General features: G+C 43.1%; 1 long non-coding RNA gene across 2 annotated transcripts; it reads right to left on the minus strand.

Moving 5' to 3' along the window:
* Window positions 1-21,450: 21,450 nt before the first annotated feature.
* LOC111826093 lies at window positions 21,451-40,314 on the minus strand. Of its 2 annotated transcripts, none has more exons than XR_002829338.1 (3): window positions 40,024-40,314; window positions 36,757-36,920; window positions 21,451-21,982 (listed from the first exon to the last, which is right to left on the minus strand). It is a non-coding gene; the product is annotated as an uncharacterized LOC111826093 (long non-coding RNA). The 2 variants fall into 2 exon arrangements; XR_002829339.1 differs by lacking the exon at window positions 40,024-40,314 and adding an exon at window positions 39,252-39,348.
* Between the last annotated feature and the right edge of the window lie 31,775 nt (window positions 40,315-72,089).

Below are 72,089 nucleotides of genomic sequence, written 5' to 3' on the forward strand. Positions count from 1 at the left end.
GGGCATCTAACACCCCAGTCTTCCAAGCAGTCGGGGCCTTTTATATCTACTAAAACACACTGCGCTCAGAATTCATTAACTGGCAAGAGAGCTATTAGTCGATTGGCAGAAGCTAAAATGAACTGCTTGCATATGCATTAGAAGACAAGATGTTTAAGGGAAGTATCTTTGAACTTGAAAGTAAGAAACTAAACATTTTCTTATCCATCTCTGTAATCTTTTGGGAGAGGGGTACAGTTACTGGTTTGCAGAATAAAGGAGCCAGAAAATAAAAACATAACTGACATATTGTTTCTTTGTAAAATATAATTTCTTTCTATGAAAAGTAAGTCCTGTGAGATTGAGTCTCCTCTCTGGGTGGCTCAAGATTCCAGATGCCCATCATCTTGCTGGGCACCCGCAAAGTGGAAGCGTGATATACATATTGACCACATGATGGCGGCATAGAGCCGGGTTTGTTTTTCATCAGCGAGCCAGACTTGCAGGATTATCTTTGTCCTTTAGGTCTTTATGCTCAGGGAGCATAAGACCTTGCACGTCGTATGGCACAGTGAATGGAACAATTATATCTTAAAAAATAATAACAGCAGCCAAGCCCTAATTCTGTTTCTTCTTTAAACTTGGAACCCAAGGACTGAGAATGAAGAGGGAAACCGGCTTTGTTAAGATGTGCTTATTTTAAAAAAATGTTCTGACTATCCACTTACTATTCTGAATGTCACAGTAAGAAAGAGAGGTCATACAATGTAGGATGAGATAAACTTAGCTTTGCATTTACATCACCACCCCCTTTTGATTCTTGTTTTTGTTTATTCTTTTCTTGAGTATTTTTAAATTAACAAATAATATTAACTCAATGGCTACACTCCACCTATTAAAATAGCGTTTGGTTGACTTGGTGTTCCTTCTTCCTTTTTCCTTTATCCCATTGTTCTTCATATTAATCCTCTATCCCTTTCCTTTATTCTTCACAATATTCTTGTGAATATTGACCAGAAAAATTTATATTAGCCTTTATCATATTGAAGTATTTCCTAGTTATATCCAAAGCAGATATTACAACTGAGTGGCAAAAATAAATATATTCTAGTAGCTTCCTCCTAAAGCCTTTACAATCTATCTAAAAATGCCAACCTTGACCTCCCTGGCAGATCTTTCCTGGCAGGTGCATACCTAAGAGAATCAACCCCCTTTAACAGGACACCATCCACCCATCTGAGAATTCTGCCCCATTAACATTAAGGGTGTTGATTAGTTGGTTAGTACGAGTTGACAGGAAGAACTTAAACTGCTGATGTCGGCCACAACGGGACAGGTTATATATCAGTAACAAAACCCCGAAGCTTCCATGACTTAACACCACAAATCTTTGATTTCACCCACTCTGTGTTCCTTGGCTCGCCGGAGTCATCAGGGACCCACGCTGACAGAACCAGTCTTGATCCCTGCTTCCACAATTTCTAAAAGCAGCACAATAGAGGAGAATGTCGCAAAATTGTGCACTGGGTCTTAAAGCTTTTACTCAGGAGTGATGTAAGTCACGTCTGCACACATTTCATCAGCCAGAGTAAATCACATGGACAAACCCAACTGCAAAAGGCCAGAGAAATGCAGTCTACTATGTCCCTGGGAGGAGAGACAAGCAGGCTCCTTGTGAACAGCTGCAATGACATTCACTATCTGACTCTTTTTTCCTCCCTTCCTCCCTACCTTTTGTGAAAACATATTCTATCGTCTAATGGAAAACTCCCTCCCAGGTAGGTCACTTGCTGAATGATAAGAGATGGGCTGCCTCCTTTGAAAGGTAATTCTACACAGTATTTTACAGGACTAGAATATAATTTCTGCAAATAGCGGCCAATTCAGAGACCATCTGTAGTTTATGGAAAATATTAACGGTAGTGAACATAATGGCACCGAGTCACACGTCAGCAACATCTTCCTCTTTGCCATGGAAACCAGGAGACATTTTGCAATTTATCAACAAGTGTGCTGCCAGATGAGAGTTGAAGGCTTGCTTCCAGCTCGCTGTGCTTGTCCAGGCATGGTCCAATTATCCCTAATGCGTGGAAGAAATAGCTTTGTATTTCCCACTGCGCATCTTGAACTTCGGCGGCTGGCTGAGTCCTTGGGCAATGCGTGATGTTGTCATCTTCCTGCAGGGTCACTTGAGGGTTTTCTGTTTTCATGATGGGAATGAGGAGCATGTCTTCACAGTCGGGAGGAGTTAGTTATCCGATACTTTATGGTATGTCAAGGGCACTGGCCTTGACATAGAAAGAGCTTTGCACAGGCTTGCCACCCATGTATGTTTACTTGCTTCCTGCTATTAAAATGACTTCCCGATTTGTTTTTCATTTTGCCACCTGTTGGTTTTAAGTTTCTCTACTTTGGAATTCCTTCTAAACATTGTTACATGTTGATGCGGAAGGTCACGGATAAAGACTGGTAAGAATACACTTGAATTGTTTTCCCAGAAGGGCAGGAGTCAGGTCTGTTTTGTTTGCCACGGAATCCCCATCGCCTGGGATGGATCCTGGTACGTGGTGCTCAAAGGGCCCAGTTTGTGGCCCTTTGCTACAGCTACCCCGGGAAACTCACACACTCCTCATGCCTATCAGCTTTGCCTCCTCTATCTGGTCTTCACCCCGTGGTTCATCTTTAATATCTCTTCTTGGGTAGAATGTCTAAATCACCTCCAAAATATGAGACTGGCTGACTCTTCTTCCCTCCTGTATCATCTATGTCTATTGTGGGCCAGACAGTGATGAGCAGGTGGGGAATTCTGAACAGAGGACTCTAAAGGCATCAGGGTTAGTTAGAAGAAATAAAATGAGTAAGTAAATTAGGGGAGAAGCATATTGCTCATTAAGACCTGGGAGGAAAATAAAGGCGTAGGCCAGGAATACAAAAAGAGCTTATTCAAAAAATATTTTTTTGAAGGCAGAGTTGAGGCTCTAGGCCAGTGGTTCTCAACCTTGGCTGCACATTAGAATCACCTGGGAATCTTTTTAAAATCCTGATGTCTGGGCCTCATCCTCCGGAAATTCTGTTTCTTTGTTATGGGGTGGGGCCACAACATTAGTAACAAAGAAACAGAATTTCTGGAGGACGAGGCGCAGAAATCAGGATTTTAAAAAGATTCCCAGGTGATTCTAATGTGCAGCCAAGTTGAGAACCACTGCTCTAGGCAGTGCTGCACTGCCCAGGTGAGCAGACACAAGTCCTGGTTTCCCTGGCAAAGAGGCCTCTTCCCCTTGCTAATGACACACTATTAGAGAAAACTGCTTGCAATTGAAATAACTAATCGTTAAAGGCAGAGCTAGATATGGTCCAATAGTTCCACTTGATTCAAGGATGGTCTGAGAAAGATCGGGGGGAGAAAGGGGTAAGGAGAGCAGGGGAGGGGAGGTTGTGCCACAAAGAGTGAAGGCATGAGATAAATATTTGAGTTACGCATAAAAAGTAAACTCATGTTCGCATGCACTTTGATTTAAAAAATAGATGAAGAGAAGCAGCGGCAGGGAGGGAGGGAAGGAAAGAGAGGGGGTTCTTCTGAGCATGCCTGTTATTTCTCTCATGGCCTTTTGGTCAAGTCAATTAGGTAATAAATTATGCATAACCACCTCCACTGGCATTAAAACACTTGCAGTGGGAAATGATGGATGTCCTGGTGACCCGGGTAAATTCGCTTGAGGTCAGAGCAATTGTCGAAGCCTGTTGCTTAAATTGTTCTCCCGATCCCAATTACCACCCAGGAGGACTGGCCTGGCTGGAGGAAGAAAAGACTATTAAACAAAGAGGCCACACACATCTCCAGTGTAATGCTTATCTCTTGGTGTTCTAGTCATCTTGGTTGAAATAGCAACGGAGAGCCATCAATTCAGTGAGAGGGAGTCAAAGAGACAAAAACAGATATATTGGTACACACTGTCTCGGATGGATGGGGAGGTTAGAGGCAGCTTTACTGAAAGGAAAGAGCTAGAAGCAAGTGTTGAGCCCGGCAGCTGTGCTGGTCAGTCCTTACAGGCCCTTAAGGTCAGCAGAGCATGGGGGTGGAGCTGGGAGGGAAATGGGGAGGTGGGGGGAGCATAGTTGCTTCACAATTAGGCAGACTCACCGCAGGCTTTGAGCACTAGCAAATCAGGCCTCCCAAATATGTGGGCGGGAGGAGCATTTGACAGAAAGATAAAAGCATTGGAATGGTCATCATTTAATGTATTGAAGTTTATATTTATTTTATGACATAATTTTAAAATGATCGTTGATGTATTTTTTTTTTATTGCTTGGAGTTTTAAAGGTTTTAGGCCCGCCCCAGGTGTTCGAGATGGAAGAAAGCTGGGACGCTGTCCAAAGGAGTTCCGGGGTGGGAGCTGGGGATCTGTTCCAACCTGAAGGACGGAAGCTCAGGGGTGGAATGGAAATTGGGGAGATGCAGGCAGTGAGTAGGAAGGGAGAGGTCACTGATGGGAAAGCTAAGAATAACACATGAGTAGCCAATGAGCACGTGGGGGGTGGTCTGGAGAAATTCTGGAGATTTAGGCCAGATGCTGCAAAGGGCTTTCCAGCCACTTATGTGAGCAAATGAGATAGGAAATGAATGACAGCAGTTTAGCTCGTGCCCTTGATGAGCTGCTGACCTTCTCGAAGACTCAGCTGCACCTGCGAGGAAGTGGGAGCCTGGTGAGGAGGGTGGGCCCTGCTCCCGGCCTTCAGAAGGCAGCTTGGCCTGGCCGGTGTGGTTCAGTGGTTGAGCATCGACCTATGCACCAGGAGGTCACCGTGCGATTCCAGGTCAGAGCACATCCTCGGGTTGCGGGCTCCATCCCCAGTAGGGGGTGTGCAGGAGGCAGCCGATCAATGATTCTCTCTCATCATTGATGTTTCTATCTCTCTCTCCCTCTCCTTTCCTCTCTGAAATCAATCAAATTATTTTTTTAAAAGGAAAGAAGAAGGAAGCTTGTGCAGGTGAGAGCCCTGCCCTAGAGGCAAGCCAGTGATGGGGGTAGTGGCGGCGGCTGGTGCATTATCCGAGGGGTTTCATGAGTTATTTCTTTGGTAGATGTGGGAGTTGGGGAGAGTCGCTGCAGCCCTGTACACACACACACACACACACACACACACACACACACACACGACAGCAGTTGGAAACCGTCCTAGAAATCCTTCCCCATTTCGAGCAAGTCATTTTGGTGCTAGTATGAATTTTCATTCTGCCTGTCCCTGAGGCTGGAGACCCGGGGGAACCTTCCTGACGCTCAGAGGAGAAGGCTGTGTGCACAGAGCCACAGCTGACGCGCAGAGATGCTGGCTTTGTAAACTTAGCGGTGCCCGCTCCGTAGAATGTTCTAGAGCTGCTCCAGATGAGTCAGTTCCACCTAATTGAATCAGTAAGTGATCAACTGCCTCTGGGCCCAGGGCCCAGGAGAGCCTTTCTATTAACTCGGGGCTCTGCGTCGGTTAGTTCAGTAACTAGAGGTTATTTCCCTATTTCTTTTTTTAAAAAAATATATTTTTATTGATTGCAGAAAGGAAGGGAGAGATAGAAACATCAATGATGAGAGAGAATCATTGATTGGCTGCCTCCTGCACATCCCCTACTAGGGATTGAGCCTGCAACCCAGACATGTGCCCTTGACTGGAATCGAACCAGGGACCTTTCAGTCTGTAGGGCAGCGGTTCTCAACCTGTGGGTCGCGACCCCTAAAACCATCGGAAAACACATATATAATTACATATTGTTTTTGTGATTAATCACTATGCTTTAATTATGTTCAATTTGTAACAATGAAAATACATCCTGCATATCAGATATTTACATTACGATTCATAACAGTAGCAAAATTACAGTTATGAAGTAGCAACAAAAATAATGTTATGGTTGGGGGTCACCACAACATGAGGAACTGTATTAAAGGGTCGCGGCATTAGGAAGGTTGAGAACCACTGCTGTAGGCCGACCCTCTACCCACTGAGCCAAACCCAGCTAGGGCATTTCCCTATTTCTTTGACCTGGGACAGTGCATGTGTTAGTGTAACCTGGATGTTACCAAGTGCACTGCCCGTCTTGCCTGTGACATTCCCTGTGAAAACGTTTTTGCCTTTCTTAATCCCCGACCCAGCGGCTCCAGGTCCGGAGTCCGGTCTCCTGACCAGTCCTTGTTGTCTGCTCTCTGCTCTCCCACCACAGGCCTCTGCACAGACCCGCCTGTCTCCTTTCTCTTGCAAAACACCACTGACACAAAGCAGTTGCACAAAACAGACTTTCCTGAAGATGTGGCTAATGGGAGCAGACAGTGCTATTAGAGCCTGCTGCAGGAAATTCTTTCAAATGCAACATCGGACATCATCAGTCCTAGAAGGGCACTGCCCTTCCCCCCACGAGGCATTTCTCTCTGTCTGTGTCCCTCCTTGGTACTCTCAGGGCACCCCAAAACTCGAGTAGCCCCAAGAGACCAAGAAATACCCCATCCTTCCATATGGATGAAACAACCTTTTATTAAGGGCCAGAGACTGCACTACCTGCTTGTATTATCTCACTTAATCCTCTCGACAGCACCGTGGTAGACACACTTATTTTACACCTGAGAAAACTGAGACTCAGAAGTAGTAACTTGACCAAGGACACACAGCTAAGATTTGAACCCGGCTCCGGGTTCATGTTCTTACTGCTACAGTTGCTGCCTCCTTGCGTAGTTAAATTCTTCACATACCCCTTAGGTCATCAGAATTCAACTCTATTACTCATCCCTTAACTCAGCAAAGTTTCCTGTAGAGTCAGGTAAAAACCTTTCTTCCATGCAACTGAATCTTTCCCCCAAGACCTCTTACTCAAAAACGACCCTCCCTCTCCCGGGGTAATTGTCATATCCGCTCTGACATTTCCACGGGATTGTTTCTGCTCACTTGCTCCCAGAGATAACTGTCTGCTGTCTCTGCTCCCCTCCTCCCAATGCCTCTGCTTTGCCAGCTCTTCTGTGGAAAAGGCCTCAGTGAATCCCAGGAACTTGGATCCATTTGCCCCTTCCTTCTTAAAGCAGGTGAATCGAGCCCCATAGAAAAGGCAACAGGATGTTTGAGTCCCTGCAGGCGGCGGGGGAGGGGGGGGTAATCTCCCAAGTATCTTCTCCAGGAGCGGGAGGGGTGAAGGCAGGTGTGTGTGTGTGGGGGGGGGGGGCGTGCAGGAGGGACCCTCCCCAACCTGAAGCTGTCTTTTCCTCCTTCCAACTCCTTGGCCTTCTTGGAGCTGAGCTGAGCTTGGCACTCCACTAAGCCAGGACACAGCCCTCCTGAATCCTCATAATTCTTAATTACGTCCCTGCCACCAGTTGCGCTGACAGCCATAGCGGAGAGAGCGCACATCCAAATGGAGTTCTAAAGTAAACATGTGCTTCTCCTCCCTGACCTTGCCTTGAGGCACTGTAACAGCACGAGTCCGCAGTCCACGGCCTCCTTAAACCGGGGAGTGCTGAGACATGACAGCTCTGCTACCCAAACTAACAGACGGTCCTGTCCCCAAGCACCAAGAGACTGGGATTCATGAACCCATCAAGGGATGGTTTTGAGGACCTATTTGGACTGAGGCACTCGATCAGGGACATTTCATTTTAAAAAAATATATATTTCTTTATTGATTTCAGAGAGGAGGAGAGATAGAAACATCAATGATGAGAGAGAATCATTGATCGGCTGCCTCCTGCACACCCCCCTGCCGGGGATCGAGCCCGCAACCCAGGCATGTGCCCCTAGCTTGAATCGAACCTGGGACCCTTCAGTCCGCAGGCTGATGTGATGCTCTATCCACTGAGCCAAGCCGGCTAGGGCGACATTTCATTTTTAAAGAAAGGAGGAAAGATACGCCTGGACGGATGGGACTCACAGCCTATTTCCGGAGACAGGATATAAAAGATAATTATCCACATGAGAGAGGGTATGTCAGGTTGTAACTGTGGTAGGCAGACAGTGAGGGCTACAGGAGTTCAGGGGAGGGCGACGGCGCTGACCAGGGGGAGGAGGATGAGTGGTTTGGCTGGAGATGAGGCTGGCAGGCATGTGGGCTTTCTCGGCAGGCCAGAAGGGGCAAGGGCATCTCGAGGAGAAGGGCATGAGCCAAGATGCGGGGGCAGGCATGCGAATGATGTGTTCAAAGGACAATGAGTCACTCCTGGGCTTTCTTCACAGTTGCCACATCAGAGCGGGCCCATAACAGGTTATCATTTTTTTTTCCTTTTTTCAACGCCGCACCAATAAAGCGAGATCCAAACTCTCAATATAGAAAGTATATGCCTGTGACGTCCCTGCCCAGGGACACCGAGGAGGTGAGAATGCCTGAGCCCACTAGGAATTTGAACCCCCCCGGCAAAAGTCTCACCCTTGTTGTGCTGGAAACTCCCATTTCATGCTGTTGGACAGGAGTCTGTTCTTTGGGAAATCTGAAACATAACCTGGTCGCACCTTACCTTTATTCCTAAGCGCAGTGCCGGGCAATTATTTTGGCTTGGTCATGAATTGATCACAAACTTTTCCGCCGTGTTAAAGTGCCTGAAAGCTACGGGGAGCCAGGAAATGTCTCCGTGAGGAAACTAATCCCGGTAACATTACCTACACAGACGCCTGAGTGCTGTCCTGTCAGCAGTTGTTGTGGGGGAGGTGTGTGCGCTCTAAGGTGCATTTCCTGAGGATTTGGAGTGCTGTTTCTCATGGATGCTAGCCTGTGTTTCTGAATTGGCGGGTATGGATTAATGGTGGGGGGTAGTGGGGGGGGTCAGATAGGCTCCCCAGCCAAACTGAGGCATGCCCACCTCTAAGATATAAGCAGGATGATTTTTTGCTTTTTTTGGCCTTTTCTATAGGAGATGTTTTTGTTTTCCTAGTGTTTTCTATGGAGGAATACTAGCTGCCTGTAATGCCAAACTGATGGGACATTCTCCTTGATTGATCATCTTTTAAAAATAATTTTGCACCCACCTGTCTCTCCCGAATGGTTACCATACATTTCCGGTGTATTTAGAGAGGAAATTAATTCTCACTTCACGATTGTAGCAAAGCAAAGGTTACCAGAGTGCAGAAGGAACAACTACTTGAGGCATTGTGTTCTCTTAGTCATAGGCACATACTAGGAAAAATCCAGCTAAGCCACCACTTGGGTGTATTAAAATAGCCCCTTTTTCCAGCTCAGAATCACATTTCAAAGGGTGCCTACGTGCAAAGCTAAGTCAAGTATAATCTAGTCACAAAATAGTGCCAAGGGTAATACGTTGTTTTCCATTTTGTTTTAAACATCAGAAGGCAGCACGGAGCTGCTAAGAACATGCAGGGAACTAGTGGTGATCAAACCTGAGCAGCAGGGAGCTGGGTGACCTTGAGCAGGTCAGCTCACCTGTCTGGGCATCCTCGTTTAAAAAATGAGGGGGGGGGGAAAGAGGGGTAAAGCCATTGTGCCTTACCACTTATTGACCAAACGAGAAAATATATGCAAAAGCACTTTGTAAACCAGATTTTTTTTCTAGAACACTTAAAGGAATTGTAGAAGTGGCTCTTTGGGGAGGATGAGGTATGTGCAAAGCTTCCTTTTTAAAAAGCGATTTTAATATCTATCAATGTATGGGATTTAAATGTAGCAATTAGAGGATCATTAGTTAGCACCCTAAGAAAATACTGTTTTACTAATACTGTATTTTCTAAATGAACCATTTCTCTTCTTACTGTCATTGGAATTTTCTCCGTGGAAGAAAAGAATTTGCAAGACAAATTACCTGGAAAACAACGGGGTGAGATTTTTCTAAGTTCTTCTGTTCAGAGACACAGGCCTTTCCTGCTGTACCTCCAGTGCACACTGATTGATTTGACCATATAACATATTGTTTTCAAATAGAGTAAAGAAATAGAGGGTGTTCCAGCAAGTCACATGAAGGGAGGTGTTGAGAAGAGGGTGTAGGTCAGTGATGGCGAACCTTTTGAGCTCGGCCTGTCAGCATTTTGAAAAACCCTAACTTAACTCTGGTGCCGTGTCACATATAGAAATTTTTTGATATTTGCAACCATAGTAAAACAAAGACTTATATTTTTGATATTTATTTTATATATTTAAATGCCATTTAACAAAGAAAAATCAACCAAAAAAATGAGTTTGCGTGTCACCTCTGACACGCGTGTCATAGGTTCGCCATCACTGGTGTAGGTGAAGGAGGAGAAAAGAATATTGAGGGGAGTTGCCCAGGAGAAGTATCAGGCAACCATCCTGGGCATCTTCAGAATTGTAGTGGGATGGCCAAGGCCCCTCCTGGCGAAGGGAGCGCTTCGGCAAGCCTCCATCTATCTGCCCGTGCAGGTGTCTGGGCTTCCGCTGGTCCCACCTCTCCTCCCCACCACTCTGCTCTTTTCTGGAGGCTGCTCAATAAGAATGGCACAGAGCACTTTCCTAAGAGGGCCGCGTTGTTCAGGAGAGACAGCCCTTCAGGCAAAATCCATGCACCAATCTCCTGATGCCTGGCCTTGCTGCCTAAAGCAGGACGGCACTAAACACCCAGCAGTTCTCTGTCCCCACCTGGAGCTGATCTTCAAAGAGCTGAACTTCCAACTCATTTTCACTTGAGGCAAGGCAACTGTGACCTCAACTTTACTGAGTGAAATATCCTTTTTCAGCTAATTTTTATTTTTTTATTTTAAAATATATTTTATTGATTTTTTACAGAGAGGAAGGGAGAGAGATAGAGTTAGAAACATCGATGAGAGAGAAACATCGATCAGCCGCCTCCTGCACATCTCCTACTGGGGATGTGCCCGCAACCCAGGTACATGCCCTTGACCGGAATCGAACCTGGGACCTTTCAGTCCGCAGGCCAATGCTCTATCCACTGAGCCAAACCGGTTTCGGCTTTCACCTAATTTTTAAAATGTATTGATTGATTTTAGGGAGAGAGTAAGGGAGGGAGGGAGAGAGAGACAGAGATTTTTTTTTTCATGGCTACATTTATTTTTCTTTTTTTTCCCTTTATTGATTAAGATATTACAAATGTGTCCTTATCCCCCCAATGTCCTCTCATCCCCCGAATCCTGCCCTCACCCTCACCCCCTGTTGTCCACAACCATCGCTTATGCTTATATGCATGCATACAAGTCCTTTGGTTGATCTCTCCCCCTCCCCCCCCCCAACCCTCCCCTACCTTCCCTCTGAGTTTTGAGCATCTGATCGATGCTTCTCGAGAGACAGAGATTTGCTGTTTCACTTATCTATGCATCCATTGGTTGATTCTTGTATGTGCCCTGACTGGGAATTGAACCCACAACCTTGGTGCATGGGGATGACACTCTAACTAAGCGAGCTACCCAGCCAGGTCTCGGGTACTTTTCAATATTCCTGAACAGTTGCCTTTGCCCATTGGCAGGAGACTCAATTGCAAACAGCACTGATCACACCCTATGCTAGCTCTCGGGGCCTCTTTCACACAGTGATGGGATCCCGTTTGCTGCACTGCTAACAAGCCTGGATTCAAAGTAATCCCAGAAATTCCCTCTCTGCCACATATTGTGAAGGAAGTGCCATGTTGCAATGTGATGCCAGGAGGGCAGTGTTCTACCCAAGTACCACTTTCTCCACCCACCGCCCTCTCCTCTCCAGCTGCTGGGATCTCATATCCACGGGTCTAAAGTCCTGACTCTTTTTCATCCTTAGGGACCACAGTGACAGCTCTGAGACTGATTTTTTATTAGAGGGCAGATAAGAAAATTTTTATGAGTGGGATTTGGTCTCGCAATGGGATATGAGTGAGATTATGACACCTTCCTGTATCTTGTTGGTGCCAATGGAGTCCTACGCCCCAGGAGCAAGCCTCAGATAAGGCCTGAGGGGGAGGGAGTTAATTGATGATGTTTACTGAAAGCTTCCAAGATTGCTTCCTGTAGATATAACCTGAGCACTACCAACTGCCTCTTCTAAAATTAGTTTCTTAAACAAATTAGTTCCTCTGCTTCCCAGGTCAGCTAACCACGACCACAGTGGAAGTAACATAGGAATATATCACTGAGGATAAAGCTTTTATGATCAAATAAAACAAATATATTCATTCACTGATTTATTTATTTGACAGATACTTGTCAAACACTGCAGGGAACAAATGAGGCATAGGTCTCTCTGTTCCCTAGGAACTTACAATCTAATTCGGAGAAAAAGTACACAATCATTGTGACTTAAATATGTTGATTGAAAAAAAGTTGGAAATGTTTAAAGGTATAAAAAAGGAAATTTGTTAACTTTTTAAAGGGGTTCCTTGTTGTATTTTACTTCATTTTTGTGCTTTAAACAAAATAAAACTGCTATCAGACTATGCATACAGTTTTGTATTCTGCTTCTTCTACATATTTTCACTTATGAGAATTGGAAAAGGAAGGTTTTAACCCCCTCTCCCACCTCTACAACATATGTGATGAAGGGTTCATATCATACAGATAAGGGCTCTTAGACATTAAGAGGAAAATGAAACCCTTCAATAAAGTAGGCAAAGAACTCACGAATAGATAAGTAACCAAAAAAGAAATATGTGATTGATTATAAATATATATGTATGTATATATGTATATATTTTAAATATTCAAACTCCCTAGAAGAAAAAAAATGCAAAATAACTAAAGACATCTCCTTTTCACCTATCAAATTGGCCAACGTTTTTATAATACCCAGAGAAGTGGCATTCAAAAACCACTAGGGGAATATACATTAGTACTGTGTCTCTAATTGGAAACCTGGCAATATGAATCAAAAGCCTTAAACGATTCCTAGCTTTCTCCACTGGAATTTTTACCTTTAAGAAATAAGCGTTATAATTTACAAAAGGAAAAAAACTAGAAAGAATCTAACTGTTGGACAATACAGCATTAAATGATTGCATATTCATCAGTAAAATGTGTACAGAAATGAAACATCATGTTTCCAAAGGACAAGTTTCACAATGTTCACAACATATTGTTGAGTGGAACAAAAGCTGATTATAGGACTGTGCATAGAATGAGTTCAGTTTTGTTTAAAATATATTACTTCTAGCCGAAACCGGTTTGGCTCAGTGGATAGAGCGTCGGCCTGTGGACTGAGGGGTCCCGGGTTCGATTCCGGTCGGGGCGTGTGCATTGAACAGCTGATCGGTGTTTCTCTCTCATCGATGTTTCTAGCTCTCTGTCTCTCTCCCTTCCTCTTTGTAAAAAATATATTTAAAAAAATAAAAAAATAAAAAAATATATATTACTTCTATATTTAAGTATTGTTATGGATCAAATAATTAACAGTGGCTATTTCTGTGCTTTTATAAAATATCCAAGTTTTATACTGTGTTCGTGTACACCTTAGTGATTAGGAATAAAAGCAACTAATTACACTTTAAAAAAAGAGACAGATGAAGGTCAAACACTCTGTGAAAGATCTCCTGATTTAAACCTTTATACAGGGGATGTCTTTGATGTCCCTGTCTCCCTCAACTTGACCAGGAGGCATCATAATATCATGTCTCAAGTAACAAGGTGAAAATTATTATTATTATACTGTAGCTACCATTTACATGTCTCATTGCATTTAATCCTCATAAGTACCTCCTGGGATAGAAATTATTATTATCCCCAGCTTATGGATGAAGAAACTGAGGTTTAAAGAGACAATAAGAGGCCATCTGGCTAGGAGGTGAGGCTGCCATTTGAACCCTGGCAGTCTGGCTCCAGAGCCTATACTTTTTACATCTGCACATATATTCTTCCTCCTTTGCAAAGTAGTTGGAAGGCCCACCCAATTCATAAATTTAGTAAAATCAGGCTTGTGGTGTAGAGAAGAGGGCAGTAGTCTTGTTCATCGGCCTGCGGACTGAAGGGTCCCAGGTTCGATTCCGGTCAAGGGCATGTACCTGCATCTGGCTAGGAGGTGAGGCTGCCATTTGAACCCTGGCAGTCTGGCTCCAGAGCCTATACTTTTTACATCTGCACATATATTCTTCCTCCTTTGCAAAGTAGTTGGAAGGCCCACCCAATTCATAAATTTAGTAAAATCAGGCTTGTGGTGTAGAGAAGAGGGCAGTAGTCTTGTTCAGTAGGAGATCACAGAATTTTATATGAATTACCTGGAATTTTGCTTTAAGGCTACTGAAAACAGCGGCTGCCCAAGCTCATACAGCTAGTGACAGAGCTGGGGCCAAGCCAAGGAGCTTGACCCGGCGTTTGCATGCCTTGGCCAGCCACTGCACGATGCCTCTGGGGGTGTCTGCCCAAGTCCCCATTTCTCGAGAGCATTAGGAGTGAAGAGATGTTTTCCACCTGCGATTCCATCTGGTCCCCTGATATCCCCACCACCCAACTGGCAAGCACCCTTCTCTGGCACGAGCCTCTCCCAAAACCCTCGTGATTCCTACTGCATTTCCAAGAATTCAAGATGCTCATGTGTCCCAGTTTTTCACTCATCCAGCTCCTGCCTCCAAATTTCCTCCCATCACTGCATATCATCCATATAGAAAGATGCCACGTTACTGTTAAAAATCCAGTCCACATCTCAGCATCTCAGAAAGGGACTGCCTGGTCTGGTGAGGCATGGGAAATGTGCTCTTGAGCATAAGGGTCACTGTAAGAAGACATTAATGTTTAAAATCAGAAGCTAAAAAAAAAAATCACATGTGTTTTCAAAGGAGGAAGTCCTAATGGTTTTCTGAATGCACAAATGGTAGCTTGTGAGACGCTTTTAAAAGCTTTCCTGCCAACTCTGAAGGTCCAAGGTTTGCTTGGGTTTTTTTTTTTTGAGGTTCCTTAATGGAATCTAAACACTTCATTGTGTTACCCAGAGCAGCGCGTTGAATACAAAGTGGCCGGCCTGAGAAGGGAAGCCAGCAAGTTGGAGCACAATCTGACCGCATGAAATACGTTAGTTTCTTGTTTTTCTTTATGGCGCTTAAATGTTCCTAGGAGAGATGAGTACTAGATTGTTTCCTTTTTTCACTACAGGTCGCACTAGCAGGGTCATCCCTCACCTCTGCCTTCCAGGCCTCCTGTCCAAATTGCCACTTGGGGGCAGTCTCATGCCTCCGTCCCTTCCCATCGCCATTTTCCCACTTGTCTTCCCTACCCAGGATTCTGAGGTCCTTGACCTGGTTTCTGGGCGGTTTATAATATAATGGTCATTACCAATCTCAGCAGTTTTTTTTTTTTAAAAATATATTTTATTGATTTTTTACAGAGAGGAAAGGAGAGGGATAGAGAATTTGAAACATCGATCAGCTGCCTCCAGCACACCCCCTCCTGGGGATGTGCCCGCAACCAAGGTACCTGCCCTTGACCGGAATCGAACCTGGGACCCTTCAGTTCCCAGGCCGATGCTCTATCCACTGAGCCAAACCGGTTAGAGCATCAGCAGTTTCTTAAAAAGAATCAAAGGGTCACATTCTTAACATGTTGGAAAATAAGACATTCCACGCACGCAGCATTTCAAGGAGCATTCAAGAGGACTATTATTCAAAGGGCCCTCCTGAGGGAGGCGGGGCAGGTCTTATGTTCACAGTTTTTGGACCAGACACCATGGCTTGGGGAAGTTAGGTCAATGTTGAAACCTTGAGTCGTTCTGAAAAGCCAGGGATGTTTCCTCCAGGGATCATTCTGGAATAAGATCCAACATTTATTTTGAGGACGATAAATTTTTTTAAAATGAAGACATCAGAATAATAAACAGCAGTAGGAATAACACAATAGAAAAAGGAAAGTACATAATCACATTTCTTTTCCGGTGTCTACTTACAAAATGGTTTCAACCTCAAGAAAGAAAAAGAAAATCACAATCCTCTTCAAAATTTAATATAAATTCACTTAAACATGGAACAGACGGCCTGTCCAGCCCCTTTCCCCACCCTTCCATCCACACTAGGCAATTTAATTAATGGCAAATGGCCCGGTGGCGGAGTTTTCTGATCGAGCGGCATGAAGAGTAAGATCCATCCTTGCATGGAGCTTGTTGGCACGGCACTCTGGCTGCATTACAAAAGCAGAGCAGAGTCGTATGGTTCCTGGAAAGTAGTTGTTTGGCAGGCTCTGGCTTTGGGTGCATCCATATAGGAAAAGTGCTCAGGTGGCCCTCCCTGGTGCCAGGGCCAGGGGGGGAGATGGCAGAGGGTATGCACTGAATGTGTGTGTGATGGTGTGAGAGCCTGAGGTGGGGGGAGGAGGACACAGCGGAGGAATACTGAGAGCCCCACGAGAATAAGACTGAGAGCCCCATGAGAATAAGACTGTAGATCATTCCTGCTGCCTCTGCTCCTGCCAACATATGTACTGAGTATCTCTTGCATGCACAGCACTGAGCTAAGTGTTTTGCACAAGTAAGCACAAGAGGTGAACTTTTAAAGGATTAATAACAACAACAACAATGCCGATGCTTTTGATAAGCTTCCAGTTCAGGTGAGGAAATAGTTTTCTCAAGAAGTTATTTAACAAATGTCTATTGAGCAGCTACTCTGTGCAGTTGGGGGTATCTGACCAGCCTCAAGGCTCCAAATTGAAATGTTGCTGCATTCTAATGTAGAAAAGCAGCTCTAGAGTCCGCTTTATTGACGTGGCCAATGTCATGCAGAAGCGCAGAATAGGATTGCTTTTAAAATGACTCCATGTTAAAGTGTGAATCAACCAGAGAACAGTTTGAGGAATTGGCTAGAAGCCTTTCCAGGATTTTTTAAAAGGAGTGGGCAGAAGGGCAAACGCTCATCAAATTTAGGCCAGTCAGGCCTTTGCCCTGTTTCCAACACCAGGACTTGCTCTGAGAGACCTCTTCCCCCTTCGTTTCAATGTCTCTTACAAATATGAACCTTAAGCATAGTCAGCGTCGTGTGACTGTCTTCACAGAAATGACCTCAGCACTGTGGCTGTAGATTCCAGGTCCTTGTCCGCTCCCAGTGAATGGCAGCAGCCATTGCTCTCTGGGCATTTTAAAGGGTCTTGGGAATCTCCCTTTTATATGCAAATAGCTTGGAGACTGGAAACTTGTGTCCATGACCTCACACTCTGCAAACACCAGCTGGGAGCTGGTCAGGTCCTCTACGCTGGAACCTTTGGGTGCTACACCAGTGTGTGCTGTGGCTGCTTCTATCCATCCTTTCTCCACATGTGAATTTTGCCACATGATGTAAATCCGGATCTATGCAGCATCATGCAGCAATGATGACAGCCGCTAGAAGGAAAAGGCCGGCCTACTGAAGGCGCCACCTGACAACCCCAGCATTGCCCACCAGCTTTACACGCATACAAGGACCCAGAGGTCCCTCCAGCTTGTCACAAAGCCTTTCAGAAAGTCACTCTGCGAAAGAAAGGTCTTCACAGAGAGCAGAACATACCTTGGTTTCACCCTGTCCCTAGCTTGGCTTTAAGCAAGTCGCTTATCTTCTTTGGACCTTAGTTTTCTTATTTGGGAAACAAAGGGTAAGACTCATGACTTGTAAGTTCCTTTTCAGCTTTAACTTCCTATATATGTAGAAGCCAAAGGGGGCAGGGGAGTCAGGCAGGAGCCAGTAAGATTCACTGCCCTGGAGATAGCAACCGTGTTTCTGGCCTGAGTCACTGGAAGGTTGAGTTGCCATCAAGTGAAATGGGGAAAAGTGCAGTGGAAGCAGGTTGGTGGTGAGAAGCAGGGAGATGGGTGGCCCAGAGACTGGAAGTTTAGTTTGGGACATGTTTGAGATATCCATTTAACCTCCCAATGTTGATGTTGAGTAAGCAGTTGGATATATGAGCCTGTATTGAATTGAATCAACTTTTCATCATTCTCTGTCAGATGGAGAGCCAATTCCCACCAAGGCCACTAAGAACTGATTCTGCGCATTTCAAATCAAGGGTGATGTCAGAGTTCTTGGTCCTTTCACTGCTTATTTCTTTATGGCCCACCTTTCCAAAAGGGGGCTTTCCTTTCTTGACTCGCTAAGAGCTCTCCAAGCTCAGTCCAAGCAACTTCCACTATAGAAAGATCCTGGCTTTGGAAAAATGGAGGCAATGTGGTGTACAGCTCTCCAGACTTCTGATGAAAATCAACTGAATGCTCTCATGCTAGATTTTGCCTTTTTATCTGAAGTTCTACCTATGTGGTAATTTAAGGAGGTTTTCTCCCAAGGGGGGGAAAATATACGGTAGCATTAGCTAATCCTGCTCAGGGTACGTGACAAGAAGCTCCAATCATAGAGTAGGAGAAAGTGTATGTTACAGAGGAGCCCAAACACCTCACTATAATTAACTGTTTTATCAGCTGCTTTGGAAACATATCATTGAGAATTTCCAAAAGAAAAAGACTTGGGTTTCCCCGCTGAGACTGTTTGGAACCTGGTCACTGGGGCCTCCATAAGCTAAGCTATCATTAAACATTTCTACCACCGAAGGGGGTCATTAGGTGTGCAAACCCATTTGATTTAAATTCCTACTTATTTGGGTGGTGGATCTCTATATAGATTTGTGGCCCTAAGGCAGAAAATAAGAGAGTGACGTTTATGCATCTTAAACATGTATTTTCTCAAAGGCCCAATGCATAGTGTAACTAGGACTGCAGTCAATGGTGGAAGCTTACACCTAAATAGTAGCATCAACAATGATTTCTTGTTTTATTTCCCAGTTAATAAAGATGAGCAGGAACTGCCCACGAGAAGCAATTCTTCCCTTGTATTTGCCCCCCTGCCACATAGCTGGGCTCAGCTCTGTGTGGACACTTACAGCAAGAGGAGGTGGGCTGGGGAAGGTGCAGGACCGTCTTCCCACAAGGACGGTCCTGAGGGGACAACACTCGGTTCAGAGAGCAATGCCTTTGAGTCCCACCGTCATATCAGGTTCTCTGATCTTCAACGGAGGCCAGATAGCAGACAATTTTACCCAAAGGAACTGTTCTATGTTGCTTAGTGTCACCCTAGTTTTATGCCTCATTTTAACAACTTCTGCTAGATTAGTCCTGGGGTTATTACCTGGGAGTCTAATGTAAGCAGGTACCTGACCTTGGACTGCCTCAACTTTACATTGATCTCATGGATTCTAGTGTCTAGCCCCAGCTTTCCCCAGCACCAAACTCAGCCTGTTCCTGACTTTATCTCCACAGTGTCCACTAGACACCCCTACCCCTGACTTACCTCAAGTCCAGCGGTTTCCCTATGCTTCGGCTCATCTCCTATAGCACTTCTACCTTGAGTCCTTCGTGCCACCTTCAGCTGCCTTGATCCTCACTTTTCAAGGTCAGACTTTGGAGCATCTTAAAGTGTAGAAAGCAGTATTTAGACAGCACATGGCCTCCAAGTTTTGCAATATGGCCATTGCAGGGCTAAGAAACCAAAATTATTATATTGATGAATAACAATCCCACTTACTCACAGGCTACGTAATTCCAGCCAGCCTCTGCCACCACCACCGGCGATGAATCACCGAGGCGGCCGCCTGGGACGTGACATTTCAGGACCATGCACATATGACTTCAGACACAAGACAGGGATGGGGGAGAGAAACAATGAGACTTGTCCAGAACAAAGGATTAAAGGCCACTAGCAACCTACTCCTCCCTCTCCCCTGGCCTCCCAAGAATACGTTTTGGCAGCAAAAAACATTCCCTTTATATTATTTTATATTTGGGAGTGGAGAGACAAATTCAGCTAGCCTTCAGAGTCTTTTGCAGCTACCCATGCTCCCTCACCTGACACACTCACTAGCTCTGCAACCCATTAAGATAACCTTCACCCAACCAAAACAGACAGACAGACAGCCTTTTCTTCCTGTTTCACGAGCAACCTCAAATCTCCCAATGCAGTTACCTTTTTTAAAAATGAGGTAATTACATCTGAAGCATTTAGAACAATGGCTGGCACGTACTAAGCATCGAGTAGGTGCTAGCTGTAATTATTATTTTTGTCTCTCTTCTGCAGAGAATCCCGTGCCATTTGCCTCCTCAGACGCCAATATCTTAACGCTCCTCTCCAGCTGCCCCCTCCCACCACCACACACACCACCAGGGTTCATCTCGATGAAAAAAACAAACAACCATAACAGCGACAGGAACAACAGCCCTAAGCATTATAATCATATATGCCGCAGTGTACTACTTAGGTTGCCTTTTCAAACTGACCTTAAAGCGAAACCACCCAAGGATGGGGAAATTAATTTTAGATGCATAAATAATAGCCAAATGTGATGTGGAGACCTTGTTTGGGTCCTGACTCGAACAAATAAACTGTAAAAAGGCACCTTAGAGACAGTAAGAGAAAGTTAATTACAGAGTGGGTATTCGTGATACCTAAGCACTGTTGTTAATTTTGGTAGGTGTGGTAATGGCATTGTGGTTATGTTTTCAAAAGTCACTATTTTGAGAGTCAGAGGTGAAATAATGTGATGTCTGGGATTTGCTTTAAAGTATTTCAGCAAATAAAAAAATAAACAAAAATGGGGATAAATCAAGTAAACATGGCAAACCTTTAATAATTATTGAATATCAGTGATATTTCTCTACTTATGCAAAAAATGTTGCTGGTCAATAATCTTTAGCTTTAAGTTTTCAACACTGTGGGGCTATGACCAACTAATTAAGCAGCTGATAATAATGGACGCTGAGGGATGCTGGACCAGAGGGGACGGTACCAGGGTTGTGTGTGGGTGGTGAGAGCTTTGGGTGACTTTGAATTCTGGATCCTTGGAGTCTGGGGGACAGAGAAGCATAGTAAACTGAGACCAGCACCATGGCAAGGATTGAGGAAGTGGAGAGAGATCCAACACAGAGTGACCCCAGGGAGACCACCTCTGTTTATGGGGTGGCATTCAGGCCATTTTTCCTCCAGCCTTTCCTTCTAGTGAGCTACCCTCTTTCTATAGTCTAGTCCTTGGCTGTTCTTTCCTCTGGGAACAGTGGAAACTTGGAGGGAGTAAAAAATAGGAATTACCACTTTCCCTGGAGTCCACATGCCCTAAAATGACAAGATTCTCTGAAGAGTGCTTTTAGGAATAGGTATGATGTGATTCTGGGAGGCTTGGGAAGGGCTGTCTCTGCTCCTCTTTACCTAGAATTCTATTTTAAAGGGGCAAGGTCTTTCATTTGCTATTTAGAGTGAAGTTTACAGTGTTGACCTTCTTAGGTTATGACTGTAGCTCATTCACGCTAAAGTGAAAGGACCAAGATCTCGTCCTTCGCTCCCAGGCTGGTAGAAACCAGCACACAGCAGGGCCCTGGGCCGTCGGAGGATGAAGACAAACTTAAATGACCTGCTTCACAGCATTGCTGAATGCTGTTTACCTAAAGCCGCTGGACAAATGGAAGTGGATGGACAGTGTGCAGCCTTGCCTGTTCTCAGAAAACACCAATGATACAGGCTAAAGGGGGCTGTGTGAGAGGACATGTATTTTATGACCATGAGGCCTCTTCTCTCCCAAGCCCTGTTCAGAACAAAAACATTTTTTTTTCACATGCAGTTCAATTTATTTACTTTTACAACTTAGGCTTAACTTCGTTGTTGGTATGCTTTATTCGTTCAAATCAAGCAATCACATGTTCTAGCCCATGGTGATGATGCAACATCTAGCTCTGCTTTGTAGCTGGAACTCAGCAATGCATTTCATTCCATTCCAGGGATTCCTGAGGCGCTCTCATGGACTCCAACTCCTCCTGCTTGGCCACGATATGTTCTGTTCTGACCTTGCTATAAATGAGTTCACAGTCCTTCTCTCTCATCAACACGCTAATCCGAGGGGTGTTCTCCTATTCCGCATCCTTATTATTGTCGTTGTTCTTATTGCTGCGGGACCAGACAAGTTGGGATAGAGAGAGCTCTCTGACAACCTAGTTGTCCTGCATGCCTCGCGGATAAGACCTTTCCTTAGAACTCGAACTATGAACTTCTTCAAAGAGCCAACCTACCTCATACTCTTCCTCTTCCAACTCACAGTTGTCTGAATCTTCAGGATGCTGGGCATAAACATAGCAACCAGGGACATTCCTTGTGTGTCACCATAGCTTCATCACTTGAATTTCTGAAATGGAGACAGAGAGAGGGAGAAAGAGAATACCATACTTCTATAGTTGCCTCTTCCCACTCTGGGATTTTATAAAAATTCATAAAATAGTGACTGCACCTGGCCCCCTGGTGAAAGATACCTTTATGTGTAGTGGAAATGGTGCCGTTTTCTTTACTTATTTCTTCAGATGTACTTTCCATTAATCGCCTGATTTTGAGAAGTACAAAGGAATTTAGTTTCACTATATTATTATCTGACTCAACTATATTTTTAAAGAAAAGCTAGATGTGTTCCCACTAGCGGAGCAATAGGATAATGTTCCAAGTGAGTTGTAATAAAATCATGTTAATCTTTTACATGGAGCAAGGGGAATATATTATCTCTTTGTCTATCTCTCTTACAAGACCCCAGCTTCTTATTTTAAACAAGAAGTTGGGGTCTTGTAAAAACACTGGGCTTGTGAGAGAGCACTGAGAGAATAGTTCACCCAGAAATGGTTCCCCTTATGTTCTGATAACTTAGTCCTTCATTTCTTTGGGGACTTACCCTTCCCCATCCCCTGAGGTCCTAGGGAGGCTGTCAATTGCACAACCACAGTGCCCCATCCCTCTCCTAGCTGTCCTGGGAGTATGCTGACCCAATCTAAGGATAGCATCATTCCAACCATTGTCATTACTTTGGAGGTAGACAAATGGCCTGTGCAGGCCAATAGAGGTTGTCAAATTGGCTGGCACCGCACAGTCCAACAGAACTTGTCTGCTCTGCGGTGATATCCTTATTGGTTTGATGCAATGGTCCCTGGTTCTATGGTAAGGTAACGCTCTTGGTGCCCAGGCAGGGTACATCCTGAGGCCCCTCCTGTGTAGGCTGTAGGCTGACCAGAGCATAGTCAAGGTTCCAGGGCCATGGAAGTTCCTGTGGTTGTCAAAGCCAGGCCTCAAACATTACTTTTGGGCCTGCTGAGGTAAGGGTGAACCAATCCACCAGAGGACAGATGCCCCCAAAGAGAAACTCCCCAGGACAAAAGGAGGACTTGGGACTGGTGACCTGGGTTCTGGACCAAGACCTAAATGCCCTTAAGATAAAGGAGCATCTTCATGGGCTTTTGCAGATCACAGAAAGATCCATTTTGTCCTTTTCCCCAGGGTAACAGATGTCTGCATACAATTACACCTGGCTAACAAGGCAGGGACCATGCCAGGACCAGGCAACAGAGAAAAAAAAAATACTTCAAGTTGATCTGAAGTCACCTCAGACATAGAATAGACTGTTATAACTTTTAAGTACCTTCCTCAAGGCCCATGGTGTTAATCCGTACCATTTACACCTGAATGCTTTGGAGAATAAGTTGTCCAGAGACAACCTGGCACCCAAGAGGTGGAAGCAGGGCCTTCTGTGGACCAGCATGTACTTGGCATGAGAAATACTCTAGGCCTTTCTATATGACAAACCAAGAAATGCAGGGATCCCAGGTGGGTTAAGAATTTAGCGCCTTTAAATTGACTGATGCCGGTGGGGGCTGACACGGGGGAAGAGTGGTGTTTTATTTTCACTGGAGGACGTGGTCTACTTCCCTGGGGTAAGGTCCCGTTGACATTCTACCAGTTATATGTGGAATCTGGTGTTAGAACTTACCTGGCACCCTATTTCTGCTTTCTTCTTGAAAATCTTCATTAGAAATTGGTACCTAAGTCAGCTGTGTGTCTGACCTGCCCCTCTATCCAGTTCAGTGTCTGTGGTTCCTTTTTTGCACCCTCTATGCTTCTCTGACCTTCTTTAAAGAGGCCGTGCTATCTCCCACTCTGGGCAATGGAATGTATTAGTAACAGAGCTCTGCCGATAAAGGCTAATCTGTGGTTGTCCCTGTAACTCACAAAGTGTTTGGGGCCCACTCTCCCGCCAACCTGTCTCCTGAGGCCTCACATCAGCAGGCCCTGCCAGTGGTTATATGGCCTCACTTAGACCTTTCTGGATTTTTAATGTTGTAATGCTAGTGAAAACTTCATCCAATTTATGACACCCTACTATTAAAAATGTTGGCATGCATGCCCCTTTGCTATCCTCCTGACTGGTGATAAAAACGGGCTGTGGCTCCAGCTGGTGGGCCATCTGAATGTTATAACTTTAAAGGTTCTCCTGTCAAAGCAAATATCCCAGATAGAAAGTGTGACCTGTGTGTCCAGGGAGACAGAGAATGGTGTTCAAATCAGATTACTTAATATAAAAATAAAATCACATTCTCCCATGTGCGTTTTGCTTCAAGCCCTCTTTAGGACACATAAAAACATGTCAGAGGTCAGTGGTAGGCATGTGAACGCCCTAAATGAACACTCATGAACAATCAGCTGGTAAAAAAAGGAAACAGACCTGCTTTGGTAAGGGTTTCTAACAGGAGAAGGCAACAAAAATTCAATTTCAGGTTCTGCCTTCTGAGATACAGCAAGCTAAAACAGATTAGGTTGAAGAAAAAAAAAATAGAGCCATATTCATTTAAGAAATGCAGACGGAAATGGCCAGGAATCAGCACCAGGCACCGGCAACATCACTCAGTGTAGAGGGTGACTAACGGTCTTAGTTTGCCTGGGACTGTCCTGGTTTTAGCTCTAAAAGCCCCACATCCCAGGAAACCCCTCCATCCCAGACACACTGGAACATTGGTCATCCTAATGGGAGCCACGTCATAGACCACAAGCCCTGGTCAAAATAAATAGACTGTTCAGACTGTTCAGGTATTTTTATGGTGGATGCGTATTTGTCTCAATATCTTGGTGTTTTAGTAAAAGAAGGGTTAACACCCCCAACCTCCCACTCAGAATTGTTATAAGAAATTGCCTCAATTCATGGCTAGGCAATTTGCAAATGTGCGAGGCTATACAATTATAAATAATAGCTTGGAAGTGATTTTCCTGCAGCTTCTACGCAGACCTTACCTGGCTGATGCCAAGGTCTTGCTGTGTAACTCTGAGAGCTTTCCCTACAGAGAAAATCTAGCCTATTGTGAGTAATTTTACATTTCTTTCCTCTTGCTAATGCCAGGCCATCTCTCAGGACAATACAGGGTAACCTTGGCTCCAATTTTGTTTAACCCAGCTGGATGCAGCCAAATTATGGGCTTCTTTTTTGGGTGGAGCATATTTTTGTGGGCTGTGGAAGACCTGTAATTTTTTTTTTTATATGATGCAAAGCCATTTATAGCTTTGGGTGATGTAAAATCCACAGGGTGCCTACAACAGTGTCGTGCAACTGAAGGACGTCCCACATGACCCATCTGGGACACAGTGGAGCCAGGGCCTCACCTAAGTCTCTGTCCACCCCCTCTCCACATCTTCTGCACCCACTTGCCCCCAGGCAGGGCAGCAGCCTGCCCAGCCTTTTACTCCTTTCTTCGCTGTGGTTCCGAGGTCTCAATTACCGCCAGGTTTTCTTTTCATCCAGAGAGAGCTATTGTTTGATGCTGTGCATTCATCCATCCCTAAGCACCTCTAATCGCTCTGACTTGTTAGCTTCAGAACCATGGCAACAGTATAGTTTTGTGCAAGAGTCCCCGATGAGGAGGCAAACCTCATTGTTAGGCGCAGCTCTGCCTTGGCCTGGCTGATAGATCGCAAGCCAATTGCCCTACCTTATAGGATTTCTGTTCCTTCATCTGTTAAATGAGAGGGTTGGATTAAAGTAGGTGTAGACCCTTTTAGCCTCTATAGTTCTGTGATTCCATCATGAGTGTTAATAGCTACTGTTCAGTTCTAAGGAGTTGGCTGGGCTATGGTGTAATTTTACTTCTCTCCCACATCACCCTAACTTTCAGTAAAAGTGCTACCCAACAGCCTTCCATTGGGGGTGATGTGGAAGAAAGATTACCATGAAGTAAAAAAAAATATAATGTTTCGCAGTTGGTTCAAAGAACCAACTCGAAAGTCATTGCGTTGAAATCCATTTACAAATAGCTCATTTTCTCAACAAACAAAACAACTGCACTCCTGTAGCTCTGTGGCAAACCCTGAATTTAGCAAGCAGCCTTACAAATGCAAGTTCTTGGAAATCACTACACATGACATGACTTTTCAGAGAGGAAGTGAGGAAGCAGAAATCATCACTGCTGCTGGGCTGGCCTTGACTCTGGGCTCTACAGCCCTGGGTCCATTGCTCAGAATTTTAGGGATCCAAGAATACTACACTATAAAGGATCTTGCTCATTGAAGCAGGCTCCAGAGAAAGACCATTTGCCAGCAGAACTCTTTAGTTCCTGATGTTATTGGTGGGCCTCACTTATTGCTACTCCCTTTATCCTAATTAGCTTTTTGGGTATAGTCCATGAAGGAACAGAACAATATATTGTCTATTGTAGATTCTTTCATCCTGGGGTCTCCAGAATCCCTGGAACAGTAGTAATAAAGATCTGAGAGCTACTTTTGTCGTTTTTAAAGCTATATTGACAATTATTTTCCCGAGTCTGCTCTACCTCTGAACCTTTGACTGTAAGTACCATCTCACTCACTATACTGAAGCAGGCACATGAAGGGACATCAGGAATTTATTCTGGTCCAATCTCTGTTTACTGTTTGATTCCACTGCTGGCTATTATCCTAACTCTCTAATCCCTCCAAGGTTCAGGCACTTGGTATCTTACATTTGGACTCTAGAATTTTTTTTAAAAAACTTTTTATTCTAGAAAATTTTATATACATGTATAGATAGGTGTATAAATAGAGACAGACAGAGAGACAGACAGGGAGAGATGGAAAGAAACAGAGAGAGGAGGTCGTATAATAAAACCCAGTACCTGTCACTGAGCTTCGATACACATAATCAACTCATCTGATGCCCAACACTTCCCTCTTTTTTACAATGAAATTATTTTTGGTGATACTTATGCAATGGAATAATAATAATAATGGCCTCCTATGGGGTCTCAGTAACAAAAGAGATACTAGAAGCTGCATTTAGAGATACTTGGGATTTGGATTTGGGGCTACACCTCAGATTCCCTAAGAAATAAAGAAATGTTTCTTCTCTGGGCCAGCAACTACTGAAATTGTGTCATAGTTTTACATGATTGATATACGTCAGAAATGACGTTGTCTAACCTATGCGTTTGCTGACTAAGTTAACATGGGGAATACTCAGTTCACTAAATGTTCAGTAGCATTTACTTATTTTATAAGATCTTGTAACCCTGTCCTCCAACAAGTCATGTTAGTATCTAGCCTTACATGGTAGTAAAGCTCTTTTTTTTAAAAAGTGTATACATTATACACCTGAAAATAATGCAAAATAATATTGACTATAAACTGAAATTGAAAAATAAAATAAAGCATTGCATTATTTTGAAAAGTGGTAAATAAAAGGAATGAATCAAGAAAAAATGTAAACAGTATACAAATGAATGTTTTTGGTAAATTAAATTGTTTTAAATATCTGTTTCATCTAACTTTTTAGTTCTTTGGGAATATCAAAAACGTTATGCTTACATTTTTTAAGGTTTCATATTATCAGTCATCTTAAGGTGGGAAAGTCTGTATGGGCCTTTCTATTTTCAGTTCCACCGTGGGATTTGAGTCACCATGTTCCAGGCCCAAAGAATTAGCGATAAGAGGAAAGAAAACAAAAAGGTTATCAGGAAGCAGGGTTATCTGGTATATTTGTTCTGCTCTCTCCTGGCACTCCTCAGTGGTTACTCTTGCCTGAACACACTCCTCTTCTCCATCTGCCTTCCCCACCCCATCATGCCTTTGGAATGGAAGCTCAGAAGTCATTCAGCTGAGGGTTATTGGAAAGGCCAAAGTTAAACCACAGTGGTGGCCAGATGCTAAGTGGCAACCAAGCGACACGGATGGCAAGAAGTGGGGCCAAGGGAATCTCTGTGAATCCGTTGGGGTGGCACAAGGACCTGTTATTCACTGTCAGGACAAGCCAGCCATGGTAACAGGTGGTGTTGCAGAAGGTGGGCGGAGTACACAGCAGGGATTTAGAGAACAGGGGCTCCATGGAGACCCACATATGCAGCTAGCTCTCCGCATCGGATTGTCTGGCAGCTCGAGCAGGTGTTTTGCACGGGCCAGCCATATGAAGTAGTTGGGTACTCGGCCTGGCTGGGGTGTGTCCGGAGGACCCTCCCTGTCATTGTCCATTCTGAGATGTGAGACACTGTAAGTGCCCCCAAAGGCTCCAGGGGAGGATGGCACCCAAACAAGTTGCTTCAGCAAATCCAAGACCAGCAACTGGGCACAGTCATATACCTAAAATGATTTTGCAAATTAGGGTTCCCTTTTTCCCTCTTTGGCCTTCTTCGCCTGTCCAGGTGTCTGCAGGGAGGCCAGCCATCCACGCTAGTCATGGCAGCGAGGCGGGTGTGGAGGGTGGCCTGCAAGGACTCATCAAAGTTCTTACTTCTTTCCAGGAGGCAGCTGTAAGGAGGCTGACGTGTGGACCAGGTAAGCAACCCAGGCATTCTTGGAGAGAGAGAGAGAAAGTGGAGACAAGACTGACTGGCTGGTATTTTGGCTGAGAAGAAATAGGACTATGAACGGTCCTCCCAGGCTGGTGAGGTCTGGACACTGAGGAATATGGTTGTGCTGTGAACGCTGTCACCAGGCAGAATGTTGCTCCCAATTAGGTGACAGGCAGGCAATATGTAATCCAGAGTCTCGGGTATAATGTGCTGAGAGGTCCCAGGAGACCAAAGATAAAAGAGAGTGTATCTCCTGTGCATCTTAGAGCTTTAAGAACTTAGGGATCTAGACAGCCCTAAGCCAAGCAGAGGCACAGGTGGAAGGAGGGGCAAGTCTGATAAACCAGAGAAAAAAGGCTGGTGATCCAAGCAAGAGGCCAAAGTGAGGCTAATATTGGGCACTGAAGCTGAGGTGTTCTGGGAACACACGCCATCCCGTAATGGACGGGGTGCGCACAGGGAGGCAGGCCGAGGACATCTGAATCAGGGCCATGGCTGTGGCTGATTATTCCGAGGGGTCAAGATGTGATGATGGCCAGTCCACTATAGTTAGAGGGACAGGGACAGAGGGGCAGAATGACAAACAGCAGTCAGTTTAGTACTGAGTGTTTCCATCTGGTTAAAGACTAATTTCCTAGTTCTAAACAGGGAATTGAGAATATATTCTTTTTCTTCTAGACCAGTGATCCTCTCCAGACAAAGACACAAGTGAAAGGTAACTACAAAAGCAACTTTACCGGCTACTTCCCTTGGTCTCTGGATCTGGTGGGCAAGTAAGAGGAGTTCTCTAGCCCAGGGAAGAGTAAGGTGTGAAGCCCTTGCCACTCCCCACAGGTGCAGGGCATGCTGGTAGCAGAAGAATTTGTCATCTCTGCCTCCTGCAGGCCCCCACACAGCCTAGACCCACCTCCCCCAGTCAGAGAAGGGCAACAGTGAGACAGCAAGGTACCAGGGCTTTAACAGGAGCAACCCAGATGGGTTCATGTTCTGTTACAATCCCAGGCTTCCAGAAGGAAAAGCAGAGATGATCTCCTCTATAGGACTAACCAAGTATAATCATTGTCTTACTGAACACAGCCAGGTATCTCCATTTGGGTCACCATGCATAGATGACCACAAAATGTATCATTTAAACTAGATATATTTTAGGATGAAAGGGGGCCTAGTCCTTCTGTTGGACATCTCTGGCAAATCAAGACCTAAAGCTACCCAACGCATACACAGTAACCCAATCTTTTCAATTTTATTATAAAAAGCTAGTCACACTCTCAAATTCAAACATAACATTTGAGTCTAAAGTAGGATTGCCAGGTCAAAGACCGGATGCCCTGTTAAACTTGAATTTAAGATAAACAAATAATTTATTTAGCATAAAGATGTTCCAAATATTACACACTTACCACACTAAAACTGTTCCTTGTTTATTTGAAACTACAGGTAAATCAGGGGTTATATACAGTGGGGCCTTGACTTACGAGTGTCCCGACTAACGATTTTTTTGAGATACCAGCTGTCTCTTGGCCGATTTTTTGCAAGTCAAGGCCCCACTGTATTATTATTTGCTACTACTGTGTGATATGCTAATTTCATTATACTGATTATGATGTAAACCTTTTAGTCTTTGACTGATTTAGGGCATAGTCTGGTTGCCAAAAAAAGAGAAAGTAGAAGGGACCATCCCAATTAACCCTGTCACCTGAGCTACTGAAATCAGCTTCCTTCGATCTCTGGACGAGGAATAGGCTGGGATGAGCTGGGGCGAGCGTGCCCTGCTGCAGGACCAGAAGGTAAGTAGGTAAGCACATTCTCCCTGCTTCCTGCTCACTTTTGCTTGAACTAGGCTGGTGTACTTGAGAATCACCTTGGGAGCTTTTACAACCCACTGATGCTCGGGCCCCACTTCCAACCAATTAAATAAGAACCTCCAGGGGTGGAGTCCAGCATCCATGGGTTTCAAAAGCTCCCCAGGTGATTTTAATGTTCTAATGAGAACCACTGTCCTATGCCCTCACTCTGATCCCAGTGGCCTCTGTGCTGCTTACTTGGTTTCTCTTTTTCGAATACTCTCGCTGTCGTATCAGCTATTTTGTGGTCCAGAAAATAGGACTAGAACACGTGTTCCATGTCAGAATGGGGGCAGAGATGAGATTCACAGAAGGGTTCTTGGCCCCTGCAGGACCTGCCTCGGGCTGACTCCTGGCTCTGTCCAGGCCTCACACCTGCTCCTGCTTCTCTTTAGCTTTGGCATCCCATCTTTCATGCATCTCTACTCACAACACATCATTTCCCACTTTGCAGCTGGTCTCCTTTTCTCGGAGGCCCCCCTAAGGGCTGGCCTCTTTGGCTCGGACCAAGAACCCCGTCTGGGAACTATCCCTGCAGACCACGTTGATGGCACTGGCTGCTGTCCAGGGCGCCACCCCTCTCTGGCTTCTGCCTCAGGGGGCCACGTCCCAGATTGAGCCCTAGAGAAAACCCAGATTTTGTGTTTCCAGAACAAGAATCAGTGGACCCCTCAAAATGCCCATTTCCTTCCAACAAGCTGGCAGGGTGAGCAGTGGTGCTTTTCCAAACGGTAGCAAGGAGGGCCTGGCAGTGGCACAGGGCCCGTGCAGCATTGGAAATAGACTCTCCCACTCTCTCTCTGGAATTTGACCCCAGGAACTCAGATGATCTCTGGGTAATGACCAACTCAAAGCCCCATGCAGGATACAGCAAGACTTTTGGATTATTCATTCACTAAGTTCCTACCATGTGCCAAATACCATGGTATAGGCCGAGTATACACTGGTGAATAAAACAGACACGGCCCTCCGAGCCCATGAATTTGATGATCTAGTCACGGATAAATGGAAAATAAGATGAATACGGCGAAAAACTGGGATGGAAATCCTGGAGCGGAACGAGGGTGGAAATGAAGTGCCTGAACACGCAGTGCTTTTAAATGTAGCATTTCACCCAGCAAACAATGGACCACCCTGGCTTTTCAGCCGCCAAAGCCACGGCACTCAAATTCTCTCATCAAACAATAGGCTCGCGCCCACGGAGCTATTTCTTAAACCCAACTAACTGTTTACACGGAGGCTACAAATCTGTTGAGAAAGAACCCCTGCCATGTACAACTGTCTATCGAACGGATGCTCAAGAGCAATTGTCTCTCACCACCCAGGTTTCAGTGAGGAGGAGGGAGCAGGTTTGAGCATCCACAGCTACTGGAAACTTCACACGTTCTGTCTTCGTCTGTGCCCAGAGGCTGCTGCTGGGCTCTGGTCTCAGAACAATAATGATTTTTAGAGGCTTACGAAGGAGGGTTTGCATTGAATTATTAAACAATGGGCACGGAAGATGTGTTTTCTTTGACCTCCTTACCTCTGACTTTTACCCGTCAGCGTTTTCTTTGTGCGGAGGCAAAGATTTCTGGAACACTGCAACAGATTATGCCTTCCCTTCTTTGAGTATTTTCCAAACTTATTTTAAAATCCCTGCGTTTTTAAAAGCCCTGTGATAAACTTGAAAACACCGCGTGCTCTCCTTTCATTTTCTGAAATTAATCGTAAATTTCCGGGGGGAACAAATGTGCTAGAACAAAGCACTGCTTTGTTTCTGAACCAGGCCCATAACCCGGCCCCTTTGAGATGCTGGAAGCTGATGGGGGCGCCCGTGGGAGTCCGAACTCCTCCCCCCGGCCCCCACCAGTTCCTAAGCATCATTGTTCTAAATGGTAATATTAACAATTACTACATTTGTGTACGGGTGACATCCCATTGGCATTTTCAGTTGTAAACATTTTCTCTGCAACATAAAAGATGAGACGTGACCAGGAACACAATGTGACAGACGTTAGACACATAAGTAGGAATGTGTACAACCCAGTGAGCATTGTGCTTCTGAAATGGCCCCCCTTTGTGGGTTAATACCTGTTTCTAGGGCTAAAGCCATTGCTTAAAAAAAAAAAATTGTGGCGTGCTCATTTATGCGGAGCACAGGGCCAAAAGCATGGGCTTTGGTGGCAGGTGACTGGCTGCAAATCAAGTTCTGCCACTTTTTAACTGTGGGACCTTGACCGAGTTGCTTAACCTCTCTCTCTCTCTCTGAGCCTCAGTTTCCTCATTGGTAAAATGGGAAGAAGGATAAGAAAAAATGTATGTAAAGTGTTTGCACATCCCAGGAAGCCCAATAGGTATTAATATCAGAATTAGCACTAATGTGCTTTTGAATGGCATTAAAAGGCCTCTGAGTCTGATATTTTGGGGGAATTTCCAAGTCCTTAAAGTTAAATTAGTAAAATAAAAGTGGATAAAAAAAATGGGACTGGAAATCCGAGTTTTGGGGGTGGGGGTGGGAATGGTTGTTGCTATAGTCACGAGCCCAAAATTTGATGTGGCTTATGAAGTGACTCCGAAGTTAATTCCAAAACATGCTTCCAAAACGCTCCGAAAGCCCACGGGCACCTTGGAGCTGTGCATGGGCTCCCTGGGGGGCCACTTTGAAGTGGATACAAGTCCTTTGAACATTTAAGTAAAGCACACCACATAGCTGGACCCTGTTAAAAAAAAAAAAAAAGGCTGAATTATTGCAAATCTGCCTTGTCATTTCCTCTAGGTCCTGACATGTGTTCTTCCTTTTTTAAAACTATGGTGTGTAGTAACCAGTCCCCCCGCCCCACCCCCTTTCCTAATGTTCTCCTTTTAATTTCTGAACCTTTGTAACTGGAAAGGGATACCAGACTCAGTCCTGCTATCAGAAGCTACTGTCATCGTTCCACAATTTCAGAAGGCTTTCATTTCAGGTCCCATTTTCCTCGTCTCACCCCAGATGCCTGGCATACGCGATAGCAGCGAAAACAAAGTCTGTTGCATTTTTGGAACATTATTAATGTGTAAGCAATCCAGGAATTGCAACAGCTAAGATAGCACTCCCCCACCCGCTTTTTTCTCTTTTAATCCAGAGAGTGAAGAGCAAAATTGTGGCTGAAGAACTTTGAAAGAGTCACCCCAATGCATTCTAATCCACTAATTTCACCTTGCTTGGCACCCCCCGCCCCCCATCAGTCTCTGTTTCCCGATAGGAAAACCATTTAGGTGTTAGACAATGATATTACACAATAGAACTATAAATCCAGTGTTTGTCTAGAATTTAAATGGCACTGCAGAACTCCACCCTTCCTCCCGTGAACAACATCGGAAGAGGAGTTAGTGAGGGGCAAAACCAGCTGTTAAGTGTCTCTGAGTGGATTTTAAAATTGCTTCCCCCCAGGGTCTTCTAGGGTTTTAAAATATGAAGGTGTTCATCCAACTGAAAACATTTTATGTCTATAAGCAATTTAAGCTTCAGCATGTCTGGCAATTCACTTTTTTTTTAAAGGATGAGAAAATGCAGTCCTAAATGTGAATATGTATGCTATGTAAGGGAACTTCTGAACCCTTCACTGTCATCTTAAAGTCTTTAGGAGAGAAGCTCTTGAGGATGTTGGATTATAAAAATCATTCTCTCATTTCTGGGATTTGAGGATCTCTCTCTGAGCATAACAAATGCAAGATCACAACTAAAGGTGCTTTGACTAATGAAAGAAAGATTTATCCTTAACAAAGACAATTCTATTTCTGTAATAAAATCATAGTGTGCCTATTTTCATTAGACAATCCTATCCATCTTCCCCTTCCCTAGGCTGATGGGATTCATCTCCGATAGCCAGTGTGGTTGGCGATATGGATTTAATGGACATGGTCAGGAGATTGTTTACAGGGAAATTGAGCAAATAAGTAAACATATTGAGAAAAATGGGAGCCTGGTCTCAGGGTTAGACATTTATATTTGAGTTACAGATACAGAAAGGAAGAGGCTAGGATAAATGGTGGTGCTGGATTGGAATTGAAGGTATCTGTGTGATCCCCTGGGTTTGATGTAAATAGGTTAATTAGATTTATGTGCATTTATGTGTGTCTATAAATAGATATACACTTACTTCCATAGGTAGGCATATATACAGACATACACACTATCTATCTTTCTGTCTGTGTAACTTCTTGATTGTTGGTGCACAGAGTGCACTCAAGTAGCAACGAGCATACCTAGCATCCACATGTGGGCTACTAAAAATCATTCTCTATTAATAGGAATAGCAGGCCTTCATTCTAGAGTATGGAAGGCTAAAATATGGTCCAGCAATTGATATTCACATCCTAATCTCTAGAATCTGTAAATGTTACTCTTTGTTTTGGAAAAGGGATGTTTGCATATGTGACTATGTTTCTCCTCAAGACGAGATTATCCTGGGTTATCTGGGTGGGCCCTAATGCTATCACAAGCTTGCTTACAGGAGAGGGAGAAAGATTGCCCGCAGAGGAGGAGACAGTGTGACCACAGGGGCAGAGACTGAAGTGATGCGGCCATTTGTCAAGGAATGCTGAGAACCACCCAAAGTTAGAAGAGGCAAGGAAAAGATTCTCCCTAGAGTCTCCAAAGGAAGCGTGGTCTTGCTGACATCTAGATTTTAGTCCAATGACCTGATTCTCGTCTTCTGGCTTCCAAATGGTGAGAGAATAAATTTCTGTTGTATGAAGCCACAAAGTCAGTGATAATTTGTTACAGCAGCCACAGGAACTTATAGTATACTAGAGGTCTGATGCACGGATCATGCACCCTTGTGCAATCTGGGACCCCTTGGGAGATGTCAGAGAGCCGGTTTTGGCCCAATCTCTACAGGCCAGGCTGATGGACCCCACCAGTACACCAATCCATGCACCAGGCCTCTAGTATGCATATAAGATCTTTGGTTAATCTCTTCCTGCCCTCCCCCCTCTCCCTTCCCTCTGAGATTCATCAGTCTGTTCCATGTTTTCATGCCTATGCGTTGAGTGTCTGCCCCCTGGTGGTCATTGCGCATCATAGCTACCAGATGGCCGGTCAGCCTGTTGGCCGGTAGCTTAGGCTTTTATATATATAGATAAGGCCAAGACAGGGAATGGATCCAGAACATCTTTTTGTGCCAGAAAGTGAGTTAATGCTGAGGAATGATGAGGACATATCAAAGGACCCAACTTGAAGGGTACCCAACTGGCCAAATTGCAGGCAATTAAGAATCAAAAGAAATAAAAATTAAGAAGCAAAATAAATGACAAGACTAATTATTACAACCCACTCTTAATAAAATGAGTCCATATTAATCCATATAAAATGATATAAATAAGTAAATAAGAGAAAACTCTACCTCATAATATCATGCCAACTAATAAATATAGAATAATGACATTATAAAACCATTCAACAACCATCATAATAGAAATTGATGTAGGCAATAATCATCAATGGATGTTGAAACTAGTGGATGAAAATTTAATGAGAAACAGAATTTTTACAGCATCTCATAGTATCTCCCAATAAAATACTGATTAATTCCTTATTAAGTACAAAATACTTATTGAGTTTACAGTAGAGAAATTTGGCAAAAGCCAGCTTAACTAAGTGACCAAATTTAGCAGCACCAGTAATGAAACCAATCGACATCATGTACCCTGATATGATACACTGAGAAGAAAAAGCATTACTCTGTGGTAGCCCTGTCAGAAATGCATAGCTGCCCTGGCTGGTGTGGCTTAGTTGGCTGAGTGTTGTCCCAAGCACTGAAGGGTTTCTGGTTCGATTCCTGGTCAGGGCACGTGTCAGGGTTGCAGGCTCCCTGGCACGTGCAGGAGGAAGCGGATAGATGTTTTGCCATCACATTGATGTTTCTCGCTCTCTCTCCCTCTCCCTTCCTCTTTCTTTAAAAATCAATTTTTAAAATATTTTAAAAAATATTTCATGAGAAAATATCAGACATACCCAAATTGAGGAATATTCTACATAATAACTGGCAGTACTTCCTGAAAATATCAAATATATGCAGGATAAAGAAAGGCTGAGAAAGTATTCCAAATTAAAGGAGACCGAAGACACACGACAATAAAAAGCAATGCATCATCCTGGAAGGGATTCTAGACCCATAAAGGATATTGTTGGGACAGATGGTAAAATTTGAATATTGTTTGTGGATGAGATGGTAACACTGTATCAATGTTTGTACTGTAGTTATGTCGGAAAATGTCCTCGTTTTTAGAAAATGCATACTAAAAGATTAAGTTATACTGGGGCATTATGTCTTTAACTTTCTCTTTAAATTTTCAGGAAAAATAAAAAATAAACTATATAAATATTCAGAGAGAATGCAAGACCATTGTGGTAAAGTGGTAACAATTGGGGAGTCCGGGTGAAGGTCATCTAGGAGCTCTCTAGTGTTCTTGCACCATTTTTGTAAATTTGAAATTACTTCTGAAGAAAAAAGGTCATTGTTCTTTCATGTTACCTTGTCACTTCCGTGCAAAGAGTCTTTATGTCCACAGCATCATTCACAGAAGTGAATGGGCAATGGAGGGAAAGGCAGCAGATCTGGTCCAGCCACTGTGTGTCACCTGTGAACCTCAGTGTCCTCAGCTTACCATTCTCTCCCTCTCTACGGCATTGGTATCACTAATGGGTTTAAAAGGGACAACCAATGGCACAGTTAAAAAATCATTGCCTTGGAATGAGAGCAGCTGCTAAAGGGCATCAAATTCCATTTCTTTCTCCTCCTCCTCCTCCTCCTCCTCCTCCTCCTCCTCCTCCTCCTCCTCCTTCTCCTCCTCCTCCTCCTCCTTCTTTTTGTTAATCCTCACCCTAGTATATTTTTTCAATTTCAGAGAGAGTGGAAGGGAGGGAGGGAGGAGGAGAGAGAGAGGGAGAGAGAGAGAACCATCGAGCTGAGAGAGACACATTGATCGGTTGCCTTTGCACATGGCCCAACCAGGCCAGGAATCAAACCTGCAGCCCAGGTATGTGCCCTTGTCCCAGAATCGAACCTGAGATCCTTCGATGCTCTAACCATGGAGCAACACCAGCCAGGGCTCAAATACCATTTCTTTTTTTCAGGGTGAAAATGTTCTAAAATGAGAATGTGGTGATGGTTGACTAACCCTGTGACAATAATGAAAAACACTGAATTGTGCACTTTGAATGACTGAACTATATGATATGTGAATTCTCAGTAAAGCTGTTAAAATCATTGCTGCTCCTTTCCTCACCCCACTCCCAGCCGTGACTCTATGGCTAGAGTGGCACGCCTATGCCGTTGGTGATGGTTTAATACCTGGATGAGTAGAGAAGACTTACTCTTCTCCCAGAGGCAGGAAGGATAGAACAAGCAGCAAAGGAATCTTTCAGAAGGCACAGTCCCAGGGACCCCCAAATGCCTGCCTTTCAGGCTCTGTCCCTATATCTGTTCTTCTCACTCTGTGCACAGCCCCTGAGTGACAGGATCCATGTCTGTGGCTTCAACTCTCTCCCATAGATTACTGACTCTGTGCGATTTAGGATTAGATGCTGCAGCAAGCGAGAGAAAACTCAAATACGACTGGTTTAAAAGCTTAAACCAAAGAGTTTTGGATTTTCTTCTTTCTCCTATAAATGTCGAGTAAATAGTCCAGAGATGTTAGGAAGCTCCGTGATATCAGAGACCCAGGCCCTGGGTCTCCATTTACAGCCTTTCAGGAAGCATTATGCACACACCCAGTATGAAGGCTCCCTTCTGGAGGAGGGCAAAGTGACGGCCCTGCCCAGGATCCTTCTCTCTTGTTTTCTCCTTTAAATGGCCTCAACCTTATTGTCCAAGATTGCAACATCTATCGTCTTCCAGGCAGGAAAAAGGAGGAAGGGACGGATGCAAAAGGAGGGGCGCAGGGTACACATTGGCTGAATCTAAAGTAAGGTTTTCAGAACTTCTCACATGCAACTTCACTTGCATTTCATTGTCTAGACCAGCGGTTCTCAACCTGTGGGTCGCGACCCCTTTGGGGGGTCGAACGACCCTTTCACAGGGGTCGCCGAAGACCATCGGAAAACACATATATAATTACATATTGTTTTTGTGATTAATCACTATGCTTTAATTATGTTCAATTTGTAACAATGAAATTGGGGGTCACCACAACATGAGGAACTGCATTATAGGGTTGAGGCATTAGGAAGGTTGAGAACCACTGGTCTAGATCTTAGTCATATGATCACACCCAGTTGCAAAAGATGCTGGGAAGTGTAGTTTTTATTCTAGGTGGTCATGTAATCAGCAACAATGTTCAGAAGAAAGGAAGGAAGGAAGGAAGGAAGGAAGGAAGGAAGGAAGGAAGGAAGGAAGGAAGGAAAGAAGGGAGGGAGGAAGGGAGGGAGGGAGGAAGGGAGGGAGGGAGGGAGGGAGGGAGGGAGGGAAAGGTGAGGAATTCTAGTACCGAAGAATAATAAGTAATAAATAACCACCGGAGCAACTAGCAGACTTGGTCGTTCTTTCCAATTCACGTTTTTAATCCAGATGCATATAGCAGATTGTCTCTTGGACACCTCTACCCGGATGACTCACAGACAGTAAAACTGAACATGCCCTAAATGGAAAGCACCGTGTTTACCCACTCCCACTCCACCCCCCTCTCAGACCTGCTCCTTCTCCTGTGATCTCCGTCTCCATGAATGGCCATGTCATCCACCTGGTTGGATGTGAATCATCGTAGACACTTTCGTTTCCTTCACTGTCTTCCCTGTATTCCTGCCCTGCAAGCTCTACCTCCTAACTGGCTTATATCCATCTCCTCCTCCCCATTCCCATTACTTCAACTCAGGCTCTCATTTTTTTTCTGGTCTGGATTACTATAGGGATCTCAAACTGAACCCCATGCCTTCAAGCTGCACCCCTACAATCTGTTCCCCACATTACATTCAGGGTTCTCTTTCTCAGCATAAACATTCACGGTTGCCCCACCCCTCCACTGCCCATACCTTTGGTGGTAAAGTTCACTTTCTTTACGCAGGGCACCCAAGGTTCTTCATGATCTGACCTCTGCCTGCCTCACCCCATCTGCTGCCTCTCCCCCACACACATACCTTTGCTCCAGTCTTACTGAACTATCTGTTGTTCCCTAAACAGTCAGCAGTTTCACACCACCCTGCCTGTGCGCATACGGTCCACTCTGTCTGGAGTGACCTTCCCATTTTTGTCTGTGTAACTCCTATTTCTTCAAAACTCAGCTGGAGCACTGCCTCCCCAGGAAGTGTTCCTAGGTTCCCCAATCTGATTTAGACGTTCTTCCTCTTGCTCCCATAATGCACCATCCATAAGTATCTCCATTATTTGTATATCTTTCCCACTAGACTATAAACTCTTTAAGGGATGATATCTTGCCTCTTTTGCCTTTACCAGTACATCCCTAGTGCCTGGCACATGAATACACATGTTTATATACAGTATTTTAATTCTCATAACGCCCTATAATGTATTCATTTTACAAATGGGAAATGAGGCTGAGCAGAATAGCAAGACATGGCAAAGGCCACAGAGCTAGTAAGAAGTGCAAATGGAGATTAAGTCCAATGTCTTGCCTCCCCATGCTCCTATTTAGACAAATCACCCTTGTGGCTGTTATGAACTCAAATATGGAAGCAACCACTTTAGAGCGGGTTGACCTCCTTCCTGAGTCCACTGTCAGAAATGTCTATTTCTTCTCTTCCCCCCAAATCCCTGGGTCCCTGAACACAATTCCAGGCTACTTACAAAACACAGAGTCTAGAGACTCAGTTTCTTTGCCTCCTTCTGGGAAAATGCCAGCTCTCTAGCAGGGGAGTTTGCTTCTTTATTCATCCACTCTTCCAGTGACTATTAAGCACCAACGACCATGTGTTAATGTTAGTCTCATTCACACGCAAACACACAGAAACAAAGACGTTTCAGCCATCAGAATCTTTTAATCCTTTGCTTGGAGTCCCTGAGAATCGGCCTTGTCTAAGGATACAGCTGCAAACGAAGAGCAAGCAGCAGAGCTGTGCTGTGGGCTCAAGGTTACATGTTATTGTTCCTCTGTAAGCAAGGCGTGGACCGCCCTTGTATAGGAAACAGGTTTCAGGCACAATAAAGAATGTGCTCCCTTATCTCAGATGTACCCGGGCAGTTCAGCCAGTTGTTTACCACTTAGATATTCCTTACTCAGCAGTTTTCATACAATAATGATACCTTTAAATTTCCTAATGCTCTACCCTCCCAAAAGGTAATAAGAAATCGAAACTGTGCGCTGCTTAAATGAATTCATTTGTGTGGAGAACAGAACTATTGTTATAGACTCCTGCAATGTCCGTTTGATTAGAAGCCAGAACATTTTACACAGGCAGCAAAATCCATCTCCTGGAATTGATTCAAGTTTTACCCGATGGTGGGGCGGAGGGCAGGGGTAGGGAGAGAGGGAGGGAGGGGTAAAGAAAAAGAAAGGCACGTGCTTGTAATTGCAGTTGGAAGCAGTGCCAATTAGAAGAGCAGTGTTTTAAAGCTGTCCCTTTAGTCTCTTAACGGAGCAATCAGGTTTAATAGGAACAAGGAAAAGTGGGAAAGGAAAGCTGGCTTTTAGTTATTGATTTAACAAATGTTCGGGACCCACCACATTAGGACCTGTGCAAACATGAAAATTAGTCACACAAGGTTTTTGCCTTCAAGAGAGTACAATACAGCAGGCAAATTAACAGGCGAACACACACACACACACACACACACACACACACACTGGTGCATGCATGTACACATGTATGCACATGCTTATATTATCCTCAGTATTCAAACTCTTTGCTAACCAAATTCAGGAACTGAATAGATTCAGACACATTTCAAAATAAATTCTTTTCTTTCCAAACTTTACTACTCACTTTCCAAAACTCAAAAACCTCAGGCAATCAGTATTTAACCTCCCTATGCAAACGGCCAGTCTCCAAACTCAGGAAACGGTTCCATGTAGCTCGCAGAATACTTGGTACTGTGGAAACATAATAAGGGCTGTAAGAATGGCCCCAAATAGCAGGAAGCTTGGAGGAGTGTGTGCTATCTTCCAACAGGAGTACATTTTTGTCGAGAACACATTTTTGTCGAGTCCTGAAAGATGGGTAGAATTTCTTATCTCCAATCTCAGTGCCATTTGGCAATCCTTTTACTTGCCCCTACATATTCCCTCTCCAAACCTCCCTACCAGTTCTTCTAAACCTTTCAAGGTCTCTACCGCTACTCCCCCGCCCCCTCTCCACCTCATTCACTTCCAGCAATTGACCTTACTTCTTACTTCATAGAGAAGACAGGGGCTTTCAGATGCAAAGGACTTCATTTTCCTGACCGTTTTTTCCTCTGTCCAATAAAAACCATCCACCCACGCTTTCTATGTTCCATCCATCTGGATCTTAGTCCCATCCATTTCAAAGGAAGAAATCCCCTAGCAGAGTGACCTCATCATTTGTCCTTTAAATCCATCCCCTCCCAAGTCTGTGGGTCCATCATAAGCATCTAGCACAGTTTTGTTTTTCCCCCTTGTCTGCCCTTCCTTCCTTCTTTCCTTCCTTCCTTCCTTCCTTCCTTCCTTCCTTCCTTCCTTCCTTATTTATAAAATTTTAATTGATTTCAGAGAGAGGAAAGCAGAGGGAGAAAGAGATAGAAACATCAGTGATGACAGAGAATCCTTGATCAGCTGCCTCCTGCACACCACATACAGGAGATCAAGCTCACAACCTGGGCATGTGCCCAGACTGGGAATTGAACTGTGAACTCCTGGTTCATGGGTTGTCACTCAACCACTGAGCCACACCAGCCAGGCATTCCTTCTTTTTTAACTCCCCTCCCCCCTTTCCATGTGCTCTGGGCTGTCAATAATGTGACTCTGCTTTCCTTAGCACAAGGCAAGGCACGACCCAAATGAGGCCAATTAGAGTTTGTCTCAAGGACGGATAGGGGAACTGGAAGACAGTTGGCTGGACTCTTTTCTCTGGAATTGCCAGCTCTGAGACCAGTGTGAGTCTACCTATCTCATTTGGAGGGAGCCTGACTAGGAACAAGGCTGAGGGAGGCAAAAGACGCCAGGAAATACAGAGCTAGACTACTGCTATGGATGAATGTTGGTGTCCCCAAAAATTCATATGTCAAAGCCTGAACCCCCAATTTGATGATGTTGAAGATGGGGCCTTTGGGAGGTAATTATGTTTAAATGAGGTCATGGTAGGGTCTTCATGATGGGATTAGTGTCCTTTATAAGAAGAGCAGAGACCAAAGTCCTTGCCCCCTCTCTATCCTGTGAGGATACAAGGAGCAGGCAGCCATCTGCAAACCGTGAAGAGGGCTCTCACCAGAACTTGCCCATGACCATGCTGGCATCCTGAACGCAGACTTCCCAGCCTCCAGACTATTGAGAAACAAATGTCTGTTGTTTAAGCCACCCAGATTATGCTATTTTGTTGTAACAGCCTGAGCGAAGACAAGTACTGACAACATTGCTTTGAAATTTTTGGATTTTTCAGTTATGCGAGCCAAATACTTTCCTTTTTGCTTAAGGTTGTTTGAATTGGGTTTCTGTTGTTTACTATCAAGAATTCTGATGAAAGTAGTCTTCTTTCTCCAGCCTCCAGTAACTCTGGTCTCTCCCTTCAAAACAAATTCCTTACCTCAGCCTATATACATGCTGCAGACTCCACCTGCCCAGGAACATTCTCTTTGGATCCTACAGCCACTGCCTGCTCTTCCTGCTTCCCTTCATGTCCACAAGCCAGGCTTGGCAGGTGACAAAGTTGTCACTAGTCTGTGGCAAAACAACAACAAAAAAGGGACAATGCTATGAGGTTTAAGTTTGGTTTACTGGGGTACAATTTAATACAATAAAATTCACCCTTTTACCAAAAAATTTAATTTTTTAAAATTCACCTTTATGAATATTGAGAAATACAAACAGTTGTATAACCACCACCATGATCTAAATGTAGTATACTAGAGGCCTGGTGCACGACATTTGTGCACTGGGGGCGGGAGTGGGGGGGGTCCCTCAGTCTGGCCTGCACCCTCTTGCAGTCCTGGACCCCTTGGGGGATGTCTGACTGCCGGCTTAGGCCCACTCCCCACAGTGGACATCCCCCCAAGGGGTCCTTAGTGCTGCCACAGAAGCAGGAGAGGCTCCCGCCACTGCCTCTGTGCTTGCCAGCCGTGAGCCCACTAACAAGCCTGGCTTCTGGCTGAGTGGCACTCCCCTTGTGGGAGCCCACTGACCACCAGGGAGCAGCTCCTGCGTTGAGCGTCTGCCCCCTGGTGGTCAGTGCGTGTCATAGTGACTGGTCATTCCGCTGTTTGGTTGATTTGCATATTAGCCTTTTATTATATAGGATTGTCATTACCTCCCCCCCAAATTCTCTGTTGTCCCTTTAAAGTAAACCTCTCCCCAGGCCCTGGCAAACACTGATCTAACTTCTGTCCTTATAGTTTTCTTTTTCAGAATGTCATATAAATGGAATCAGACTGTAATTTATCTTTTGCATCTGGATTCTTTTATTTGGTATTGTAATTTTGAAATTCATTCATGTTATTGTGTGTTTCATTTATTCATTTTTTTTACTCTGTGATTTCGTTTTATTTTTAATATAGGCTGGTGAATAGTAGAATAATTTTTATTCCTTTATTTGTTAATTATTTAAATAAATATTAATTTATTATGCACTGGTTTTGAGTGTACAGCTTAGTGGTTAGACAATCATATACTTTACATAGTGATCCCCTCGATATTTCCAGTACCCCAATAGGCACCATACATAGTTATCACAATATTATTGACTGTATTTCCTATGCTTTACTTATTTTCCCATTTATTCTTTTTTAAAAATAGCTATCCATATACCATACAATTCACCCATTTAAAGTATATAATTCAGTGGGTTATTTTTGTATATTTACAAAATTATGCAACCAATATCACAATCAATTTTAGAACATTTTTATCACCCCAAAAAGAAATCCTAAAGCAGCCACTTTCCATTCTCCCCAAACCCCAGCCCTAGACAAGTACCAAACTGTCTCATGAACGTTTCATATAAATGAAACATACAATATGTGGTCCTTTGTGGCTGGCCTCTTTCACTTCTTTCCAGCCTGCTATTTTTAAAGTTTATCCATGTTGTAGCCCAGGGGTCCTCAAACTTTTTAAACAGGGGGCCAGTTCACTGTCCCTCAGACCATTAGAGGGCCCGACTATAGTTTAAAAAAAAAAACTATGAACAAATTCCTATGCACACTGCACATATCTTATTTTGAAGTAAAAAAACAAAACGGGAACAAATATAATATTTGTATTTGCATGTGGCCTGCGGGCCGTAGTTTGAGGACCCCTGTTGTAGCCTGTATCAGCACCTCAGTCCTTTTTATTACTGGATAATATTCCATTGTATGGATATATCACATTTTATTTATCCATTCATCAGTTGGTAGGCACTTGTTTTTCCCCCCTACTTTTTGGCTATTATAAATAACTATAAACATTTTCGTATAAGTTCTTGTGTGGAGATATGTTTTCATTTCTCTTGAGTATATTCCTAGGAGTAGAATTGCTGTCATTAGTTCATTCTTTTAATTGCTGAGTAGTATTCCATCATATGGTGGTACCACAATTTGTTTATTCATTCATCAGTTGATGGACATTTAGATTGTTTTCTGTTCTTGGCAATTATAAATAAGCTGCTTAAACATTTGGGTAAAGGACTTGTGTGAATATATGATTTTATTTCTCTTGAGTAAATATTCAGGAGGATTGCTGCATCATTTGGCAAATGGATGCTTCATGTTATAAAAAAACTGTTTTTCCAAAATGGAAACATTATTTTGCATTACTACTAGCATGTATGAGAGTTCAAGTTATTCTACATTCTTGTCAATACTTCATATCATCAGGGTTTGTTTGTGTTTTTTTTGTTTGGTTGATTGGCTGCTTGTGTGCTTGCTTTTTGCCATTCTAATGGGTTTGTAGTGATATTTCATTGCAGTTTTAATTTGCTTATCCTTAATAATTAATGTTGTTGAGCATCTTTTTGTTGGCTTATTTGCAATTTATATATTTTTTTAATTAAAAGATCTTATGCCCATTTAAAAATTGAGTTGTTTATGTTCTTATTGCTTTGTGGGAGTACTTTATATAATCTGGAAACAAGCCATTTATCACATATGTTTTTGGCAAATACTCCTAATCTCTGCCTGTCTTTTATTGACATTCAAAGGGCAGAGTTTTAAAGTTTGATAAAGTCTAATCTACCAATTTTTTTATGGTTTATGCTTTTTGTATCCTTTCTAAGAAATGTTTGTCAACCAGTTGTTTTAGTTTTTGTTTACACTAAACTTATTTAACTTAAAGCATTTTAAATTTATTCTGAGATTTTGCTTCTCTGTTGAAATGAAAGTATCTTTTTAAAAATACTATAATAAAATGATGACAATAAGAATAGATAGAAGTGTGTGTGTGTGTGTGTGTGTGTGTGTATGTGCCTAGAAAAATACAGTTGATTAATGATATTATGTTGGTGTCATAGGTCAGGTTCCCCAGGAGACAGACATAAATTTGCATGTGACAGATCTCTCTCCTTTACCAAATCCTGCTGAGTCTGCTCCAAGGTCCCTTCTCAACTAGGTGTTGACCTTTGACTTCGGTCTGTCCTTGTCAGGTTGGCATCACTTAGTTTTAGCAAGAATCCTGATAAGTTAATTTAGAGACCCCCCTCTAATACCCGATTCCCCTTAATATCTGATCAAATTCTTCATCCCCTAGCATCTCCCTTGTGATGTGTGACCATCTTAGCCTGCCTTCAGCAAGAATTCTGTTAGGTTGGTTTAGTTAGAATTCCCTCTTACCTCTGATGTTTCCTATTAGTAATTTCCCATGCCATAACCCCCAACCCTCTGCTATTTGGCTATAAAACCCCACTTGTCCTATTTTTATATTCAGAGCTGAGCCCAGTTTTATACAGAGATCTCTTTTCTCCAATTGAGATAATCCTGAATACCCCTTTAACTACTGTCCAACTCTGTTTTTTCTTTGACAAAACAGAGGATTTTATTGGGTTTGGGGGGTCGGGGGGGGGTGTCTACCAGAAACAACACCTCTAAGAGGGGAGTGAAACAAGCAGAGGGAGACATTGAATTATGATGCAGTTGCCACAGAGGCCTCAGCTAATCCCAGGGGGAGCTCTAGAACTGGGTGGCCCTTCAGAATGGCCCCGCGTACAGGGAAGAATCTGGACCCTTGTGCCCCTCAACCCTTCCCCCATCAAATGAGATCATGTGTGAAATTTAAAATGTGGTATAGGAGTGAGAGAGATTAAGTATTTGAACTGTAGTAAGTCTCGGTGAGCCCAAGGCAATCCTTCTATAAGGAGAATAAAACAAAACTAGTCATTCTATAAGGAGAAATAAAATGAAACTAATTAGTCATCTGTGAAACCCTTTCCATGGTCTGTGACCTCTGCAACCTTAGCAGCTATGTATCCTGGCAACAGTCTCTGGGCTTTATGCCTGGTTTGCATCATTCCCCACTGGGGTGAAGACATCCCTGTTACCTGTTCCATTTTTTTTCCCCCTGAAGCAAATGGCTACCCCTTGCACCTGGCAGGTCTGGATGCTAAAGAAACTGCAGCAGGGAAAGACTTCCCTGAATGCTAGGGGATGCGGACAAGGCTTTTTGTGAGAACTTTAATAAAGAATAAGTCTTGAGGGTGTGCGGGAAATGATGTTCTGCTGTTTTTAATTTACATGCTGGGGCATCATTCATGCACCACCGAGCTCTCCACCCCACTTCTCACATTGTTGTCAGTCTAAACCTGAAAAGGCAGACAAAAGCTCAAAGCCGCCCACCACCCAGCTCTTGGCAAATAAATCTGAGGATCCACTAGGAAAAGAGAGGTTCTTCCTTCCCCGAGGTGGTCCTCCTGGCCCCTTTTAGTCCTCTCAGCAAATGAGCTCCTGGAAGTCAGAGCTGTCAGGAGACAGGAGACCTATCTGCTTTCATGTTTTCAATCTGACCTCCTTGAAATGCAGAAACTAGCCTAGCACTGACTTGCGGCAAAGCCAGAATTAGAGTCAGATCTCCTTTCTCTCAAGTCAACTGAGCCAGAAACCTCGAGCTAGCCTTGATTCTCCTGCCTTCCCCACCTCTCACATCCACTTAGTCACTAAGTTATGTTGGTTTGACTTAAAAATAGCTCTCAGACGTATCCCCTTTTCCCTAGTTGTCATTGCTACTTCTTTTGCTTAGGTCCTCCCTACTCTCTTGGACAATTGCAGTAGCTTCCTAACCCATCTCTGCCTGGTTTCTTCCTTTGCAGCCCATTCTACACAACGCAGCCAGAGTCTTGGTTTATACAAGCACAGAGCCAACAACCCATTCCCTTGCCTAAAGTTTTCTGTAGCTCCCATTCGTCTTCATGATAAGGTCCAAACTCCTTAGCCATACCTACAAATGTCATCCTTGGCATGACAGCAGTTATGACAAATGTGATGGTAAGCACAATTAATGGTGGCTTTAACCACAGGATATCTGTGTTCCCTTAGCTCAGGGATGGGGAAAGTCTGGCCCGTGGGCCGTGTAAGGCCCTCGAAATCATTTGGTCTGGCCCTGCCAAGGCATTAGGAGTGAGTTAATTAAATGTTTGAACAAATACAGCAGGCTAATTTTTAAGTTGATAATTTTGTATGGCCCAGGAATGATGTGATACATATCCAAATGGCCCATGCAGAAAAAGGTTCCCCACTCCTGCAAAAGTCCTAAGGCAGGCAGTCTTACAATTGGTTTGGCCAATTTCTGACTTTCTGTCCACTCTCTTCCATCCTCCGTGTGTGGTGTTCACCCTCAGGCTTCTCACTAAGGTCACAGATGGCAACTCTAGATATCACATCCTCCTACGACCACATCCAAATCACACAGAGTGGGAGGGAGGGAAAAGAAAACTCTTCCTGGTACAGAATTAGTTTTCTTTCTTTCTTTCTTTCTTTCTTTCTTTCTTTCTTTCTTTCTTTCTTTCTTTCTTTCTTTCTTAAAATCAGGGATAGCCCTAGCTGGTTTGGCTCAGTGGCTAGAGCATCGGCCTTCAGACTGAATGGTCTCAGTTCGATTCCAGTCAAGGGCACATACTTGGGTTGTAAGCTCTATCCCCGGCCCTGGTCAGGGTGCATACAGGAGGCAACCAATTGATGTGTTTCTCTCACATCAATGTTTCTCTCTCTCTGTCTCTCCCCCTCCCTTCCACTATCTCTAAAAATCAATGAAAAAATATTCTCAGATGAGGATTAACAAAAATAAATTAAAATCAGGGATACAACTCTTTCCTCACTACCTTCCACCAGATTTCTTCTGTTTTTCTGGCTACTGAGTGCTATACCCAGTCCTAGAACAAGTGTTATTATCAAATGTAAGAAGGACTGCTGTCTTTGGCTTAGGCTAATTGTGATTTATGTTCTGGCCCTAGGCATTTTACCACTGGAACAAAACTAAAATTCTATTAGCAAGGAAAAAGAATGGCACACTTACAATGTGCAATCCCAACCCCTAAGGCCTTTATGAGCTAGTCTCCACCTACCCCCGTGGTTAGCAAACTGTGGCTCGTGAGCCACATGCGGCTCTTTGGCCCCTTGAGTGTGGCCTTCCTAAGTCTTAGGAGTACCCTAATTAAGTTAATAACAATGTACCTACCTATATAGTTTAAGTTTAAAAAATTTGGCTCTCAAAAGAAATTTCAATTGTTGTACTGTTGATATTTGGCTCTGTTGACTAATGAGTTTGCCGACCACTGACCTACCTGGTTAGCTTCATCTTCTGCCATTCTCCTTTATTCTGCCTTTCACTCTAGCCATATGTTCCCAGAACAGTCCTCCATGACTTTACATTTGCTGTTCCCCCTGCTTGGAATATCCTTCTCCCCTTGATAATTATTTGAATTCTCATTCTTCTCAGAAAATTCAACTGAAATGTTGCCAGCTTTGTTGCATCTTTCCTGATCCTCCAAAGCAGGAAGAAAACAGGTTCTAAGTTAAAGAGTGTAAGGAAAAATAAAAATGGAATCAAGAAAGGAAGGAAGGAAAGAAGGAAGGAAGGAAGGAAACAAAAAGGGAAGGAATGAAGGGAGGGAGGAAGGAGGGAAGAAAGGAAGAAATGAAGGAAAGAAAGTGAAGAAGGGAAGAGAGGGAGGAAGGGTGGGAGCAAGAAGGATTGAAGCTTTGAGAGTTAAATAAGATGTGTAAGTTGTTTAGATTGTCACTTCCTGGAATCTCTGCCTAATTTTTTTGAAATGTGACTCAGGTTCTTCCCTCGGGGCATGTCTGTTCTTGTTCTGACAGAACTTTAAACTGTTTACTCCATACTCTGTCCAGCAGCCTCTTCATTATTCGTACCCAGCCATCTCCCTTGTGGCAAGAATCACAGATGATCAAGATACCTGCCGCATGCACACCTGACAGGGGCAAAGTTTTAATCCTCTCATACTCCGCCCTTCCTCAGCCCCACCAGCATGGGCTGCTTCCACGGTCTTTCATCTGCCTCGTCCTCTGTGGTCCTTGGTTCCCTTGGAACGTCTGTAGCTGAGGGCTCGGCTCTGGGGGCTCCGTGGGCAGAAGAGGAGGACTGGGTTACATGCGATGCCTTCTGTTTAATGATGGTTTGCCTAGCCATTTTAGCCAAATGTTCTTTTTTAAGTTCTGAAAAAGGACATGGTTCTAAAATTCTTAGATGGGAGTTTCTTGAGGGTGCCTAGCAAGGAAACCAAAGTAAAACTGCGCAGGGCTATAGCTGGACGTGCAGTCCTGCAGTCTCCTTTGGCTGCAGCCGTGTCCCCGTGCTCCCTCAGGGCACCCAGTGGCCTCCATTATCTCTATGGGCCACTCAAAACCTGTCCTCGGGAATGGAGTTAAGGAACTCATTGACACAACTGCTCTCCTGGTATAAGTCGCTTGGTATTCAAAATAAGTTATGAAGTCTCTTCTTTTCTGAACTGAACTCCAGAAGACGCACAGCCAAGTTCACTTCCATTGAGCACTTACTATGTACCAGGTATGTTGCTTACATTACCTTCTTCTCAAATTTAGGTAGAATATCATTTAGGATGTTCTTGATTTACCTGAATCAAGTAGGTATAAATGCAAAGGGTTTTTATACCAGACTAGGAAGTCCAGGTATAGGGCTGGCTTCGGACATGACGGGACTCACACAATGTTATCAGAACCTTGTCTCCCTCCATCTCCTGGGATGGCTCCATCTTCCTTTGTACATTTTGGCTTTATTCTCAGGTTCAGTGTGGGGACAGGTGGCTGGAGCCGCCCCAGACAGTCTTCCAGTGTCTCTATCCTCAGCAGGACATCGAGATCTTTCTCCCGCGTGCTCAGATGCACTCTAATTCGATGGGACCACATGCTCAGCATAAATAGGTCTCATCGCCGGGGTCACAGAGCGTCTCTCCGGGGTCATTCCAGTTTAATCGATGAGGAAACTGAGGCTCGAAGGTTTAAGTAGCCTGCCCAGGGTCACTGCTAGGAATTGGCAGGGCAGAGACTTGAATCCTGTCTGTCATACTTAACAAGCCATATTTGTTGTTCCACTTATTCAGAAGAAATGTGTTTACTCTTTAAAGAAATAAAAACAAGAATGCGTAACTAGAGTAAATGAATCAATGGCAAATTTTCCATAATGAAAATTATGCCCAACTTATCCTGCAAATTTATCCCAGGGGGCAGGCTAGAAGCTCTCGAAGGAGGCATAACTCTTTTTCCAATATGCCATTGGCCAAGTTCTACTGCCCAGGAAGGAAAGGGGTGTGGCCATTATTAAAGGTACAGGACACACTTCTGACGTCATTATCAGCATGACTTGAACCAAAAACTCTGCTCGCTTCAAGAAAATCAACATGTGAAGTGAATTCTTGATATAATTTTTACTTTCTTAGATACTTCAGATGGCTCAGCTGCCTCCTGGAAGGATTTTGAAACAGTCATCCAAGAGGCACGGTCATTGTTGATTTTGTGCTGAACTCTCAACCACAAGTGGCCATAAAGTCTGTTATTAATGGCCTTATCACACTGACACAGGGCCGTGTACTAAGTAAGATAGAGAAAACCATGGTGTTCACTGCAGGATGGAACACTCGATTGAGAGTTAACAGAGTCCTGACTCTGGCACTAATTAACTCTGTGACCTCAGATAAATCGCCTGACCTTGCTGCTTCTCACGTTCTTCATCTATAAAACCTTTAAAATGATGACAGCACTTCTTTCAGAGGTTTTTGTGAAATTCAGATGATATAATGTATTTTAAAATTCCAGACTATCTGCAAACCTTTAAACCTTTCACAAATATGAAGGATTATTGTCCTTCTGATCTAAGAATCTGAGGACCTCACGGCTACCTATTCATATTAACAGTGGAGAGTGCCAAGAAGCAGGCAAGTCTACATCAAGTTAGAAATGAAGTCTGCCGCTCCAGTGGCTGGTTCTGGAAGGATAATAACCACCTGTTTCATAAGGACATATGGCTTTCAGCAAAACAAAACAAAAGAAAACAAAACCCACAAATGTGTTTCATTAGATTGAAATGCAAAAAAAAAAAAGTGATAGAAGTTCTGAAGCAAAATTAGCAGTTACTTGAACTCGGTATGATTCAATTTTGTCTGCACATAACTTCTAGAGCTTTCACTCTCATTCAAAAGGTCCCACAGGAGCCTTAGCACCCCAAGTCCATCACCCCAAATATGATCAAATCCCCTTAGCAGGGTTCAGGAGAAAGACCCATAAGTCAGAAACCTAAAGAGAGGTTTAGCAAGACCAAATTAGAACAGAGCAGCAGCCTACACCAAGGACAGAATCTTGCAGATTTCACGGTATAGTTCAAGGAAAAGTGGTCACTGTTTGGGCAGGTCAGTGGCCAGACCTGCAGCTGGGCAGAGGATGAACTTCATCAACACTGCGGAGCCATCATCTTTCCAAAGTCTTCCATGGTCTCCTCTGCCCCATGTCAGCGAGGCACAAAGAACTGACATCCTTTCATCATCTCAGAAAGATGATCAATGACTCTGTTTCTTGGCCTCTCCTGACTTCCCTCACTTATGAAACTTGGACTGGTCACCAGCCATCATTTGTTTATGACGGTTTATTTATAGGATTGGAAACCAAGTGCCTGCTGTGTTACTTGGTCTCAGGCACTAGAAATACCAACCGGAAAGCCCTAAAGTTTCTGACCTAAATGAACTCTCCAACTGAAATTTTTTGGAACCTGCAGAGGTGGTAGCTGAGCTGAAGGGTGGATCGGAGCCAACCCTTCAGACAAGGGTGATGGTGAGAGATGATCTGGGCCAAATGAACAATGTGATCTGAGGAAAGACACAGGAGACCATGATGCATTTGGAACCTTTATGTCCATATGGCGGGACTATAGGTTGTGTGTGGCTGAGAGGAGGCTAGGAGAGGAGGCTGGAGAGGTAGGCAGGGGCTAGATCCTGAAAAGCCTGGGAAGCCATATTATCATGAGGGCAATGCAAAGGCATTGAGGGGTTTTAAGCATAGAAGTGATATGACTAGATGTGCATTTAAATAATAGCAAGCAGTATGTGTTCCAAATAAAAACTGGAAAATCAGAAAAACACAAAAAACACATAGTAGATTTAGTGAATGTACTGGACATTCAATATAGAGATATAGCTCTAGAAAGAAGCAACTTTTTACTCTTTCTCTTGCTGCTCTAGAAAACCCATGTATAATTTTTCTGATCCTATTCCATCACGAGAATACTCTCATTTGCATACTGTAAAAGTCATGTCAAATCCAGTATTACATCTTCAATCTTTTATTTATTTTAAAATTCCTCTCATTCCTCCAGCCAGGCTTGCTTCAATCTGGGAAGCTTGGAGTGGAGGAGGAGTGCATGGTCAGTCTTTTCTTTCCCTTTCCTTTTTTTAAAAAACATTTTTATTGTTGAAAGTATTACAGATATCCCCATTTTTCCCTCCACTGACCCCTTCACCCCATCTCCACCCCACCCCCAGGCCTTCACCACACTATTGTTTGTGTCCATGGGCTATGGATATGTGCATTTAAGTTCTTTGGTTAATCTTTTCTTTCCTTGGGCCCTTGAGGAAGGATTAGGGACAAACGGTCCAGACTTGTGGGACTGATACAGTTGTCATCTGGTGTGGCACCTGCACCTGTGCAGATCCATCTACCAGGAACCCCTGGCTATAGTGCACTTCCACCAGGTCTCTTCACCTCCCAGGTGGTTCTCTTGGGTGGCATCCTTCATGCCATTCAGTGGCCCATGGACTTCCTCCATTCCGTGGCCCACCCATCAGTGAAAGTACAGCTCCCTACCACTGAGTCCTCTTTCTTCATTCTGCTGCAAGGCAGGCCTCCCCAGCCGGCCTTTCACCTTTAGGCTTCTCTGGTGAAAGTCAGTCTCCAGTCCCTGTGTCCCTCAAACTCCAGGAGACACAAGTCAAGATCTCCAAATGGTTTTTGTGAACCCCTCTCACTTGGTTTAAGATGAGGGGCTGTATCCAATGGCAGAGCGGGGGATGAGGTGAGTTGTGGCACACAGCACCAGGACCACGCTCTACAAAGTCCTGATCTGGCCTCTGACAGCCCCCACAGGCTGCTTCTAGCTTCTCTTCCCTGACCCGAAGGTGGATAACACGTTAACACTGTCTTTGTGTGCCCTGCATAGCTAGGAGGTCTGGCACTTGCTTTTAGAATGTGTTCACTTAGGACCTACCATCATGTGTTTAGCCTTTGCGGGGCTTTCGATAATAGGGGAAGCGATTTTCTGTAAAAAATGAAAATCCCCCGTAATCCCACTAGTTGTTCCTCCTTTGGAAGTATGGAGAATGAAGAGTGAAAGTCTCCTCCCCTCCTCTAAGCTTTAACAGTTTGGTGTGTCTATTTTAATTTGTGCGTATACAAATCTAGAAGACAGATAGGTCGATGATTTAAAACATAACTCCAAAATTTTTGACATTGTTCCCGTCTAGAGGTGGAATTTCTGTGCCTTCCCTTGAACGGAGGCAGGCTTGTGACTTGTGACCAATGGAATACGGTGGACACGAAGCTATGTGACTTGGGAGGCTCGGCCCCAAAGGGCCATGAAGCTTCCCCTCCTGTTAGAAAGCTCATTTATCTTCACAGGGTAAGGATGGAGTCGCAGAGGGCAAGATTAGGGGCAGAAAGAAAACGTACAGGCTTTTGCAGTCATCCACGAGCAGAAAAAGTGTTCAATTAAGGCGGCAGTAGCAGGGAGGAGAGACAGGGCTCAGCACTGTGCCCCACTGGCCAGCATCGGGAGTCTGAAGCCTAAGAGACGGGAGAAGAAGGTGCAGGGGAGGTACCTTGTGCTGTGCGTGTACGTCTCCTTCGGCATATCCCAGCTTTTTTCTCTGTGTGCAGTCGGCTCACCCCAGGCTGTGATTACATGGCTTAGTTCCACAAATGGGAGGCCCTGAATGCTAGGCTATAGATTACATTAATCAATCTATTTTGTTTTATCTTACATGCTCACTTAAAAGCCTCTTAGTCTTAGAAAGAAAATATATGCAAAGATATGTACAGGTCAGCAGAGCCTTGTCATCTTAAGCAGAGCCGATGTCCCGTGTCAGTGAACAAAGAGGCCCCTGGGTGAGCAGGGTCCATCTACAGCAGCGGTTCTCAACCTGTGGGTCGCGACCCCTTTGGGAGTTGAACGACCCTTTCACAGGGGTTGCCTAAGACCATCGGAAAACACATATATAATTACATATTGTTTTTGTGATTAATCACTATGCTTTAATTATGTTCAATTTGTAACAATGAAATTGGGGTCACCACAACATGAGGAACTGTATTAAAGGGTGGCGGCATTAGGAAGGTTGAGAACCACTGATCTACAGCATTCAACCTCCCTGCAACAGGGCAGTGAGGCAGGGTGGGAAAGATGGAGTGTGCAGAACAATAGGAAGATAGAGAAATTTTTTCCACAGCCTGTAGAACAGTATGTGCAGTAAGGTATAGTTTACATTCTAGAAAAGATATGCACAGGAGTGAATATGTTCATAGACAAGAGATCAGAAGCATACATGCGAAAATGGTAAGGTTGTCTCTGAGGGGTGGGATTAATTCTGGTTTAGTTTGTTTGCTGGGTCCTTTGGGCTTTTTTATGTTTTCCAAGTTTCTTGCATGTATGTTACCTCTGAAAGTGAACAAAGCAACTGTTCTGTTAAACATCATCAGGCCCTCACAATTTCATCCATTTTGCCCATTCTTATCAGTACTAATGTTTCCTCCTGGTTCCACCTTCGATCACCTCCTATTCTTTAGCTTACTAGACTAGGAGATCACAAATACAACAAGGGACTACTTTACACACAATGTTTAGGAGCCTTTTGATTCTCCCTCTCAGAATTCTTCTCTAAACCCTCTGTAACACCCACTCTGTTCTCTGATTGCTCGGGACAGCCCTCCCACCCCCAATCTTCTCAACAGTGCCCCATCTGGGGTCTTCGGTAACCAATGTCTGTGTTCCCCAATCACTTCTCCGTCTGGCATCTCCTGTACTTTCCCATCCAAGTGCCCACTTCCCAGGTAGCTCTGTTAGATGTTAGAAACAGTCAATAAATGTTAAACTAATTCACGTCATTTGAATAGCTAATAGCTTCATACTCCCTGGGTTTTAGAAGAGGTTGCCCAGTTAATGCTGCTGTGTCTCTAATTGTCTCTAATCTAAAGCTTCAGTTGAGTGCAGATTTTCATGCTCCCGTTATACCATGTGGAAGCAGGTCACAATCTCTTTTAGCCAAGCCGGGAAGGTTTCCTGTAGCCAGGCGCCATCGCCATTACTATCAGATAGAGCAGCCACTAATTCAGTCATGTTGATGGATGCCGAGATGGTGCCCAGACTCCATCTACAGTCAGAGCTACAGAGCTAGAGAGTGCGAGGAACTAATTTCTCCCCAGCCTAAAGTGCTCTAGGTCACTGCTGGTTGCAGGGAAAATGGCATGAGTCACTTGTCTCCTGAGTCAGTTCATCAGAACATTGTGTACAGCTAAGACAACCAATAATAACAGGTATATGCAGAATGCATGTCGTCTCACCTGGTTATTTCCAAGGATGGAACTCTGATTCCCCAGGAAAAAAAAAAAGGTTAGGAAAACTGCAAAAGGCGTAGTTATTAAAGCATTTCAAACCAATAGGGAAGAAGTGCAGACAAGCTTCCGAACACCAGCCAAAGAGCCAACTGAAAACAAGGCTGTACCTGCCCAAGAGAATCCCTCCCTGGGGGACCTTGAAATGCTTTGGAGTGTTTTCTGTAGCTTCTTTCTGTGGAGTAGAGATGGGACTTTTTTTTTCTTTTCTGTATTTATGTCAAGGTTTTATTCATTAAAAAGCATTTCAAAGTACCTACTACGTGCCAAGTATTGTGTCGGGCACTGATGCTTCAAATATGAATATTAATCAGCCTCTGCTCCGAAGGAAGCCCCAGAGGGGGTTGGAGCAAATGATGAAACAAACAGAAATAAAATAAATGTGGCCCTATAAGAGAGTACAGAACAGAGAGAACGTGCTTAATTTTAGAGTCTTCCTGCCAGGAAGGAGGAGGAGGAGGTGGATATGGGATTAGTGGGTGGGAGGGGAGCTGGGAGGCAGGGAAGAGCAGGTGACGCTGGAGGGAAACCTTCACTCCGAGGATGATTGTTAACCAAGTAGGTGGGGAGGTGCAAGTGAGGAGGGAGAAATGAAAATTAGAGCATGTTTATCTATGAAAGATAGTTCCAACTCTAGATTTTTATATTAGCTCATTTTTCTTCAGTTTCTTGTTTCACTCCAAAATTAAAACTGAGTGGGAACATTCTGTAACCCTTGAAAATTGAAAGGGTACAATTTGATCTGTTAGTTTCACAGTGAAGTTTCTTCAAACGTTCATGCGTCTTCTGTGAGCCTTTGGAGTCACACTTGTCCTGGAAGATAGAGCAGAGCAATGAAAGGGGGGAAAAAGTGAAACTCCATTTTTTTTAAAACAGTTGGTTTATATTTTATAATCTATTTCCACAAGAGATTCAGAGGAAGCAACTCATGTATTTGTTAACTGATGCAATTAAAATGATTGTGAAAAGGTTGGAAACATAAAGCTACATTTCAACTTTTATTTCCTCAATTATCCTGATAATTGGGAGATAACTATAGCATGCGCTCCCAAGTATATTTACAGGAAAGGCCCCAAAGATCTGGCTCTCTAATCTTTCTCTGTAAATAAAAGAGTCCTAGATGCCCCACAGGCACTTCTGATCTTACATGGCAAACTGATTTGACGTGTATTTCTTTTAAACAGATTTTTAAAAATTATAAGCAATATATGATTATGGGTTAAAATAAAAGTACAGAAGGGAATAACAGTCACTCCTCAGAAGTAGTCAGTCAAGAGCTTTGAGAATCTTGGCCCAATATACATATTACAACAGGACTATATTGTAGGTTTTGGCACCTCCAAAAATTTCTATATTGGAAAGCCTTGGGAGGGGCAATCTGGTTAGACAGGAAATTTCATTTGCATAGTAACCAGTTAGTATTTAGGTTGATTTCGATTTGTTGTGGGTTGTGGGGGTGGGAGCTGGAGATTATGGGAGAATGTAAAGTCTTCTCAGGTCCAGCATAACAAGCAGTGTCGTATATATCCCTCCACAGTTTGCTTTTTAAATTTGAAAACGTGTCTTGGACATTTCACCATATCTTCAACACACAGAGACATACCACCTTCTTTTATAATAGTTACCTAGGATTCCATTGTATCTAACTAGACTCTTGATAAACATTTAAATTTTTTTCTGGTGTTCACTAAGCATTCTTGTGTGTGTGTATGTGTGTGTGCGCACATATAATCTGCTCATAGCAATAGAATTTCTACTTATGTATGAGAATAAATTCATAGAAGAAAAATTTCTAGCGTGAAAAATATGTGCACTTAAAATGTTGACAGAAAATTGTCATTGTTTAATGTACAGTTCAATGTACATTTGTTCCGTGACCCTACTTCCATTGTGATGGCAGAACACTGTCTTACATAATTAATAGAGTGATCATATAATTTTGTGCCCAAGCCAGAACACTTTTGAAAGAGGAAGTGGATGCTATTAATTATTATACTGGTCTACAGGCACACACTAGGATTCTCCTGGGCAAACTGGAACATTTGGTCACCCTAATAATGATTAACATAAACATTATTAATGAGAATAATATTGCAGAAAATGTAAGACAGCCCTGCAAATAGCTTAAGATATTTCAATTATCCTCCTTTTATCCTTCCCAAACCTACTTTCTAACTCCCACAGTATCACACTGAGAAAGGACACAGATTTTCCAGTAACCTACCTGTTGGATCTCGTCTTAATAACAGCAAACCAAAAGATTTAGGGAAAAGACGGAAGGATTAGCTTCTAAATATTTTGCACTTTTAAACTCTTCATTTGAAAAAAGAAGATTCCCAAGCCAGGAATCTTAGTTGGGTATCAAAATATCTCATGGAGTAAAGAAATACTGTGGAGAAAAGAAAAAAGTGTTTTGAAAAAAATCAATAAAATATTATCACAAGCCCTGGCCGGGTAGTTCAGTTGGTTGGAGCATCGTCCCATATGTGGTTGCAGGTTTGATTCCTAGTCAGGGCACATATGTAGGTTACGGATTAAATTTCCGGTCCGGGAGAGTGTGAGAGGCAACTGATCGATGTATCTTTCTCACATCAATGTTTCTCTCTCTCCCCCTTCCTCTCTCTCTAAAAATATCAGTAAAAACATATCCTTGGGTGAGGATTAAAAAATAAAAATATTATCACAAAACATTTGCTTCCTGTAAATCTAGCCTCAGCGTTCCCTGATAAGCCCAAAAGCCATGAAAAAGAACATAGCATATTCAGTGTTCTGAAGACTGTTACTTGGGTTCCAGAAGGGCAAATTTCAGGTAATCCCTGGACTAATATTAACTTTTACGTCTTGACCTGAGCACATATATTCTCGTTGGTGTCCTAGAAAATGCTGACAAGGCTCTGACCACTTTTTTTGGTTCACTCCACAATGCAAGACCTGGGATACTAGACATACGGCCTTCTGTGAGTGTGATCTATCACGTGTGTCACTTCCCATTTCTAAGACAGTTGGGGGGAAAAACCCATCTCGCTCCCAGGCAGGATCAATCTATGGTGAAAATCTGTTTGTTCAGGAGAAAGCGGGTTGCTCCAGAAGAAAAAGGAGAGCCCATCGCATGCCTCGAATGTGTGTGTTCCCATCCCTCCAGCAGCGCCCTTTGTTATTCATTAAGGATTACATTTCTTTTTCTGCCTGTTATCCTGGGCTCAGGAAGAAAGCCCTTGATGGGTTAATGAATTGCACACCACACTGAATCATCTGTCTTGTGTTTCGCACTAAATGAGAGGCTTTAACAGATCAGCACTGAGGTGTTGCGAAGTGTGTTTCTAGCTCATGTCAAGCTGTTGAAAATGCCTCAGAGTTTACAATCCACTACCTGAAGGCAACTCCCATGAAAGGGTATTTTCCAAAACGTTCCTCATTTCCCCTCTTGTCCATTGGCTGCTCATTCAAAAAGTGGATGTAACAGCCCCCCACCCCCACTTCACTTTTTTTTTTAAAGGCTGAGTTAGTTACAACAACATACTGTTTATTAGCAGCAACTATTAACCTACTTTGACTTTTTTTCAATATATAGCATTATCCCAACTTTCTCACCTAGACTTTGTTTTGATTAAGGCGAGCACAGCAAAACATTTGAAATTCATTCTATTTCTGTGAAAGGGATGCTTTCTCTTTTGTCAAAAGCTACCCAAAGGCTGAGATCAAGCTATAGATACTGACAAAGAAAGATAACTAAGATGTTTGTCAAAAGGAAACAAAATCATCAAACAGTATGTACGGCAGGTCCCATTTATGTAAAAATATGTATAAATATAATATGTGTTGGTTATATGAATAGAGGAAATTTGACAGTCTATGTACTACATTGTTAATAGTTGTTATGTCTGGGGGTGAAATTGTCAGGGTTTTTTAATTCCTAAGACATCTGTATGATTTGTCTTTTATACAATAAGCATCTGTTACTTTTACAATCCTAAAGATTGGGTGCAAAAATAAAGTTACTCAGAAGAATTGAATTGATTTCTTAGTCCTACAATAAATTATACTGAGCTAACCAAAAGCAAATATAAAGAGCTTAGCGGAGAATGAACAGTGCATGATGTAGAAGGCAGCATAATTATCTATATGTAAAAGGCTAATATGCAAAGTGTCCCTGCGGGAGTTCATCCAGGAGACGGGAGACCGGGAGTTCTATTGCTTGCTATGATGTGTGCTGACCACCAGGGGCGGTCTGGAATGAAGGAAGGCCCTGGCTGGCCAGCAGCCAGAAAGCCCTGATCGGCCCTGATCACCAGCCAGGCCTAGGGACCCTACTTGTGCACAAATTTCGTGCACTGGACCTCTAGTAAATGAATAAATAGATATGCTTCTCAGGGCAGAGGAAAAGGACAAATGCCAGAGAGACAGAATTTTCTATAGGTATTACACAATAAAAACAAACTTGTTTTTAAAAATCTGCTTAGAGAACTTTTTCAAACTCATAGAATTATTTTATGGGTATTCATTTTGGGTACATAATCTGAATTCTCAGTTTAGGAAAATATTTAGCTAGAGTGTGTCAGATGTTGGTTGTAGTGCCTCATGGCAAATTATTGATATGTAAGTCAATTATATCAGATCTAACATACTATTTTGTGTCATCCCAGTGTGGTGTAGAGGAAAGTACATAGGGTTTGGAGAGTCAGCCTGGATTAAAAACTTTCCTTTCTCCTATACTTGCTATTTGATCTTGAATAAGTTATTTAACCCCCTTGAGCCTTGCTTTTATGAGTTAAGTGTATTTTGTAACAATAACTACTGTATAGCATGATCTGTAAAATGTACTTTATCACCTGTAAAATGCTCTGTATAGAGCAGACACTGAATATTGAGTGAATGAATGAATGAAAGATTATTCTAGATTTTCTTAAGTGTCCATATCAAAATGAGAGAAAGAGGGGGGGCAGAGAGAGAGAGAGAGAGAGAGAGAGAGACTTAGAGACAGATGCATTCTAGTTCTTTCAGGTAGGGAGTTTCTCAAGAATGAATGTGACTCTTATGATTTAGAAAAGGAGAAAAGTAAACAACAGTTTCATGAAGGCCCTAGATTTAGAATATCTTGCAGTTGCCACACACACACGCACACACACTACACGCAGCACCTATCATCCTTTAAGGCTATCTCAAATGTCACAGCCTTTTCGAGGCCTTTCCTGATTTCCCAGGCAGAGGTAGAAACTCCCTCCCAGTGAGGGCCTGGCACGACAAGATTAGGTGTGCCACGGAGGTCCTCTTTCAGAGGAATTAAAATGAACAGAATCAAAAGAATTTGCTCGTCGGAGAGAAGAAGCCCACGTACAGTGTGAGTCCCCTTAACGGAAGTGCCCCAAAGTGACAGTTCAGGACCTGAATCTACTCTTGGTCCCACAGTCAGGACAGAGGTGAAGCCAGGCACATACTCAGGGGTATTTTGCCTTAGTTATCCTAACAGGCGGCTTGGGAGAGTGTAAGCACCTCAGAGAGAAGTGGAAACAGCTCTGCTCTTTTATTTATTATTTATTTATCTAATTTATTTTCTAATTAATTAAATGTATTGGGGTGACATTGGTTAAAATCTCCATTCTTTAAAAATAACTTGCTCTGATGGCTAGTTTGTGGAAGCCACTCATGACTTTTTCTTCCTTCTCCTGCAGCCTTTCCCATGCTTTCATTTCCCACATGACTCTTCTGACCAGCGATGTTGACACAGGTAATATTTGAGGGACCCCAGAGCCCAACAGTTCAGCTATGAGTCTGATGGCCTGGAGAGAGATAGGAACCAAGTTCTAGATTTGGAAGTTAGCACCCAAACTGTCTATTTAAAATCCACAAGAGTGGATTTAATGTGGGCTGGCCTCTTGCTCTCAGAAACAAATCCTGTTGAAGCAGGCCTGCTATGGGCAAAACTCGAGGCCATCCCCCAAAACTTTTAGGAATTAAAAGTGGAAAAACAATTATGTTTTTCATTAATTGCCCACGGTGTGCCCAGAAACTGCAGGCATTTTATATCGGTTATCTTGTTAACCTTCATGGCAATCCTGTAGTTTTTACAGTGTCCAAGGTCACAGATACAGTCAGTGGCAGAGACAGCAGATGGGCCCAGGATTTACAGGCCCCGAAGTCCGGGCTCTTTGTACTGTACTTCACTATCTCCCATGGAAAATGGGAGAGGGTAGAATGCTGGTACTTTTGGGGGCATCACTGTGCTTGATGGAGTTGGTCCAGCTTTTTGAGGATTGAGCTTCAGCTTCTGGAGGATTCTCTTCCAGGCCCTTCAGGTCCATACATCATCTCCACTGTTCCCTGCAGTGGCCTGGACACCAAGCAGAGGAGTTGGGATGCTGGAGGTGAAGAGAACAGGAATCTCTCTCATTTTCTCATATATCTGTTTGTTCATTCATGTACAGTGTTTAATTAGCCCTCCTCCTTTGCACCCCTGAGCTCCCAGGGTAATTGTGCCTCTCTCTTTCTTTTAACCTCCTCTTTGTTTGTCCAGGGCCAGCAAAATCAACAGTACATGATGAAAAGAAAATAAATTATTTCAGAGTAGCATGCTTTCTGAAATGAGATTTCAATGTATTATACAAAAAAAGAACAAAGAACTGTTCAGCCAATTATCTTGTTTGTCCAAGAATTATTTTATTACTCGATTCAGCCGTAGGTCTGTATAACTAATGGCAATCAGATCAAACAAAAGGGGTCATAATTAAGTGGAAGCTGGGCAATGGGGTTGATGATCCTGTTTCCATACGGTTGTGATCTTGGAATATGCGTCAATTCATGAGTGTGTTGGATGCTTTGTGTAAAACCTGGTCTGAAAAGCTGGAGCTGCAAGTAACCTTGGTAACAAAGCAATAAGGGACATGGCCTGTTGTGGAATCCAGAGATTCTAGAGCTGAAAGTTTCATGGTGCTCATCTAGTCCAGTTGCCTTGTTTGACAAATAAGGAAACTGAGGCTGAGAGATGCTTGATGAACTTTCTAAAGACACCTAAGTTAAGGCTACAAGCCCAGGCCTTTCCCATTACGTCCTATTATTTTGCCTGTGGTTTATTTATGGAGGTTATTTTTGTTGCTTAATTATGTTTCAATTTTTTATTTTCGTTTTTTTGTTGTTTTTAAAATTATAAAAGTAATATACGCTTATTGTAAAGAAATTCAAAACAGAAGTATACTGAGTAAAAAGTGAGTCTTTCTTTTACTTCTCTCTCCCAAATACATTTTCTCTCTAGAGAAACCCTCTGTTAATGGACTAGTATGTATTCTTCCTGATTTTTTTCTATGCATTGACAAACACATATTTAGTTTCCTTTTTCATAAATGGAAACATACTATTCATATTGTTTTGAGGTTTGCTTTTTTCATTTAACATTTTCTTGTGGTGATACCTACCTCATTCTTTTTCTAAATTAAGATACAATTCACATAACATAAAATTTCATCATTTAAAAATATGCTATTCAAAGGTTTTTAGTATACTCACCATATTGTGAAACCATTACCACTCCCAATGCTAGAACATTTCCATCATCCAAAGAGAAGCCCTTTACCTTAGTCCCAATTCCCCTGTCTCCTCAATATCCTGGAAATCACTAATATACTTTCTATTTCTCTAGATTTGCTTATTCTGACCATCTATCCTATATAATAAAAGGGTAATATGCAAATCAACCGAGTGTTGGAATGACCAGTTGCTATGATGTGCACTGACCACCAGGGGGCAGACGCTCAATGCAGAAGCATCCCTGTGAGGAGTGGGTCTAAGCCATCAGTCGGACATCCCCTGAGGGCTCCTGTACTGTGAAAGGGCGCAAGCTGGACTGAGGGACCCCTCCACCTCCCAAGTGCATGAATGTTGTGCACCGGGTCTCTAGTATATATATAAAAGCCTAAGCAACCGAATGACTGAACAACTGGATGACTGGTTGCTATGATGTGCACTGACCACCAGGGGGCAGATGCTTAATGCAGGAGCTTCCCCCTGGTGGTCAGTGTGCTCCCACAGTGGGAGCACTGCTCAGCTGACCGCCGGGTGCCAGACGCAGGGCTCACAGCTGGCCACCACAGCCCAGAGACCACTGCAGAGTGGCAGCGAGCCAACTGGGGGGGCTATGGCGGTAGACACAGTGGGGTCGGGATGAGCAAGAGCAGCACGCAGGCGCGGTAGGCAGCTTTGGATTGCCAGTTTTGGCCCGATCCCCGCAGGCTATGCCGAGGGACCCCACCAGAACATGAATCTGTGCACTGGGCCTCTAGTTTCATATAAAAGGAATCATAGAATATGTGGCCTTTTGTATCTGGCTTCTTTTACTTAGCATAACGTTTTCAAGATACATTCATGTTGTAACAGGTGTCAGTACTTCCTTTTTATGGCTGAATAATATTCCATTGCACAGATAGACTACATTTGGTTTGTGCATTCATCAGTTGATGGCCTTTTGGGTTGTTTCCACCTTTTGGCTAATGCTACTGTGAACATTCTACATGTTTTTGTGCGACTATATGTTTTCAATGCTCTTGGGCTCATTTTTTGAATTACTGCATTATATTCTCTAATTTGAACTTACCACATAACCATTTCTCCTATTGATGACCATTTATGTTTTATTCATCTTTTGCAAATTATAAATACTGGTGCAATATATATCTCTATGCATATGCATATGAGAAAGACAGCATAGTGTCTGCTGTGTCACACGGAAGCGAGATCTCTCGGTCTGAATCCCTGCACTTAATAGTTGTGTTAACTTAAGCAAGTTGCTTAGTCTCTCTGCCTCTGTTTCCTCATTTGTAAAATGGGATAAGAATAGAACTTAATTTACAGGGTAACTGATTAATATAAATAAAGCAGTTAGGGCTTGACACATGGTATGTGTTCAATAAATGTTAATATATATGCAAATACTTCTATAGGTTAGGTTCCTAGAAATAAAATTCGGGGGTAAAAAATTCATTTTTGTAATTTTGAAAGAGACTGCTTATTGCCCTTCAGTAAGGTTATACCAGCAGGAATGAGAATGCCTATTTCCCCACACTCTTGCCAATTCTGGAAACTATTAAGCTTTTTTCATTTAAATTTTGTCTATTGAATAGACAAGAATGGCATATTTTGCTATAATTTGTATTTCCCTAATTGCAACTGAGATTAAGTGTATTTTAATATGTTTATCAATTACTTATATTTCTCCTGCAAATTTTACATTTGAGGCACACATTTCTATCGATTTGCAACTTTTTGTTATATGTTTCGAAAATATTTTCTCTCAGTTTGGTTCTTGTGTTTTAATTTTGTTAATGGTGCCTTTTGTCATGTCAAAGTTCTTAATTTTTATGAAGTCTAATATATCAATATTTTTCTCTGGAAGCTCTCCCATAGACGATCAAAAGCTTAACGTGGGAGTGCCACAGGTTACTTTTACGCATAACTCAGTGGTCAGAACTGATCACAAAGCCCTACCTAACTACAGAGGGACCAGGAAGTATAATCCTAGCCCAATTCCAGAAGGTGAAGAACTGGAAATATTCAGAGAGCAGCTTGAATATCTGCCACGATGGTCTATGTCGGAAAGAGACCACCAGAAACAAGGGGAGAACGATAGAGTGATTAAGGAAGTGTTAATATGCCTCCAGGTATTGGGCAAGAAGACTGTGATCAAATAATACAGAATTCATTCCAGTTGAATTAGGGAGATGTGGCTTCAGGGAGCCGTTTCATACGAAGTAAGCCTGGAATAGGAGTCTAAAAGGGCTACATTTTCTGACGAAGTTGATTGAGATCTTAGTATTCAAAGAGTGAGCATAGAAAAACTGTGTGTGTGGTTTTTTTTTTTTCCTCTTTAGCCATTGATTTAATCATGATGTGAGGGGTTTGTATAGATCATCCAAATATTAAGTTACCAAGCCAGAGGGTATTTCGAATGCATTTGGGGGATGGCAGAGCTGTCTGTTCTTAAATAAATGGCTGCCCAACCCCCATCCTCTGTAAGCGCTCTTAGTATGTGTGTGTGCACTCCTGTGAGAGGAAAATCAATACCTTCTTGGATGAATTGAAATTGAGCTATGTCAAGGCATACATGCATTGTCTGATAGCATCATTCTGCCAGGAATCTAATATATTGATCAAATTTCTCTAGCAGAGCGTCCATGCAATATACAATAGCAAGACAGACTAATGTAGGAGTGTTGGCTATACAATTATTTGAAATGTCTCTTTTAACCAAAAAAAAAAAATAATCAAAGCTTGAGATCACCATGCAGGGCACTGTCTCTCCTGATGAGTGTCCTCATCTCCTTGCAGTTTCTGGCAGGGGTCATGAACAACACGCTCCCTGCTTCTGTGGTTCACCTGCTCCTGACTGAGGGTGAGAAATGATTTTCTCAGTTGGAACACTCCTGTCAAAGACAGGGTCTGCCTCCTCCTCTCCCTTGCCTCCACCTCTCCCTCCCCCTTCTTTGAGCCAAAGCAATATTTCCCTTTTCCCCCCAATAACAGCAGCAAATGCGTAGGTGGCGATTCGGCCGTAGCTCGCTGTAATTACGGAAGTTGTACCTTGGCATTGTGCACGTGGGGTTTAGATTATTAATAACTCTGGTTATTGTCCTCCTTGCTAAAAGGCGAGGAGGAGGAAAGGCTCTCTGCCTGGCTCTTTCAGACATGCTAGTTCAGAACGATGACACACAAGCACAAGGGGCACTGGCTGACACTGTTCATGGTTGATGAGCCTGCCTTCCGCTGCTCAAGAGGAAGGGACACACACAGCAGAGAGGAGGATGTGCCTGCATTTTTAAATAAACCGTCTTGTGATGCAGAAGGCTTATGAGACATTTCAGGTATTGAACTCCAGAGACATGGAAAATTACTCACATGCCTTTATATATTTTTTTCGCCTAATGAGTCTACTGATCCAAAGGGAAATTATTCCGGATAAATGACTCATCTAAAACACGTTTTTTTCCCTACTGCGTCCTGGGCGAAGAAGACTCTATTCAGAGGCAACAATTTATTATTTAACATTCTGCGTCCTGGGCGAAGAAGACTCTATTCAGAGGCAACAATTTATTATTTAACATTTGGACAGGTCCACAGAAGTATAAGTCATTTGAGTCCAAATAAAGAAATGTGCTATTTTTATCAACTTCTAGATGTTCTTGGCAGAACCTAGGCTAGATTTTGTTAGGGGAAAGAACAGGTTTAGAATATTTTTTATTTAGGTTTTCAATAAAGGTTTGATAATCAAAATAATATTTTAAGAGAAAAGCCAAGAAATAGCCTTAGAAAATGTTATGAAGATGTGATGAAAGCATTAGCAAGGGAAAGAGAAGGACAGAAAAGAAGGAAGGAAGGAAGGAAGGAAGGAAGGAAGGAAGGAAGGAAGGAAGGAAGGAAGGAAGGAAGGAAGGAGAAACTGCACTGGAACGAGAAATAGTTCCACCTGAAATAGATAAATTGTAGTATTTCTTTTAGTTCACTCCTATTATTGCATAGATTGTTAAAGATTTCATATAGTGTAATATGCCTTTCCCTGTAATAAAAGTATTCATCCTTTAAAAATGAAAAATACCATCCTATCAGAACGATATCATTCAAATGTGCAACAAATCTAATAAGGGATTTTTATATTTCACAATGTTTCAAAAAATGTCACATGTTATTTTATTTAAGAAGCATGAATTCTTAGAGAAAAAAAAAGAAGCATGTGCTCTTATCCAATAGGTAGGGCATGCATTATTATTCCTGTTTTATTGATGAGGCAATGATGACCAAGGTTATATAGCAAAATAATAATAAAGTTGGAACCCACTTCCTTAGCATCAAATCTACTACAACATACTGCCTCTTAATAGCCAAAACTTACCATATTTTTGGACATATACTTACCTTCACTTTCTTTCTTTTTTTTTTTTTTTCTGGGACTGAGTTTGTGCCCACAGAAGTCCTTGATGAGTTTTTGTTTGATGTATAAAATTTTTATCTTTCTTCTGAGAGTGTGACAAATGTGGGTTTTGTTCCCTTTGTGGTGAAAATGGATATTACGTTGTGTTTTGAAGGACCAAAAGGGAAGAATTGGCTCGATTTTATCTTATATCCCTTTCTAATACCTTCTACTTGGAGTAGCTTATACTGTGGTTAATTACAGTAAGAATGGAGGAATTAAAATAGGTATGTCACGATAATTGGACAAGGACACTCATAAATCCAAAACCAGAGTTTGAGTATAATACTGTTTTATAACAATCTGATTCTTAGCTCTCTTATTTGTCCTAGGTTATGCAGTTTAGTCCTTCACTATCATATATGTTTTGTGTTTACGTCTAGCTTTGCCAATGCATTGTACATAAATTTAATGTAGGACTTCTCATTTCTCTTTTAACCCTACAGCTAAAATTGGTAACCTTTAGAGTTCTCTTGAAACTTTCTTCACTTAAAAATACTCCATGTTCCATTTTTGCTGAATACTCTATATTTATTGCCTGCCATCTATGCTGAATTTATTATACTCTGTAACTATCCATGCTAATTCATTCCTTCATTAATTCTTTCATTTATACATCTAGTACAGTTATCATACATTGTACTCCCATAATATTCACCACATTATATTGTAATTTTCTCTTTTGCTTTCTAGATTTGAACTGTCTGAGGGCAAAAAGTGTGTGTTTGTAATATTTTCATTTCAGAAAGTGCCTGGTACATAGTAGGTGTACAATGAATGTATTTAGATGAATGGCATTCAGTAAAATGCCACATACCTGGCCGGCAAGGACTAAATGCTACCTCGTGGTGAAGACACTGATTTCTTTTACTTTCTGTTTTAATTATTTTCCTTATAAATGAAAGGTTTGAAATATTTGAAAGAATATGACACTACCTTTCGAGCAGATTTTAAATTTTCATTACCATGCAAAATCCCATTTAGATAAAACAAACAAACAACCTATTTGGGGGGTGGCTGGGTATTGAATGCCTCTAAAACTATTCAATATTTTATTACTATACATATTTTTTTCAGTAGGTTGACATATGCATGTTATAATGGTAAGAAACCTTAGATGGGGATCAATATATACTATATTTTAAATCAAGGTAGAATAAACAGGAAATAATGGGGGTGGGGGAAAGCAATGGATATGTGTGTCTATGTTCATTTAAAATTCCGCCTCTGGTTAAACCAGGCAGCCTTTTCAAAATCGTTGCAACTGTAATAACATGCCACTAAATGCTTTTGCTTGTTCAATTTTTCATTTGCAAAAGTAATCCATGCTTTAAAACCTGGAAACCTTGCCGAAACCGGTTTGGCTCAGTGGATAGAGCGTCGGCCTGCGGACTGAGGGGTCCCAGGTTCGATTCCGGTCAAGGGCATGTACCTGGGTTGCGGGCACATCCCCAGTGGGAGATGTGCAGGAGGCAGCTGGTCGATGTTTCTCACTCATCGATGTTTCTAACTCTCTATCTCTCTCCCTTCCTCTCTGTAAAAAATCAATAAAATATATTTAAAAAAAAAAAAAAAAAAAAAAAAAAAAAAACCTGGAAACCTTTGAAATATGCATCAGGCAGGAGGCTGGTGTGGAGATTGCCTTGAGGTCAGGGCTTTCAGCTCCTTGGTTGCTGAGTCTGAGGTTTCTGCCAAAGGCCACGAAATATCCCTTCATTAACTGGTTCTTGGCGGCAAATATAATTAAGAGCTAGCCATAGACCAGAAAGTGGGAAAAGAATAGGTGTCTCCTGTGGTGTGCAAACAGGGCCAAAGATGCTGATCCGGTGACAGGAGCTCTGTGCAATCACTACCCTGGAGTTGGTGGGGATCTGACTTAACAAAATGGCTAGGAATAAAGCAGCTTGGTGACGCTGGTGCTGTCTGAAAGCGCAACCTTTTGTCGGGCTGGCACGTGCCGAGCGCAGCGGCTTGACTGCACATGTTGGCAATTCCTCTCGTTTCCCAGAGCCCTTCCCCAAGGACGCTCGTGTCAGGCCTGTTAGGTGCGTGTTTGTACAGGTGGCGGATCAGCTGTTTTCCCTGGAAGTCATTTCTTTCTCTTTCCAGTTTTCCTGTCGAGGGTCACTCAAGGGTGACGAGAAGTCGACTGCGCCTTGAAGGCTGAGCCTGCTGTTGCTGTGGCTGCCAACACACAGCCACAAAGAGACAATGAGTCGAACCTGCCTTGCTGACTGCTGTCTCTAGACTCCCTGGCACCGCTCAGTGTAGGGTAGAAAAAAACATACCTGGTAGCATTCAAGTCTAGAATTGTAATGAAGTGAGGGTGTCCAGCTGTACGCTTTTTGAAGGGATTAACCCAGTGGTCCCAGAAGCCTTTGGAGGGTAATAAATTATTTACTTTTTCCAAAGGAGATAGGAATAGGAAATCTTCAGCTGTGCTCGGGGAGATTAGAATTTCAGATAGGCCTTTTTGAGGAGGGAGAAGGTAGCTGTTTGTGTTACACAGAACACACCCACAGTAGATCTTTGTTTTCACCTGGGTCATTAGTGCATGCTTCTGACTAGGCCAAGGTCCCTGGGCATACCAATTACACTTTGCTGAAGTCTGCTCTAAGAAACTTGGGTGATGCGGTTAAAAGAAAAATCCCAAACCATCTTGGGCTGGGTAGGAAGAATTTTGAAATGCTAATATTTGCCTTTGCAAGATTACATACTGCTGATAACCCCTTCCATCATGCAAGTCTCTCTTCCTTGGGCTCATTAAAAAGACTTGAACCATTTGCCAAACCTCCCTTCACACCCTTGACACTAGTCAAACCGGCTTCCTTGCCATTTCCTGAACACAGTATCAAATATGTATTTATCAAGTCTTTGCTATGTGCTAGGCACTGTGTTATGTGTTCTATATACATGAAGCTCTTTGCATTCTTTTATTCAATCAAGAAATACTTCATGAGCACCTACTATATGTCAGGCATGTGCTAAGAAGTGAGGATATGGCCGTCAATAAAGCAGACATGAGCTTACAATCTAGCAGAGGAGATAGATGTTAAATAATAACAACGAGGGAAGGCTAGGAAGGCATGAAGACATTAAGCAAGGAGGCCTGACTCCGAGGAAGGGATGAGACATCAAGGAGCCAATGGAATCAGCCAAATTAAGAGGATGGGGATGTATGCTGGGGCTGAGGGGAGAAGATTGAGAACAAGGTCAGAGTGGCACAGGGATGTGCACTGCACAGCCAGTATTCCTGGTTCAAATCCTGGCTTACCACTTACTTTCCTTATAACTTTGGGCCAGTCACTTAACGTCTGTGCCTTTATTTCCTTATCACAGTACTAAGTTGATAGGTTTGCTGTCCTTACAAATGAGTTGCTATGTGCCCAGCACATCATATGAATTATTTACGTGTTAGTTATTTTAACAAGGAAGTGGAGGTAATTTGAGTTACTTTCTAGCCTAGAGTATAACGTGTAAAAAATACAGAGAAAGAAGTGAGGTTAGAAAAATTGATAGAGCTTAGATTATGGGGGGCTGGAGAAGGGGAAGGTCTTGTAAGCATGTGAAGGACTTGCTGGATCTGTAGAACTGTAGGGAATCACTGAAGGGATTTGAGCAGGATGGTGACACAATCAGGTTTGTATGAGCCAAGCTGGTGGCCATGGAGACAACCCAAAAGTGTGTGGATTGGCGAGATATCTAGGAA

The sequence above is a fragment of the Myotis lucifugus genome, unplaced genomic scaffold (assembly GCF_000147115.1).
Source record: "Myotis lucifugus unplaced genomic scaffold, Myoluc2.0 scaffold_54, whole genome shotgun sequence".
Taxonomy (NCBI): domain Eukaryota; kingdom Metazoa; phylum Chordata; class Mammalia; order Chiroptera; family Vespertilionidae; genus Myotis; species Myotis lucifugus.